At 34.6% G+C, this 72,089-nt stretch overlaps 4 protein-coding genes across 10 annotated transcripts; 3 read left to right on the top strand and 1 right to left on the bottom strand.

Moving 5' to 3' along the window:
- Positions 1–1,244: 1,244 nt before the first annotated feature.
- LOC149076159 (uncharacterized) lies at positions 1,245–2,564 on the top strand. Its single transcript, XM_089242190.1, has one exon. The coding sequence runs from the start codon at positions 1,245–1,247 to the stop codon at positions 2,562–2,564; it is 1,320 nt and encodes a 439-aa protein (XP_089098316.1).
- Positions 2,565–14,763: 12,199 nt separating this feature from the next.
- strat (RAB interacting factor STRAT) lies at positions 14,764–21,867 on the top strand. The gene is made up of 3 exons (XM_089243707.1): positions 14,764–14,970; positions 18,154–18,387; positions 21,415–21,867. Exons 2-3 carry the CDS (start codon positions 18,160–18,162, stop codon positions 21,649–21,651), a joined length of 465 nt encoding a protein of 154 aa, XP_089099833.1. The 5' UTR covers positions 14,764–14,970; positions 18,154–18,159; the 3' UTR covers positions 21,652–21,867.
- A 4,247-nt stretch (positions 21,868–26,114) lies between these two features.
- LOC149076157 (trafficking protein particle complex subunit 2-like protein) lies at positions 26,115–33,119 on the bottom strand. Of its 2 annotated transcripts, none has more exons than XM_089245498.1 (5): positions 33,062–33,119; positions 31,152–31,324; positions 29,494–29,581; positions 27,332–27,411; positions 26,115–26,228 (listed from the first exon to the last, which is right to left on the bottom strand). In XM_089245498.1, the coding sequence occupies exons 1-5, from the start codon at positions 33,092–33,094 to the stop codon at positions 26,186–26,188; spliced, it is 417 nt and encodes a 138-aa protein (XP_089101624.1). In that variant the 5' UTR covers positions 33,095–33,119; the 3' UTR covers positions 26,115–26,185. The 2 variants fall into 2 exon arrangements, with proteins under 2 accessions (XP_089101624.1, XP_089101623.1); XM_089245497.1 differs by lacking the exon at positions 33,062–33,119 and adding an exon at positions 32,863–33,051.
- Positions 33,120–33,451: 332 nt separating this feature from the next.
- LOC149076156 (uncharacterized) lies at positions 33,452–61,710 on the top strand. Of its 6 annotated transcripts, none has more exons than XM_089243702.1 (20): positions 33,452–33,563; positions 34,567–34,797; positions 37,959–38,180; positions 41,065–41,253; positions 42,567–42,608; positions 42,948–43,155; positions 43,965–44,062; positions 44,326–44,593; positions 44,954–44,993; positions 47,345–47,542; positions 47,864–47,992; positions 51,996–52,113; positions 53,714–53,777; positions 54,548–54,626; positions 56,537–56,615; positions 56,885–56,951; positions 58,164–58,236; positions 59,583–59,658; positions 61,328–61,392; positions 61,495–61,710. In XM_089243702.1, exons 1-20 carry the CDS (start codon positions 33,494–33,496, stop codon positions 61,606–61,608), a joined length of 2,430 nt encoding a protein of 809 aa, XP_089099828.1. In that variant the 5' UTR covers positions 33,452–33,493; the 3' UTR covers positions 61,609–61,710. The 6 variants fall into 6 exon arrangements, with proteins under 6 accessions (XP_089099828.1, XP_089099827.1, XP_089099830.1 ...); XM_089243701.1 differs by having other exon boundaries at positions 51,996–52,119; XM_089243705.1 differs by having other exon boundaries at positions 33,472–33,563; positions 34,587–34,797; positions 51,996–52,119.
- The last annotated feature ends 10,379 nt before the right edge of the window (positions 61,711–72,089 follow it).

Raw genomic sequence — 72,089 nt, 5'->3', positions numbered from 1 at the left:
GGTCTTAATTTCTTAAAAAATTCAATATTTATTTACATCCATTAAATAAATGGATAGGTACGCGAAATGAGTATATCATATTTTCACAGCATGAAATTAATACTATATTGTTGCTAATACTACGTTTGCTATGAATGATTAGAATTTAAAATATTAGATTAAAATTCGATTAATATCAGTCGATTTATGGATCAAATTTTTTTTGATTAATCATTTATCGATTTTAACTGATTCCCAGCCCTAATTTTTCGATAGAGTTCATTGAGTTTCCCTCTTTTGTAGATTTCATGCAAGGCCGTCTCAAACATGACGGACCCTCGGTCCAAAAGATGTTCTGGGGCCCAATACTTATCTGTAAGTAGCAACTTACATATTTGCATATTTACTCTCAAGAGAATCATAGTATTAAATGAACGTGTCGGTTTTGCTCGTTCCTTCTGGAATCCACGAAAAGTGGATGGCGCTACTAACGGGAATGCTCTGGAAGCCCAAAGACTCTGCATGCAGCGAAAATTGAATAACCGATTTTCTGGAACTTATTGGGTAACAGTCTTATTCGGGATAAAAGACTATTCCGCTCGGCAGCCGACAGTAAACAATGATAGGGCATACATAAATCCGGAGCCACCGTTGGGGCGCATGTTAGTGGTGGAAGCAAATGCACAGCGGAGACCACTAAACCCAACTACATACCCGTCTAAAGTCCCATATATCATGAGATACTACTCCTTCTTCTACTATTTAATGATTTATTGCTATCATTGACTTTACTACTACTACTTAACCGAACATGCACCTCGTACACATTCCCCTACGGAATTTCTAACGAATCGGTACATGCCGGAATGTGTATTCTGAGTTTATGTGTGGCCCTAACGTATTTGTGTTGTCGAGTTGCTCTTGATTCGTGTTAATGCTGCCATCCGTCTTCCATTTTCTGAAGTAAAGATGGAAATGCTTGAATTTTTCATGTTATTTCACTATCGTGTTGCAGGTCTGCCTGCTCTCTGTGGAGAGATTTTTTTCAAATGAGAGACCGGCGTTGACTTCACTGCATTTTCTTCTTTTATTTATATTTATTATGAAAATGCTGATACAAAAGATGGAGGCGTTTCAAAGGCTATATCATGGATCAATGCCGAATGTGTATTTCTCAACCTTTCAAACACCACATTGAGATATTCGGAGTTTCACCTTTTCTCCAAAGATGTCTCTCTCTCAAGTTTCTTCTAAAATACTTCAAGATGACTGAAATTTCATCCGAACAGCTTCGTGTAAATCATAATGATACAATGGTATTTTCCATCAACGATTATTTGCCTCAAGAAATGCTACTGAAGATTTTCTCTGATTACATCATAACTGAAGGACCCCGGAAGTTGCTGAGGAACGTGTCACCTGTATGCAAGTTATGGAGGGACCTAAGCTTCGACTCCTCGCTGTGGCGAGAAGTGAGTTGGAGATCTATATCATGGAACTTGGATCACCTGCTGAAGCTTGGCGAAATGGGATTGCTCACGTTCACTAGAACCTTGGACCTGTCGGCCAGGAAGAGGGCATGGTGTGGAGCCGTTATCCTACCTGAATGTCCTCCGTTGAATGCTGAAAACTTTCTCGAAATCGCCCAATTCTGTCACAATGTGAAATCTCTTGATCTTTCACACAACGAGGTGATGACTGAAACGGTCATGCGGTCAGCAGCAGATAAGTTCCCTCAAATGAATAGGTTCATCATGGAATCAATTCATTGCGACATTAATTGTTTTCCAAACCATTCTAGGTGTTTTCGAAAGGTTCCCCAAAATATTTTCTATCCAATTTTCAACATTTGTGGACAAACTTTGCGATATTTAAAATTAATGTGTCGCTTTTCAAGCGACGACCAACTGGTCTCAAAAATTGCTGAGTGCTGTCCATGCTTGGAAGAATTTCATCTTTCCAGCCAGTTATGGGTGTGTGCAAACCAACCGATGCCATTTTTAGTCGGCGAGATTCAGAGCGGGTGTCGGAAACTACGAGTGCTGAATTTATCGGATTGCACCGTGGTGATCTCGAATGCCAAAAAACTGGAAGGGTTCAGGAACATGAAAGAGATGAGAGCTACAAGGTGTGATTTTCAAGGTCTCGACATGATCGAGATTTTCAAATATTCTACAGAATTAGAGAAACTGGTGCTCCCTCAGTGCAGAAACTTAAAGCTGGAACGCATATTCGATATCCCTTCGGAAAAAGTCAACGTCATCCTGGTTCAAGACGTCAAAAATTCTTCGGAGCCCCTGGAGAAAGCAGTAAGGAAATGGAGACGGACATTGAAGGTGCTCGTTCTTCGATTGACGGAGAACGACGTGACTGGTATCACCGAAGCGCTCCTGGAAGATAATCCCGACCCAATAATCGAAGACATCTATCTGGACAACGGTGTCGAACTACGTGTTCTGAAATCACTGGTACGCGTTTGCAAGAAGCTGAAGTACGCGAGTTTCAAGATCAAGAATAAGTTATACGAGAATTTCGAAATTTCGGGGAATCATGAGGAACTGCAGCAAATATTGGAGACTTTGTGAATTCAGAGAGACAAAACACAAAGGTACAAAGTGTCCAGTCTATCATCAAACGAAGTGTTTTCAGGTAACTTCAAAGAATTTAACTCGTTCAATGGCAGTTCATTAATTCTGTTATTTTAGGTTTTGTCAAGAGCAGTGCATGTATCACTGACAGAGCATCATTTGAATGTCCCCCAATTTTGGCTTCAGTTTTAATCGAATAAATAATTTAAAAAATCGATATACTAACATTGAGCATTTCATGTTTGAATGAGCTTTGAACGTGGCCTATTCAGAAAAACGAAAGGGATTGATAGACGAACCCAAGTGAAAACACCTTACCGACTTTGCCCTATCTCAAACCATTTTCGAATTATGGTGGATAATTGGTAATGGAAGAAAAAGGCGCAAAGTCTCAAAAAACTAAAAATTTAAAATTTATATTATAAGATGTAATTTTCATCAGAATATCTGGATCTAATGGTAAGCTTCCAGTGCTGAAAGATTGGCAAAGTTCAAAATCGAATTGTTGCCAAAATCTTTAATCACCGATTCGGCGAACACCCTTTTATCTACAGTCAAGCTTATGTACTCAAAACTTTTCCAGTGCACCAGTTTTTGAAAGAATTTACAGTAAATCATACCTGTGTTCTAGTTCAGGAGAAATTTAGTCTTTTGTTTGCAATACGTCACTGAGATCAGCGTTTTCGGCGGAAGTAGGTATTCGACGAAACTGCGGAATTGGCGGGTACAGATTTTGATGAATTTTATTTTGCAAAAAAAAAAATCCCATAAGATGGCACCACCTCTGTTAGGATATCTGTATCTAATGGCGAGCTACACGTGCTGAGAGATTGGTGAAGTGGAAAAAGTGAATTGCCACCAAAATCTACTCAAATCTCTACTTCGACAAACACTGATTTCAGTGATGTATTGTGAACAAAAGGCTAAATTTCTCTTGAACCGGAGCACCGATATGATTTACTGCAAGTTCTTTCAAAAGGTGGTGCACTGGATAAGTTTTGAGTAAATTTGCTTTGAGTAAAAATTTTTGAGTAAATTTGTTGCTAGAATTGTGTTTGCGGAATCGGTGATCAAACATTTTAGTGACAATGCGGTTTTAAACTTCGCCAATCTTTCAGCGCTTGCAGCTCGGCATTAGATCCATAGATCCAAATATTTTGATGGAAGGTGATGTTGTTTCTGATTTTTCCAAACATGTGGCCTAGTTTGCTTGCGGATTTGTCAGAAACTTCACAAATTCTGGGGGTTTTTTCTCAGACGTGACGTAATTTTCTACCATAATTTATTATCCTCCATAACTCGAAAATGGTTCGAGATAGGACAGAGTTGGTAGGATGTTTTAAATTCTACTTGGGCTTGTCTATCACCCCTTTCGTTTGACAGAATATTTCACCTTGACCCTGCATAAATCTAATACAATGAAACCTTTCTACAGCGATACTCGATGTTAACGATAAATCCCTCTGTAACGAGATGTTTTTTTCGTATATTGTTTGGAATTTTATAGTCTAATGTTAAATTCCTCTCGGCACAACGATATTCTTACTATGATAAATCTACCTATAACGACATTTCTGAGGATATTTTGAAGCCGCGTCCAACAAGCAGTTTCGGTATTTCGCACTATTTAACGATCAGAAAGTATTAATGAAGTTGCCGTGAAGCTAACTTACGTGTAGTGCAAAAAAGTACTGTGCAGTAAACCACCACTTTACGTTGAAACAAACTGAATTTTAAGTAATCGACTAATCAATTAGAATTTTTTGTTACGAACAAATATGAACTTATGAACGATTTTTATGGTGGTACTAACAACGCCAATTCAGAGGATATGCACAACAGCATAAATTTGGTTGCGAATGATGATAATGCTACCTCTCAATATAATGATAACGCCTCTACAGCGATATTTTTCTTGACCCATAGAGTATCGTTATATCGAGGTTTCACTGCACATATAAGCAAGGCCGTAAAAAGGGCAAATGAACAACTGTCCACAGCGGCAAATTTTGAGAGGAACAAAAAAAATGACAGCAGGCTGTGTCATAGACACGGCAGCAAGTTTTGACGCTAATACGCTATTCGTGCCTTGAATTGCGTGATACTGACTTAACCGTATCACTGAATTTTTCTTTAGAATAGCTAGCAGATGATACCAATGTCGTCTATTTTCGTAGCGAACTCCTCACTTGTTTAGAAACACTTTCACAGATAAGTATACATACCGTCAACTGGGGTTACTCAGTTTGATAATTGAAATTAAAAATTTTAATTCAACCTGTTGGTTAAAAGTCAAAAATAAATTTCTTATATTTGATTCATGGTTCGTATATAAGATTTATGTAGCTTTCATTTTAATGGGTAACACCCCACCCTCCTTTTTATCAAAAAAATAAAAACAGGTAGGCAAAGTTACCCCATTTCGCCGGTTGACTTCGCCCACCACTTGATTTCTATATATAACACAAATGTGAGTGAATTTGAGACGATCTACCCACACAGGGTGTCAAGAGAACTGCAATGACAACAAAAATAACGCAAAATTAATGCAGTGAAGTTTTATTTTTAAAGCATGACTCAATTATATCTCTTCTTTGAAGCGGGTCTACGAAACATCACTATAAATCGGAAAAGTACACGTTCTAGTTGAAATTAAGTAAATTATATACATTAGCAATTCATTTATTATTATAATAATGTAAGCTTTCTTTCAAAAATGAATTTCAAATTCGAATTTCGAAGAGAACGAAGGAGAAATAAGAAGAAACTTCATTGCAATACGAGTTGACGTACACAGAAAACAACTTAACAGAGTTCAAAGCTCCATAAGCGCGTATTATCTTTAGCAAATACGTTAAATCTAATATTGAAAGAGTTGAAAAAAATCCAGAATCGAAAAGGAAATATACGAGTTAAGGCAGTAAAAGTTATAGGTTAATGGTTCCCAAAGAGATTTCATATGTCCGTCCTGGAACAAATCATGAATAAAGTCAAGCTGTTTTCTGTGTATATTGGTTCTTATAAGAGTAAATCTCGTGTGTTTGAAATAAACTTCTGTTTCTTTTCACGCTGTTGAATAATTTTATTTCATATTTACGCTGTAAGATTTCATTCATTTATACCTTTTAAGTTGGTACTTTGAGACAAAGTAACAATTGTAAAATGGGCAAAATGACCCCAAATCTCCTATGGAACTTGGGGTGACACACACACACATTGGCCACTAAAATAAAAATCTTTCGGTAAGATGTAAAAACAAAACTTCAATTGCTTTACATTCTTCATTGCATCTACTAATAATAAGGATAACTCACTGAACTCACATGGTTATCAGAAATGCTCCACAAGTGAAAGTTTGTGGCCTTAAAATGTTTCTTGATATTGAATCACCTCGAGAAACGGACTTATTGGCCATTTCTCTTATCAGGAAACGCCCCCAAACCTCTAGTTGAATTAGCTATCCCTATTTATACTATATAAAGCGAATGCCTTGACGACTACAGTGCCACAAATGATCAATACACAAAGTAAGTTTTACATCACCAGAAAACTTCTTCTTTTTTTCAAAACTGGGCAAAGTCATCCCAGTTGACGGTAATCTTTTGTAGGCTTTGAACAGCTGACTGATGCGAAGATGACTTTTTGAAAGAAAGAAAATTCAACCGGATTTATGGGGAGTTGAACCCGTGTCCTCTCACTTGTCGGGTGGGCGCCCGAGCCCTTTAGGCTAAAAAGGCAGTGAATCTCAATCTTTCCTAATAGCTCGTGTGCACTGCAACGGGACCGTACATGAATGGTCGGACCTAGCTCAGGCCAAAGCTCGTTCAGTGCACACGAGCTCTAAGGAAAAATTGAGATTCATTGCCTTTGTAGTTTAGTGTTCTTGGGCACTCACCCTGCAAATGAGAACGCACGGGTTCGATTCCCGCAAGGGCAGTTGAATTTTGTTTCCTCTTTCTTTCTTAGATTCATCTTCGCATTTGCCAGCTGTTAAAAGCCTAGATATGGATAGCGGGGAGTGACATCATCCTTGAATCTTTTTTTTTTTTTTTTTTTATTAATTTCATAAAAAATCCGTACAACTCTGATTCCAAAATTGGAATAGATGTGATTAAATCTTTCTCTTTTTTCTCATTTGATATCCATAAGACATTTATTGTAGCTTTTCCTAAACGTTAGTCCGTTAAGGTAGGAAACTTTCCCTAAACAACACGGAGGAAAAATCGATTTATCTTCGCTGATCTTTTTACCTGTTTGTTTACGTAGAGCAGAGTTTGATAAACTTCCGGATCATAATGATCAAGATGGTGTAACTCGTTCCCGATAGAGTAACTCGATTAGTTAATCGGTCATTTTCCCGAAAAATGAAGCTCACGTGGGAAATTCTGCGTAACCAATTTTTGTTGGTTTTTTTTTTCTTTCTCTTTGGTAATTTGAACTGCGAGTCACTTTTCATGTATTCACCCTCTAGGGGAAGTTGTAGGAGAAAACTCACTTTGTGTCAGGTCATTTAGTTATCTGATCAAATTCGACTCCTTTTCGAGGTCCATTAACTGCTAAAATAACCGTTAAACTTCTTCACACAAACTGAAGCTTCATATCAACTGGAACACATCTCTTTCCTCTCTCACAATACAAAAACAAGGACGAAAAAGGAATAGTCAGACATTCCGATAATAACAAAGCATCACTTTGCGCCGGCAATTTTTATGATTCGATTCCAGATCTCCATGATGACCGCATTGAGAACTTATTGGAATTCTATTCAGGATTTTTATGCATATTTTTTTTCCTCTCTTACAGTTATTTTTTTCGCCTCCTCCTCCAAATCTTATTCAAGTGAACCGAATGCAGCAAATTGCGCGAACTTTCAGCAATAAGACGGGAAATGGAAGCTATTTACTTTCCTGAATTTGAAGAAGAATTAAATGCTTTTATTGTCTGAACAAAAGTGTGCATGCATTTTAAAAGAGAGAATTCCCTCCCCCCCCCCCCCCACATCACTGCTGGCCATGGTTGGTAATTTTTTCCATTACAATTATCTCAAGGAATTCGACTGGAAATGTTTTTTTAGAGTCACTTAAGCTGTATTTTGATCTCAAAGATAGTTAGAGTTTAGGGAATTGAAAATTAATGTTCCTAGACCCTGCAATTATTAGAAATTAATTGCTTGTGAATAGAACTAGGGAATACGTTACCTTTGCGATGCGCTAAACTCAAGTAGTTTCCTTGGAAATTGTTTATTCTTTTATTTTAAATTTACATTTCGTAGGTTTGAATTCCTCATTTTATTGAGTTCGGAAAAAAACGTTTGCTTTACTGTTTTTCTTACTCATCAATTTAAGTTTTCGAGTTTCATTTTTTTAATTAGAAAACTATTTCCTTTTTTCAGTCCTGTGATTACTACTCCGAATTCAGATGCCTAATTCAGCTCCGCTTGGTCATGGTTGTCTTTGTCCAACCTGTTTTTATTAGGCTGTAAACCGTAGGTTCCATTATAATGTTCCTTCATTTCTCACATTCCATTAACAGATGTCGGAAAAGTCTAGCAGCAACAATAAAAAGATAAAAAAAATAGTTATTTTGTCACTTAACGACATGAAGGATATACGGCAGCTCTGATCAAATAAAAAAACTTCCATGTTTATACAGTGGACTCTCGACTATATCCGGCCTAGACAAATAATAATGATTCTTCGTGATAAAATGAGAAATATTTTACTTTGCCAAGGCGTTCCAAGTGTTATCAATTTGTGTAATCATCTATCAATGAATACTGAAATAAATTTGAATGATTTTTGTGAGAATTAAGATTACATTAATATTTTGTTCATTTTAAAAGTTTACGTTTCCCTGCGATCATCAAATTTATCTTCTAATATGTGCAATATTTTTATTCTTAAGATTTTTTTTCTGAATAAATTTCTAAAACGGACAATACCGTAGGCGTACGCCAGTGGAAGGGGGAGAATTAGAGCATTTGATTATCATTGGTGTATTTTTGCAGTAAAAGAAGGAACTGGGAAACAATAAAAGAAACTGAACCCCTTCCAAGGAAAGTGCTGCTTACGCTATTGTATAGTGCAGTGAATAACAAACATTTACAAAATACTGGCCTGTACTTAATGGTTAGAAAATATGAATAAGAGCGGGGGGGGGGGTTTGCATAAAAAGGGTGTTCACAATAATGTTCCAACAAAAACGGAACGGCTAACAAAAAAAAAAGCAAAAACAGAAGAAAAAAAAACACATACACCGATTGGTCTCCCTTTGCCTGAAATTTGTTTTCACCGTCTGGCCAGTTTTATTGCTTTGCAGCCTTTGCGTGGATCATATTGAGATTTTCTTGGGCCAAGAACCTTGTCTTTTGCTAAATTCATTGGCATTTCCGAAAGTTCTCTCAGCCTTGGTCAAGCTCTAAAGAAAGTTTTATTTTTCTTTCGAGAGCGTTGCTTTTATGTCAGAGGTATGTCATAGAAATCAGTATTGAGTGTTGTTTCATTCTATTTTCTTTATTTCTGAATGGAAGAGAAGTAACACCTTCTTCTCCCACTTCAGTGTAGTCCTCCTACCACGAGATGAGATTTGGCTACGGCACGTCATGTCACGTGAAACGATTCTATTTTATCCTAGAAGGACATGCCAATCGTGGGAGCTCAGTCTCTGATGAACTTTTCTCGATGTGCAATCGTTTTACCAAAAACAAAATTGAATAAAATCATCCGACGTGACGTGACATGACGCAGCGAAAATTCATCTCGTGGTCGGCGGACTATACACGTCATTAGATATGTTGGTGAGTAAACAATGGTATTCTCAAACTGGATGTTGCCGTTTTGTTCTTCCAGAGCAGTTTTTCGAAACTGTTTCTTTTTCCTGGGGCAAGCTGGGGCTATGTTAGATAGCATCTGCCTTGCTTGGATGCATCTTGGGTTCGTGTGTTCTCGGAATCGCGAAGGCGATTAGTCAAAGCGTGCAAAAATGTGTGGAAAAAACCCACAAAAACTCTCACATCAATGAAGAGAAATATGTATGCATCAGAGGAGAAAAAATAATTTCCCCGGAAAAAAAAAAATTCCTTTAATCTGAAAAGTAAGACAAATGGGTGAATTTTCCGAAGCGTAGGAGGACGCTTGAAATGACACCAAAAAGGACGTGTCCTCTTAAAGAAACACGTCTGGTAACTTTAGTTTGTACTATATAAGCAAAGTACACATAATGGTGTAGTGCTAGAGCGTCTGCTTCCCATCATTAGTGTGTCGGTGACGGTGGACGGACTTCAAATATAGATGGCAGCTCTGAAAATTCACACACGACACTACATGCGCACTCAGACTGTTAGATTCACACATTTTGTTCCAGACTCTGCCACGAAGATGGGCTGGAAGAGATCTCGGCTACGGTATAAGTCCGGTAGCAGAGTGCGGGCGTTCATTCATTAAGCTGTAAAACAATTGAAGAACATTCATTGATCTACAAGACCTTTTAATGCCGGTAAAACAGCAATTTCAGACAACTTATAACCTGATAGAACAAATAATTCATATTCGCTTGTAACGAAAATTATTAATTATTATAACGTTATAACGCCAGTTTACTTCGTGATTGAGAGCTCTCGTTTCAACAGACTTCTAGCGTACATATGCAAATTTTTACATACTATATTTCAAGTTTAATTTCAATTTATTTCCGTACATGAATATTACAGTGCATTATAAAACTTGTATAAATGAAGTGAAACCTCTCTTTTGCGGTCAACGGTGGGACCAAAAACATTCGTTTGTAAAAGAGGGGTGACCGTAAATCAGAGGTTTGAAATACCTACTTTTATTATACAAGGAGAAAATATTATTTGGCCGTAAAAGAGGGGTGGCCGAATCTGAGGGGTGTCCGTTAAGAGGGGTTTTACTGTATTAGTAAAAATAAAAAAAAATGTTATTCAATAAATTTCTAAAAACCAAAAGTGCTATTCTTCCGATATTTTTCCTCTTAAATTTAGAAAACTTTAATCTGTTTCGAAAAATTAAAAACTTTCTTTTCCCCTTAATTTGTTTATACCTTCAGGTACCTCCATCTGTCCCACTTTTTTTTTCTTTTATCTTCTTGAGTGCCATTATTATCGGTGGATACTTTTATTATCACTGATCAAGTAAATGCTCTGCTATGTTCCAATCAGGAAGAAGAGGATTCGAGATATTCTTGACGCATAAAAATATGCCTGAAATTTTCTAATAATGTTTTCCCAGCATAATGTCATGTTATTCAAAATATCAAACACAAGAAGAAAGAAGAAAAAAATAATCTCATTGACTGCAATTAAGTTTCGATTCAATTAGCCGAAATTAATTAATCGATATTCAGATGCACCACCGCTTGACTCATCAGGGAAATGATACGGGAAAAAGGATTTTCTTTCCCTTCTTTTATATATATATATATATTCTATCTTTTATTTATCTTTCTTTATCCACCTTCTTCTTTCTTAACTCTTGTGGCCCTTTTTCTTTTTTTAGGAATTCCCGTTACCGAATCCATTCCTTTAATTAAATATTTTTCCTTTATACGCATTTATATGATCAAAGTGCCTGAGCTTTAAGCAAAACTTTCAGTTTAACTAGCTATATATACAAAAATAATTTTTCTTTAACCATTAGCTCTTTTTTTTCGCTCCTTGCCGGAGAATCTCAACTGAATTTTTTATTTTAAAAATTAATGAGATTAAAATATTTAAACCTTTTTTTCGATACGATATATTTCAATAATGCAGGTTATGTAGCTATATGAATTAAATTTTGATTTTTCGATGTGGTGTGGATGACATCCACGTTTGTTTAAAAAAAATTTGAAATGCCAGAAAATTTCACACACATAAACTACTCTATGTACAAAGCCCAATTTCACTATATGTATTTACAAATACAAAGGCCGCAACAGTGAAGTGCCCAACGAAGTGGCAGAACAAAAAAATGATAAAGAAAACACAAAATGCCCATAGGAATGTGGATGCCAAATGATAATTTTAAAATGCAGCAACACCCAAAATTAAATCAATATTCATGAAAAAAAAAAAAAAAACTATGCGAAACATATAGCATATTGCCCATACGCACATAAAAAATTATGGTTGTCTTGATCCAAGTAGGGACAGCTTTTCGATTTATCTCAATATCAATATCATATTAAATAAGTGCTGGAACCTGGGGGGCTGAGACGTTTAATGAATATACATTGCAACGCGCAACTGCTCCCCCCCCCCACCCCTGGCTTGAGTCGCGTATACACGGGAAAGCTGACAACTTTCAGCCCTCAACGTTTTCTTCATTTCGGTGTCTCTGGTATTCCACTTACGTACTCTGTGCTACCATGCTCTGAGCGACCAACATAAATATTATCGTACTGTGAGGAACGAAATCCTTCTTTCTATTCTTTATTTCAACAACAGAGGGCCGGCCATTATGAAGTATTATAAATGCCAGCGATTATAACTTTCAGTTCGTGCGTTAAAGCGTAAATTCCTCTATGGCTAAGCATTTTCTTTTGAGGATGCTTTATTAAATTTTTGCTATTTCTCCTTATATGTATAGCCACTCACCGACTTAATTTCCGTTATTTTACCTATTTCTATGTACTCCATAAAATCGAACTTAAAAGGCTAACTGTAGTTAATTGAAATGAAAACGGGAGCATTCAACTAATTATAGCCAATAGGAATCTAGCTCAGGGATTTCCAAATAGTGTGCCACTCCACCTCAGTGTGCCGCGAAATTAACCGGATAAATGTGCTGCGGGATATCTCGAGAATAGCATTGCATTAAAAATACCAATTAGGTCCGTAATTTCCAACGATGGGTCGAGTGAAATCCTAATGTGGCTAGGGATCATGCTGCTTTGCAGCAAAGTCTTTTACATTAAAAACTAATTATTTGTCAGTATTCAAAACCAAATTAACAGTTAAATTGTACATACACATTCCGCTTTTGATGCAGGAAGAGAGGGATAAATACTGTATAAAGGAAGAAAGAAAATCTAGAGTCGCACGCACAAATCTCACAACAAGATTTCCCTATTATCGAAGAAATATTCCATGAAAAGATTTGTCCGAGTAAAGAATAAAAAGAGACATTTGGTCGCTCAGAGCACAACTAGATTTATCTTGGTCGCATAGAGCAGGGGGTCGTTCAAAGCACAGAGCACGACACAAGTATTTCCTTTTAAACGTGTCAATGTATTATAATTCACAATGGTTGCGATTAAATGAATTTAATCACAACCCTGTTAGAGAAAAATTTCCAGCAATACCGTAACCTGGAGTTGCCCCTTACCAATCGATATTGCTGTCGATGAAAGACTTTAGGGGAATGCGAAGAGACCGTTTTAAGAATGAAGGTGAGCATTCTATGTACAGTAAAGCCCCCTCTTAATGGACATTCCCCAACGACATGCGGTCACCCTCCCCCCCTCTTTCACGGCCAAATAATATTTCCCTTTGTACAATAAAAGTTTGCATTTCATACCCTTGATTAACGGTCACCCCTCTTTCACGGAGGAATTTTTTTTGCCCCGTGGTGACCGCAAAAGAGAGATTTTACTGTATTTGATTTTTTGACCACCGTGGAACATTGTTCAGAAAACCTAAGCCACTCGTCGATGATAACTTCCGGATTAGGTAATATTTCTAGAGAGTAAGCATCATGGGCGGAGATACCCCCAGCGTCAAAGGTGGAGTCAATTGATCTAATGTATATATGAATTAACATCATCATCATCGTGCCCCCCAGCAATAATGACCGTGCCCCTCCCCCCAGACTTCCAAGTCTTTTTACACCTACGGTAAGCATTTAAATTGGTACGCACCGGTATTTCTAGTCATATGGGGAGCCTCTCAGTGCGTCACTGTTCGCCAATGCGCATCTAGATTCATAATTCACGCATCAGAATTCAACTTTACTCCAAATTTCGTTGAGTGGAACTACTCCTTCAAATTTTAGTGGTTTAATTAAATAGAGCTATTTCTCTATTTTTTCATTAAAAAAAAATACATTTCTTTTTACAAGACTACTCCTTAAAATTTTAGAGAGGAGTAAAATACTGTACAAAATAATGTTTTTCGGTTAACACTGTCACTGCTCAGTAAAGGGTGCCCCATGAATTGAAATTCAAATCAGTAGTTTACAAATTCATAAAAACTATAGGAATTGGTAATTTGAATCCGGTTTTTGCAAAATAGTCATTTCTCACGAAGAGGGATTTATTTTTGGTACCGAAAATAAATTCAGTCCAAATTTCTACTGATAGAGAGCTCTGCACGGAAGGGGGGAAAACTGACTGGGAATACGAAAAAATGCAGGATGTACGATTAAAATGGCTCATTTCTGAAGTTTCCTGGCACTTGCGCTTTCATGAGGTTTCCAATGTGATGTTGATATTGGTTGATAAAATCACGCTATTGGTGAATTTGTTTTATTTCAGCCACGAATCACCAGCTGAAGCTTTATGGACTTATAGTACTATGATTCGAATATTTCCAGTGGTTTGCTTTCCTGCACCGTTCTCTATCGACACATATTTGAACTAATTTTTTTTTCTAAATTTGTTTTCTCTCTTCGTGAGAATAACTTCTTCGCAAACCGCATTCAAATACCCCACTTCCTCCCATTTTTATGAATTTTTAAACTATTTATGAATGGGACATACCCTGTATGTTAGCAGTTATTTATTTATTTATTATTCATTTTATTCATTCATTTTTCTTTCTTAATCAAAAATATGTGACAATTTTATTTTTATATTTTCTAAATTTTTTAAATGACAAAACGATTGAACTTCGATTCAAATGTTTATATAATTTGTTTGAAATTTGGCGGGATAATTTATTTATTTTTTGATTCAGATTAGATTACGTGCTGCCATCTCTTAGTATACTATAAAACTTAAATCATCACCTCATTCATTCTGTTTCATTGTCTTGCTACTAGATAGCAGCATAAATACTAAATCCAATCTTGAAAAACTTTTACATCCGACGATTCAATCGATGAATGAACTATTAATAAATAATCAATATATTTGAATAATTTCATTACTAAGAAAATACACATTATGAAAACGAGTTAAAATTTATATTTTAAAAAAAATGTAAAAGTAATATAATGAAGTGAAATGCAGCGCCTGCAAAGACCGTGTTCGAGTCAAGGCCGTTGTAAACAGACGGCGAGTTCATGGATTTTGTTTTGTTGTTTGAGCGTTTCGCTTGAGATGTTACACTGACGTGTTGAAGAAGAAGAAGAAGGGAATTCACTCGGAGCATCTTGACGTCTCTTAAAGGTCGGCCTCCATTGCCTTTCTCGTGAATTCAAGGCACTCGGTGTGGTCACACTCTCTTGCATTCAGGGGCGTTAGAAAGGTATGTGCGATTCATCTTGAATTCTGAGTAGAAAAATAATAATTCTTTAGTAGTAGACAGCATCCTATGTAAGATTAGTTTCAATGAAAATGATTTAGGTGACGTGTTTATCTTTTACAATGTGTTACAGTTTTTAATCGATATTTCATTTAGGGGCTTCAATAAATTATTGATATACTGAGTAAGTGAGGAATGAGTTATTGTGTATTTTGACAACTTCCATTGAATCTAGATTTTTTTTTTTCAAATTCACAGTTTTGGATTGAGATAATAATGATACAATAATAATTATATTTTTGTTAAGGAACTAAGCTTAATTACATCTCAGGCTTACACAGGGTTCCCAGTAACATTAGAATGTCAGGGAAAATGTAAAACATTTGACAAAATTCAGGGAGGAAAAATACTGGTAACAGCTTAATCCCTTTTTGGTGATGTATTGACGATATTTTTCTTTGGCGTGAAAAGCATGATGACAAGTTGCCAAGAGTGAAAACGAAGTCATGCTTTCGGATGTCTTTCTTGCGGAAGAAAAAAAATTGCTGGCAGATTGCTAAAAAGTGATAATAGTATGGATGTTTAAACGAAACCATATTAGTCATAGATGCTAGAACCTAGAGGCTGAAGTCATTTGAGCCTCCCCGCCCCCAATATTTTCTTCATGTCAGCACCTCTAATATTAGTATCATGTGAATGAGTCTTGACTATGAGGTGGACTGTAACTGATTTTACTACTGTAATTGCAATTTTGATTATTTTTCAGCTACAATTCTATTTTCTGTTATATCAAGTACCAGGTGTACCCCCCACAATATTTTAAATCCCACTCCCTCCTTTTTCCCAATATTTCTGAGCCCTCCCAATATTTCAGTAACTGTATTTCTTCATCGAAAGAGCTTCATAAATGACACACTATCATTACTAATTGTTTTTAATCAAAAATGTAAACATTTCCCATATGCCAGAGCTGGACAAATTCCAGGTTGCCACAATAACAAAAAAAATTGGTATTGGCACCTAAAACTTTCTTTGTGTGTTTAAAACTTTTAACATGTATAAAATATTTTAAAATAGGTTGATTCTTTTTGAATCTTCTCATATAAACTTTGATCTATTAATTAAAGTTAAATGTGTATAATTTGCTAAAATTACATTATACACTGGTGAAATAAATTAAGAGAATGTGCATACTTTATCGAATTTCATGAAAAGAACTGAACTGAATGTAAAACCACTCCTTCTAGACAAAAATGCAAATCTTGTACGTCAAATACCTAAGCGTACACGTGTGTGTAGGTGGAGCCAGTAGAGAAACAGGCTTTATAAGCGCGCGTAAGTTAAGACGCATTTGGTTCGCTAGCACACCTCGGCGAATTTCTTGGTGTTATTTTGCAGCACTCTGTTAATTTCAAATTGTAACAGTAAAAATGAGTAACCACCAACGTTTAGCTGATGGAATGAGGTGGCGAATTGTGGGGAGGCTAGAAGCAGGCTAATCTCAATCAAGTCCAGATTTGTAGAGAGTTAAATTTAATGCCCAGCGTAACTTATGGAAACAGTTCCAGAATACCAGATCCATCAAGAGAAAGCCTGGGCGAGGTCATCCAAAAGCCACGACTGCGAGAGAAGATCGCCATTTGTCGATTATAGCGAGGCGTAACAGGAGTGCTACAGCTTCTCAGCTCTCTTGTGACTTGTATGCAGCCACAGGAACCCGTGTGTATCAAGGGTGACTGTTTCCAAAAGACTTCATGAGAGAGGGTTGTTTGCAAGAAGACCTGGTATTTGCGTCCCGCTCACTTCTACTGACAGGAGAATCCGTTTATCATGGTGCAGAGAGCATAGAGATAAGGATCAATGGGCGACCGTTCTCTTCACTGATGAGTCACAGTTCAGCAGCCTAAGCACCGATTCTTGCCGTACGTTCATATGGAGAGAACCAGGAACCCGCTACCTACCCTCCAATGTTTGCGAAATCAACCATTATGGCGGAGGTCTGGCAGGCATCATGCTGGATTTCCGCACACCTCTCCATGTCTTTCAAAGACGCACTGTGACTGGTGTGAGGTATAGGGATGTCTTGGAGCCCTATGTTCACCTTTTCAGGGGTGCAGTTGGCCCTGAGTTCATTTTAATGGACAATAACGCGAGGCCACATAGAGCTCTTCTGCTCGACGATTTTCTAGAGAGTGAGGATGTTCGCCAGCCAGATCTCCAGACCTTAACCCTATAGAGCATGTCTGGGACGCTCTGGGGAGGGCAATTGCAACTCGCAACCCCCCTCCGGGAACCATCCAGGGAATGAAAACAGCGTTGCTGAACGAGTGGGACCAATTGCCACAGGAAATGATAAATTGCCTTATTTCAAGTATGAAATCACGCTGTGAGACCTGTATATCTGTAAGAGGGGACCATACCCCCTATTAACCCATTTTTTTGTTTATTCTGCAACCGCTGTTTCATACCTTCCGACTCCAACGTGTGTTACGCACGATCATGCGTGTGTATTACAATTATTGAATGGTTATTTGTTTTGTATTGTATCAATGTATGTACATATCAAATTTCATTAAAATCGATACAGTAGTTCTAGAGATAATCGACCAAGTCTGCAAATTCTCTTAATTTCTTACACCAGTGTATGATACATGTTTGGTGAGTAGCTGTTCAGCTGAGTTAAGGCATTCTTTAGTTTCGACATATTTTTGCATTGCAAAAAATAATAAATTTCTTGTTCAGACATTTTCATTTTGAAGAATCTCTTCGACTCTCCCACCTTCAGTTCATTAATGTGACCTACACTTTGGGAACCACTGATACTATTATATTCAAACAGCTCAAGAAGAATTAAATGGGCCAGTGCTCGCAGGTTAATTTATGGAAAAATCTAGCAGGCTTGTAAATTCTCATCGGTCTTAGTCTTTTTTGTGAAATTAGTCATTCATGTTCCAATGATGTAACCATTTTCAGTGCATTTGTCTTGTGTATGTTCAGTTATACTGAGTGTTCGGGTCTATGAGCTTCAGATAGCATGATTTTTCCTCACAATTCAACATTCTCATCAGACACAAGGGCCAGTGCTAAAAATAAATTCATACCTCTCCAGATGAGGTTTGAGGTATGACTGTTTTTGCTCATTTAAATACTCTGATAATGGGTTTAAAGTACACCATGTTTTTCCAGGAGAGCATGGCTGAATCCGTAGTTGAACCACTTGCTCAAAAGCTTGTTATAGAAGCTGATCCAGTGGAAGAGTCAGTTGTAAAGCAGGATGAAGTTAACTCGCACCCGAACAAGGTTCCAGAAAATGCCACAGCATCTTTGAAAGAAGGTGATAAAAATGACAAAAATATTAAGTGTCCAAGATGCTATTCAACAGTTTTGCTTCCTGATATGGCTGAACTAGTCATTAAAAAAGTAAGTAACTGACATAAAATTGAATAAAATAAAAAAGTCTGTTATAATAAGAGCTCGCAATCAAAGGGGAAATTGTTGTTATAACAGACTTATTGAAGGAAAAGGAATATTTGCGTAGTGTCAAGGTAAAAAATTCCTGCTATATCTTTATCATAGTTGTCTTTTAACTCATTTTTCCAGTCAAATTTTGTTATAATGACACCTCAGCTATAACAACATTAAGTGGATGCTACAACTGATTCTCATAGAGAATAATGCTAATGAATATTGCTTATAATGTCAACGAAATGCAACAGATATGACACATTTTTCATCATTTTTTTTGTTTCTAAATCTTTTCCAGAAGAAATTCCTATAATTTCAGTCCAGGACATGGAGAAATGTTTGTCCATTGATACATAAAAATGGGGAAAAACCACTTATTACTTGTTAAACACTAGAAGTGCTCATTGTTTAGTTTTCATTCATTTTACATAGGAATATTGGTAATGCTCTTAGAAGCCATTAGCTTATTGATGTCTAGTATTCATAGTAATTATAGTATCTTCCCATCTATCAGGATCCATTATCTCTTTTCAGCATTCATTATTTCTTCAAGCTTTTTAAGGGATGTCTGAGAATGTGCTCACCCACTTCAATGAATATGAAAGAGGTTGCTTTGCCCTGATGGCTCCAAAAAATTTGCTTGTCCTTATCTAGAAGTGTCTTAATGGTGATGTGTTCGGAAAGTGTGGTTTCATCGAAACTTCATGACTCAACCTGCGGGTGGGGAGTATTGATTTTTTTTCTTATCAGCTTTTTCCCCCTTTTTGACAATCACAAGCCAGCAAGCAACAACTTTCACCACTCATTCATTTTGCCAAGTGATCTGCGAAATCATAGTACTACGAAATCATATCACTGTGTCCCGGGTTATTTAAGTGATCTGAAAATGTGCCACAGGCCACTTAAATGTTCTGGAATTGTACCACAGAACACTTATCATAATCGATAATGCCTAGCATAGTAATTCCCGGACCTTTTAGAGTCGTGGAGCACTAACGTTCACAGGGACGCTGGAAGTCACACTCGAGCTGTGTGCAACTAAAATTTAATTTCAATATTATGCCAGCCCATACACCATTTTTTCTGAAAATAGTTCTTTATTCAGTCAAATTCAACTGCTCAATTGGACTGTGTTGTTATTCAGATCAGATATTTAAATCGTATTACCATTCAACTGAATACAGTGGGGTAGTCTGTTTATGAACCATGCAATGCACACTTCACTGTATGGGCTTCAGGAGTCAAGAACTTATAAGGATACCTTTGCTGAAAGCAAGGCATCTCACTGAGCATACTTCTGAGCCAGAGTAATGTGATTAAAATGCACATTCTAGGAGCTATAGACTGGAAGACAATGAATGGTCTGTTGGATATCAGGAGCAAATAGCACGGAATGACTAGTCTTATTTCCAACTATACTAGGCAGTTATGCAACTGAAAATATAGTGACGCCTGTATAAAACTATGATCCAGCATGCCAGGTTGAAATCATACATGTTCATTGTAATTGAATGATGGCATATGGTACGGTACTGTCTATGCATGGGCCCGACTCAGGAAGAACTACCCTGAAAGTTTTTTACCCACTGATTGGATAATTGCAGTTTAGTTCAAAAACAAAACCTCTGATATTAGCACTGATACATTTTATCATATTAAAAACATTTGCTTTCGTTGATTCAAAAAGAAATTACCTGCCAGCTTTAAGCTGTAATAAATGTAAAGTTCTGAAATACTTAGAAAAATAAGTTACTCAGTTTCTCTAGTCTCTTTGGTGGATCACTTAATGCTCCACAGAGCACAGTTTGGGAAGCCCAGGCCTAGCATATTGCATAGTATGGAGACTCATGTGTATTATTACATCTGATTTTATTTTTTTCTTAAAGTCTTAAAATGTCAATTTCGCTTGTAATGACACCTGTTATAATGACAAAATTCTGCAGAATCTTCAATGTCATTATAACAGAGGACTGACTATATAAGCCAGTAGTTCTCAAACTTTTGTCAATCACGGTTCTCTTACCCAATTCATGATTCATCTGTGGCTTCCAGAAGAGTTTAGTAGATATTTTCCCTTATAAAAAAAACACTTCAAAGCATAAATAGGCACACAAATCATTATCTCTTGCTCACCGCGTCACCCCGACAAATATTGGCGATGCACACTTTAAGAAACACTGGTATAAGCAAATGTAAAGATTTTTCAGTCGTGAAATTGATTTTTTGGTCTCATTGCAGTTGATTTGCTGAGACGTTTTTTACATACAATTATTTATTCTCCAAAAAATTTAGTGGGGGCTGACCAAACATGTAAAATTTGCACTGTCCAAACATGGACTGGTCAACATTTTTGTGCTGATCTGAAAGTTTTTAGCACGATTGGTTCAACCATTCGGAAACTACTTTAAAACTGCAAGTTCCATTCAAATAAACCGTGGACTGTCTCTTAAGGGAGACAAAAGCTGAATAGAATCATCACATATTCCATGTGCATAATGGGGAAGCCTAAAAATATAAACAGGACGGTAAAAACGTGACTTTTCTTCGCCTTTTGTTAGAAGTAGCTCAAAGTAAGGTTACAAGGAGTGATGATAAATTATAGTATACTCCATGCTTTTAGTCCAAAAATCGAAAAGAAAAACAGGTTATACCAAAAGCTTCATCATTTCAACTCACTGTAATTGAATATTTTTTGTATCTTCAACATTAGCTATTTAACAATCGCTCGTTATATAGAAATACTCATTATAAGACTTTAATTGTATTTTCCATAATTAATCTGTATTTCAATTTGTAAATATTTTTCATATAGAAATTATAGTTTGAATCACATTTTCCATGTTAAATACCCCCAAAATAAATAGTGATAAAAGCATTTGTCTTATTATAAAATATTCAATGTTTAGTAAGTTCTGGCAAAGTGTTTCTTAACCATTTTAACGTTATAGATAAAACATATGAAAATGTTTTTCCCTTTATTAGTTGACTCTGCCAGCAATGGAAAAGAAACTAGAAAAGGCATTGCCAGGCACAGAAACTGAAATGGAAAAGTACTGGCAAGTGAACAACATTTATACTTTCGAGAACATTGGTTTCACCAAAGAAGTAGGTGATGTGAAGTACCTCATCTGCGCAGACTGTGAAGTTGGACCCATTGGCTACCATGACAAGAACACCAAGCTTTCCTATGTGTCCGCAGATAGAGTCACTTACTCTTAACTTTCTGTGATAGAGAGAGAATTTGTGCTGGATGCTTTGAGTATTTTTTCATCCTTTTTACAACGCTGCTGGTGATAAAATTTGTAAGCATATAACCCAGTGTTCTCCAATGAATGCTGTCACAATTGTTTCTTTATCATTCCTGTATGTTTGTTCTTTTATACTATATATGTCTACAGATGAGCAATAATAAAGCATCATTGTCATTCAAAAAAATTCTTCTGTCATATTTTCCAGTAGTATAGTGGTACCTTAGCTAACATACATCAGGGCAATCATTAACAGTCGCAGGGGCCCATGCGAAAATAATTGTGTGGCTCGGGCATCTCAAGTTTTTTTTTGGGGGTGGGGGGTGAATCAGGCACCAAAAAAATTCACACATGATTACAGAATATACATGAATGTATATGAAAAAAGAAATATAAACACATAATTTGAATCTTAAATTTACACAAAAATTAATTAAAATTTCGAATGGAAGAAAGTTTAAATTAATGAAAGAAATGTGTGCATAGTTCCAAAACTAATGAAAATTAGAACCCTATGAAAGAAATTATTTAAAAACTAATAAAAATTATGATTTGTGAATTTTAAAAAAAATTGAATTTTCATATATAGGTGATATATTTTCTTTCAGAGTTGATGAAAAGAATAATTTCAGAAATAATGAAAGAGGTAATTCAAGGAATAATGAGAATAGAGTATTAGTAAAAGAAATAATTCAAGGGTATAAAAATTCAGGATAAATAGAAGAAATAATTGATGAAAGCATTCAATAATTTGTTATATGTGAATACAACAAAAACCCCTTCACCTAATACTGTATGCATTTTTCTTATTTTCTTGATTCTCACATATCTTGTTTTGCTAATTAAAAAAATAATTGATATATGGGGCCGTACCATTCCCCCATGCTTATAAAAGGGTGTCCGAGAGAAACTGATGTCTAGCGCCTGCAATTACTATAGGTGTTCATTCTGAGAGAGCGTGCACATTAGAAACAAATAGATACTTGAGAATTGATATATTTAATTATGAACGGTTAGCTTTATTAAACATCCCCTACATCCTCGGTGTGTGGGGTCATGGTGCCCTTCCTACATGGATGGCGTATCAGCCAGCCGCCCCACACACGTTTTATTACTTTTCGCATAGTAAAATGAAGGTATTTGAGGTTTTGTGTTTGTATTGCAATTGTTTTTCACAAACTCAATGCTATCGAGAGTATAAAACACCATAATTCGAATATCAGTCAGTGGTTCCATCCACTTTTTAAACAGGCATCGTTTTCCTCAGTGTATTTGGAGGGAAACCCAAAGAACCATCTGAAGAAATAAAGTAGGGGGGGGGGGAGAAGAGTTTTGGGCGGAATTTGCACTATGAACTTTTCAGCTGCTTTCGATTCTGTCGTCATCGTGCCAACTGCTCAGCAGTTGCTGCTGGCAGTTTGTAATTAAACATATCAATTCTCAAATATTTATTTGTCTTTAATGCGCATGTGCTCTCAGAATGTACACCTGTAGTAATTGTGAGTGCTAGACAGTTTTTCTCAGATATTATTTTATAAGCATGGGGGATGGTAGGTCTCCAGGGTGCATTGCTATTAGCAAACAAGGTGTATGGCTTTTCACAGGTGAACTGTTGATCCTAGAATCATACTGGCAATTGGAAAAAGTTTTCAAACAATGTCACTTATGCTTCAAAGAGTTGTATGGTTTTGTGCCCCAAAACCCAATCAGAAAGTTGTTGCCCTGTCTCTCCTGAAGCTAATCAGAAAAATATACAATGTTGTAAGTGCAATATTCATTGAGATATTTAAATTAAAAAAACAGAGTAAATTTCGGGGGGGGGAACAGTTCTAAATGCAGAAAATCTGTTTTATCTGCATTCTTCCATTTTTTTAATTCAAATATCTCGGCGAATATTGCACTTGAAAACATTTTTTTTTTTGGCATCAGGACAGGCAGGGACTGTATAGAAAAAAAACAGTACAGATAGACTAAATGGGGTCTATTCATTCAGGACACATAGGGTGTATCTCACCTTTTGGAGAGGCTGAAATCAGTGCAAATTTTTTTTCACAGTTGAAATTCGGAAGATATAAGAATTTTTTATGATTCTGGGAGAGATGGAACAGAATTTTTCTTGGCCTGAAAATCTGAGAGCATGCTATATAATCCATCACCTATGTAAATCCATCACACTCAAGTGAAAGTAGTTTTAATGTTTGGCACAAAATTCCAGCTGGCAAAGTGACTGTGTTATTTCAGTGAGTATATCCAGTGCATTTAGCAGTCTGAAAAATCATAAAAAAAATCTATCAGCCGAAAAACTCGTAAGCAGAGTTATCAAGTATATGATCTATAGACCTGATATGTATGTACTGTACAGTAAAGCTGGGATGCTAATTTCAAAACCCAAGGGACTGAGGAAAAATTATGCAATTTTTAGTTTCTTACCTCTACAATAATATTTGATAACACTATGTAGTGAGAACATAGTACAAATACAACGCCATAAGTTATGGGCCTTGCACATGGCATTTTGCCTGTTGCAAAGTACAGGCATTTTGCCTGTTATGGGCCATAACAGGCAAAATGCCCAATGTGGTGGCTGAGAAAATAATGCTCATAACTAATATGGATGTCATATTTCTAAAATATAGCAACCCAATTCAAAATGCAATTATATAAACTAAAGACTATATACACATGTTAAAATATAATATGATGCCCATAAAAAGTATTTGTCTTATTCTAAGTGTATGAATAGCTTCTTGATTTATCCTCTAGTGCAGTGATTCCCAACGTGGGCATTAATGCCCCCTTGGGGGCGATGGAATGTTCCAGAGGGGTGGTAGAAGCTACGGATTTAACATTGGACCCTATGGGTTAGATTGCGTTGGGGGGGGGGGCAATGGGAGAAAAAAATTTCTGAAGAAGGTGGCGATGGGACAAGAAAGGTTGGGGAAACTATGCTCTTGTGTATAGATGGCACATTCTCCTCACACTTCTTATGCATATTATAGTTGTTCCATTTATCCTGACACTGAATGCTGTCAGAATATAAAACATATTAAAACAATAATTTTTGTATAATTAGGAGTACAACGATGTGCTTAAATATCAACAGAACAAGTAAAAAAAGTATAAACTAAACTTGTAAACAAAGTATGCACAAGATGCTTGAGGAAGGTATGCCATCTACAACGATTAATATGCACTACACAAAAACAATGATGCATAAGCATGAGGAGGGAGCATCATCTATATAAACTATGATGCACTACAACCCCCCAACATGTTCATATTTCTTTTTAAACATGTCAATTGTGTTAGAATTTGCTACCTCTGGGGGTAAGCTATTCCATTTATTAGCAACCCTATTAGAGAAAGTTTTCCTGCGACACAACCACATAAATGAGACATTAAAATCTTGACCATTTATTGAGATAAGATATCTCGTCACAATCATGGTGAACAGAAGCACACTGCAAAAAAATATTTCAATATCTCCATCCTGGAGTAACAAAAAGACCAGCAAACAAAGTCACTAGTCAACTGGTTGCATAGGCTTTCTCATTTGAGTGGTGCCATACAAATATATGTCTTTGGTCACCTGGATAGTCTTCTGGTATCTATGCCACATCAAAGCAAGGAGGGCTGAAGGTTAGTGTACACAGGGGTTCGGAAAATGATGTGCATAGTCAAAGTACAAGTTTTCAGTCAAACCCTAATTTAATGAATCAGATAAAACAGACATTTTTATTCATTGAATCAAGGAAAATCGTTATATTGGGGGTTGAGGTTAACACAAATATATATGCACAGGATCTCCTAAAAAAATTTCTATAAACTGGGGTTGTTTACATCAGGGCCTGACTGTATATCTGCTGGTTTAAAATCTTTTCAAATCAATCAAGTTGCTGGGTAGAGAAACCCAACATATACAATCACTTATTTATTTGTGGTGACGTAATTGTTGGTTTTCACACAATAACATGTTATTTTGTTATATCTTCTATATGATGGGAAGCAATTTATTTTAACTAAATGCTGTTTCAGATATGCACAGGAATTCTCTACTAATGTGACAGTCCCACTGTATTTTACATGGAAATATATAAAGTTTAATATATATTGGTATAATTTTGCCCTGGCTTCCGGCTAAAGAATTAAGTGAAAAAATAAATTACGATCGAAAGGGGAAAATTTCAAACATGCAAAGATTTTTCATAATTTTTCTACTACAAAACAGGGTGCATATTGGACAGATACAACCATAATGCATAATGAAATTGGTTAAAACATGAAATCTATGCCAGTTTCGTGTGTTTAACCAATCTGTGGATCATATCCCTTGTTGTATCTGTCCAGTGTTCATCCTGCCTAAAGTGTTCCACTTATGTAAAGATACCAATCCTAGCATTGGTTCTTGAGAATGCAAAATATACACATTGCACATGAAATCATTTTTTTATTTACAAAATGTACAAGCATATTGCCAGTTCTTCTTAGATTAAATTTGAGCCATTTCATTCAAGAGTCATGATGCTTTTGATGACACCTTCAAAGGACCTGCAACGAGAAAGAAGTATGTAGCTACTTGAGTTGCAGGGAGAAAAAGAAATTACACTCAATTATGATTCTATTACTCATCTGGACTATAGAGGTTAAAAAATATTATTATTCTAAATCTGACATCATTACAGGTATTCGTACAAGCACTGATTTAACATGTGCGTAGCATCATTAACCCTCTAAGATGCAATGATGAAATATCTTGCTGTAAGAAGCCTTTTATTTCAGCATTGACAAGCCCAGATGTTTTGTAAAGTTTATTTTTGAATGGAAAACTTTTCCCTATACTCCTTAGTTCGCACCTACTGAAAATTGAAAAGAAGCCTACTACTTCATTAAAAAAAGACATGATATTTTGAGTGTGGGGTTAGGCATTTCTAATTGCCACTTAAAGGGTTAAAATAGGTTTTTAAAAATGAGCAAAAATGGCTTAAATGAAGGGAAAAAGCATTTTTCATTAGTTTACACTGTTTTTTTCCTCTATTTATTGACTTCAAATATCTCAGCAAATATTGCACTTAGAAATGTGGATTCTTTTTACTCATTTAAATAACTATACAACCTCTTGCAATATGAATAATGCATCTGAGGTCCACACGTTATTTGGATGCTTTTTCTAATTAGAAGTATGCCTTTAGGATCAATGATTTGCCAGTAACTTTGGGTGCCAACTGTTAGCTATACACCCTGTATATACAGTGTATATGTAATGATACATAAGATACCCGAGAAATGTATTGTTGTAGATGGAGTATACTAACACTATAAAAAGCACAAGGACCAGTAATATTGTTATATAGGCTATTATCATTATGAGGGTATTGTTATATAGGATTTTCACACTATACGTATTATGGCCAATGTCTAGATATTTCACAGCCAAAGAAGCCAACTACTTTGTTAATTGGCAAGTTCACATAGTGGGAAAGAACTGGTTGGAAACTTCAGACTTTGACTACAACTACATATTGTTATAAACTCACACTTACTAGTCTAAGTGCAAACATTTTGAGCACTTATATGAAAATTTGAGATATTGAAATGATGATTTTTAGCATTGCAATGGCATGGTAAAGCTTTAATTATAAAAATATACTAACTTTGAAGTTATTGTTTCACCAGGAGCATAAAATGGGTTGCAAATCATATCAGTATATGCAGAATGAATTCTTCGAAACATCTAGATAACAAAAGATCAGTAAGTTATAGGAAAAAAACATGTGATCAAAACTTAATTATAAAAACATTCATAAAATCTGAACAGATTACAGAACTATGAATAGTAGAAATCACGCTACTATACTACTCCTGAACCACACATGCACCTCGTCCATATTCCTCTGAGGAACCTTTAACAAATTGGCTCCTGTTGGAATGTGTGTGTACATGTTGTGAACAGAACATGACGTTTATTTCTATGTAATGCTTGCTATAGTGTTGTCATCTATCTTTCAAATCCTGAGTGAAGTGGATGGCACTAAGATTATCAGAGTAGTGATCATGAGGTAAACAAGAATTTTCTAACAATTTGATATTTCTGTTATTATGCTAGTGTTATCAGCAATTGATGTCTATTTTCACTCTTTTAGTGCCAACAGATAATTCTTCTCAAAGTAGACTTGTCAAGTTGTGGCTACTTTCTTTCTCTTCACTTTCCTATACTGTCTCAGAAAGACTTAGATCTGTCTTTCCAGTCCCCACCTCTGATAAGAGCTATGTTTTTCACCGCCATTCCCAAAAACCTTGCAAGCATACCCATAATTCTATCTAGACTGTTGAAGGATTAGACAAACAATATTTCAAAAAGAAAAAAAAAAGTGTGAATATAGTAAGATAAATCTAACCATTTTACATTGCTCCAATACAGGGTTGGGGGAAAGAAAAACAAATATGCCACACTCACTCACATTCTTATTTATACAAAGTAAGAGAGACTGGATACCAAACAGAGATGAAACTTTGAAAGAAAATTCACATACTACTGTGGGGAATCGCACTACCAATCTTTCACAGTCTGAGAGAAAGAGGTTGGTGGTTTGATTCTCCGCAGAGGCATGTGATTTTTCTCTCCGAACTTCATCTCTGCTTGGTATCCAGTCTTTCTTACTTTGTATGAACAGCGGGGAATGAAATCGTTTCTCTCTATATTCTTGTTCAATTCAATTTGAATAAGATTGTTCTAAATGGGTCAAATATATTTACAGACGAGTTCAGTATTTTTCACTGTTACTTTTCCTAATTCCTCAGGAGTATCTTCTGTCATATTTTCGTCAGCTGTACATTCAGCAATAATTTCAGCATCAGTCAAGGTGCTACAAGTTTGTAGTGAGCTGGACATTTCCAAAAAATTGGAAAATGAAATTTCTAGCTTCAGATGTATTTTAATAATTTCCTTACGTTCTGAAATTTCATCTTGAACATTGTTTTGAGATTTGTTGAAATCTGAGTGACATGTCTGAGTGGCGTGGTGGTAAGATTCTCGTCTACCATAGTGAAGGGTGCCCAGATTCAAACCGGGAGAAAAATATAGAAGACAAGATATTTTTCCCTAACAAGCATGATGCGACCATCAATAGATGATGGTCCTAACTCGCTGGCTTTAAATTGCAATATAGCAATATAGCCAGAGTTGGTGTGTGGTGAAGTAAAAATTTGAGTGAGCCACTAGAGCTGATCCTTCATCACTGAAGATGATTGGTTCCAAACCTGCAGCTTTCCTAAAGAGCCACTGTGGTCGAGTGGTCATAGTGACGGACTTGCATCGTGGAGACCCGGGTTCGAGCCCCACCATCGCCACAGTGGTGGTTGGCTGAAGTTGGTTTTCTGTGGTTCCCAACCTTGAGGCACAAATGCAAGCCGATCTCCAGATCAAAAAGTCTCGCCACAGAGAGCAACAGGCCTACAAACAGTACAGATATTCAGTCACTATACATCACTCACTTCAGTTCTGAGATATAGATGGCAGAACTGAAAAATCATAAAAACACTACATATGCAACTCAGACTGTTAGGTACACACACTTACACTTCCGGCATAACTCACTAAGCAGTAAATTGCCAATGGCAATAAACCTGAGTTGTTCTCGATTTAAAAAACATAAAATAACAGAAATGGGTTTATTTCAGATTTCCATACCTTTGTCACCATCATGTTCGGACAATTATCATAATAATTCATATAATTGCTATTTGTATGAACAAATTAAAAAAAATATATAATGGTGATTATTGTTTTATGAATAACTATAAATATGATATTCACCTGACGTATTTCGTTATCCCTGAGAGTAGTATGTGATGACTCTATAACCACAACAAACTTGATTTTCGTGTTTGTCACAAAGCCATACCTATTTGATAAATATTTATTAGAATATTTCCATGGCAATATAAATTCATTTTTCAAGCATATTTTCAAATGTATAGAGAATAACAATTGTGCCACAGACTGGATTGTGTCTGTGCCCCCCCCCCCCATCTCTTGCAAACTATGTTATTTGCATTCCATGCTGCACCATAACTAATATTTCACTCATTTTTTAAATCTTTTTACTGTTGTTCTCTCTTACTGCCAATTATTTCTTGTGTACCCATCGTTCTCAAACCTTTGTCACCAGGGGTATACACAGCATTGGCCTTGGGGAGGCAAATTACCAACCTCCAGAAAGCATTTAAATAAACAAAAATTGATCAAAATAGTATACAAAATACATTTTCTTTCAATATTTTATTTATTTTTTTTATAAAATATTTAAATTTCTTAATTTAAAATTTCTGGTCAGCTTGGGGAAAGGGGGATGTCGCAAGCCTCCTATGCCCTTCCATCTGAATGCATCTTTGCCCACACCTCCTTTAGGGTCTAATTATTGTTTATCTGTGGTTCCCAAAATATTTTAGTTGTGCATTCATGAAAGAACTATGTCAAAGAGTGAGCAGACACATTTTCTGCTATACACATTGTTATCGCAACTCACTATGACCCACCCAATTAAGGGTGACAATGGTCCTAGGAACCACAACACACGCTTTGAGAAACACTGTCGTAAGGGCATAGCATAAGCACTAATTCTCAGACTTGAAAATTTTTTTTGTCACATGACGAAATATTTCGCTGCCAAAGAAAACATGTCATATGAAAGTAGGTAGAAGAGAATAATGAGGAATTTTTCTTTCCCCTTTTTTTGTGGGATGTGGGAAATTACATTCACAGCCGTGACATTTTTTGGGATATTGCTATATTTTTATGTAGTTTTCTGTAATTTTGGCCACCTCAACCTGTCTTTCATCAATATAGTCTTGTTTTTGACAAAGCCTATTAGAATTCTTGTTCTTCACCGAAATCGATGATTAAAACGAGTTTGCAACTTATAAATTATGATAATTATGAAAATATTTTGAACCTTACATATTTGTGATGTTAAACATCTTTTTGCAGAATTCATTTTAATCCATTGTTCACGAATTTACAGTAGAGCTTTACCTCCCGCCTTCAGCAATTTTAGCAACAATTAGAAATTTTGGTCACTTTTGGCATCATATTTGATGGCCACTAGTGACTTCCCATATTTTTCTTGAGGAAATATGATTTCGTGGCCTGAGGGAATGTTCATTTTTGCAAAGAACTCCATCGAGGATTTTTCTATAAAGATCTGTAAAAAGCAGAAGAATCTGGTTCCCGATCGAAAGATTGTTCTAAGGCTGAAAAATCAGAAGCATTTACACCTATGGTATAGGTGTCACAGGTTGGGAATCACTGACTTGGAGAATATGTTTCAAAAAACATTTCTATGGGCACACTAAGTAAGATGGCGTTACAAATATGATTGTACTTTTCTATTCCTATGACAATGATTTTTTTTTCACATAGAAGAAAATATGTGATCTCAGTGTACACACATGCATAACTTAATTATCACTTACACTTTGTAATCTTCAGTAGGATACAATAATCCAAGATAAAGTTCTCTGAGATCTCCAGCTGACTTGCTCACACTCGATACTTTTTCTTCTATCACGTCAAGAGAAGTGTGGATCATATACAGGAACTTTAAGTCACTGCTGGGAGATGTGGTTTTCACATACAGAGGATAGTTCTAAATCAAATTAAAAAGAAAGAGAGAGAAATTCACCAAATAAGATAAAAACCAACAACAGCGATGCTTTCGCTAACAAACACCTCAGCTTTTTTTGCGCTAATCAAAATGAATCTAATGAGTAACTGCCACTCGAGAGGGATTAATTTATTTCCACTTTGAAATCACTTTCCAGTTACAGATCTCTTTTAGAAATATTTTGAGCCATTTCATATAAAATTAATTTTTAAGCTAAGAGAAAATGCATCTAAGAAAAAAAAATGGCCACAATTTTGACATGAATGGGTGCTTTGGACCCATGGGAGGAGATACACTTGGAAGTCTGGGGGGGAACGATGATGCCAATTCATATATACATACATACATTACATCAGGCGACTCCATCTTTGATGCTGGGGGAGAGGGGGGGGGCAATGCCCCGTATCTCTTCCCATGTTTGGACGTTTAAAAATTACTTCATTACACAACTTTTTGCAAATGCATCCAGTATCGTCACATGGTGTTTAAAAGACATATTCATAATGATATGAGTACCCTATTGCAATAGAGTTATTGTTTTTTTTAATGTAGCCAATATCCTTATTGGTTGTTTCTTGGTTTTTCTTCAATTTTGTAAAAGATCTTTCATCAAACTTTTACAGTGTAAACCCAGCTTAAGGTTGACATTACGCTATAAAAGTTTTATAAAAGATCTTTTAAAAAACTTGAAAGAAAGAACCAATAAGTCTATTGATTACATTCACTCGAATGTAAGCAATAATTTCAATTTCAATTTTTATTAATATGTTAGATGAATGATAACAATACATTAGGTTAGTGAAAACCACCAAGGAGACACCAAGGTCCCATACTGGTTGTTACAATGAAGTTAATTCAATAACATTTCAATTATCATACAGTGTAAAATAGTCACTATTTACTGATTTTTGAGATTGGAAACAAAAAATCATGGAAAAAAACATCAAAATAGGAAGGGGAGTTGGGGGGAATGTGATTACACAAACACATATAATACATAAAGTACAAATATATATAAATAATGCAATAATGCAATCAATAAGGGCTATTGATTGTCGTTATTTTTTTCAAGTAATATAGCAGGCCCTAAAGAAGATTCTAACTAATTTTGAGGGCCTGGTCTGACTGAAATATGTGGGCCTTTAACCCTCAACTGGCATAGTTGGGCCATTTTGGCCCCCATGCATTATTCAACATGTCACTCCCTTGAGAAAGAAATGCATCCGGTGTATCCTGTTGTCAGTAACAGGTTTTCATATGTTCTTGACCCGTGGGAGCATAACTTTGCCTGAGGGCCCGTGATGTTTTGTGATGGCCCGTTGGTGTTAAAATCAATGACATTAAAAAAAAACTTCAATGTTTTTGTTTCGTGAATATTATCGGTGAAATGATGCAGTTACGACAAAAACAAAACTTGCACAAGGTATTCGAGATTTCAATATTAGACAAGTAAATACCCGGGGGGGGGGCACAAAAAAAACACACCTATTTTGCATATTTATTAAAAATTTTGAGTTTACTTGAAATAATCTGTAAACTGAGAAAAGAAGGGGGAAACCTCTACTTTTACTGAGCATCACCCTTTCAAAGAAGCACACTACGGCCCTGGTCAGCACATGACTCTAACCCAAGGGCACCAGATATTTACTTCTTACACTATAACGTAAGGGGAACCCGTAAAAATTCAAGTTAAGTCAATTCGGTTAACTTAAACATTACTTCTTTCCCGATGACAGCAACAGCGACAGCCATCTTTCCTATGTGTATGTAAACAAAACACCCCCTCTGCTCTTTCCAACCCCCTCCCCCCCCCCCTTGTTCACTCAAGTGTTGAATATCTATTTTAAATTTCAATTAAAAATTCATTAAAAATGAATTTAATCATAATTTTGTGAATAAAAATACAAAAAAATCCATTATTATATTTCTAGAAAAAAAAAATTCACCGAGAGTCCTTTTAAAAGCTCGAAAATGAGCTATGGATGTCATCATACTGAACAATAACCAATCAAAATCCTTTTGATGTAACATTTGGATAACCACAAATAAGACGTTTATTGTGATTGATCGTCGAGTCACAAATACGTCATGAAATCGCGAAGGAGGGGGAAAAAAACCAGTCTGTGTTTGTTTACTTGTGTTGAGAGTTAGATGATGGAGCAGGTATTGCAAGCAGCTGTAGAGGGAAATTTAAAAGCACTGAGAAATCTCATTGACGCAGGTGAGTTTATGTTAAAAGGAATTTGCCCTCCCCATAACTAGGATGGGGCTGACAGGGCTCTATCCCCCACGGAACGATTCCTGTCATTTGTTGTTTCACACTGTAAATCGTACTATGGAGGGGCCGCCCTCACAAAGAGTTAGGTGGGGGCGACAGGGTTTCAACCCCCGGCATAATTCTTACCCTTTTTGTTTTTCCACACACTGTATATTCATTTGGGGGGAGGGGGGCAACTGCATTATGTGGGGATCATGGTTATAGTTACATACCCTCCCCCCACCTCAAGGATGGTGGTGGGGATGATTCTTGCCACTTTTTGTTTTTTCACATTAAAAATTCACTATCCGGGGGGGGGGGGGGGCGCGATCATAATTAAGTGGCAAAGTTTCAATTTGAAATAAATCACTTAAAAATGTCATGATATGCAGTTGAATTCAGATTTGACGCTACCCTTTATTTTGCAGAATTCTGGTGCTGTAACAAATTTTTGGTGTTGCATCGAGTAACATGTAGCCTAATCACTAAAAATTGAAGATTTGTTCATTGAAAATATATTGCACCAAGTGTGAGGTTAAGATGACATCGGGTGGCACTGAAACCCAGCACCTCCTAGAGATAGAAGGCTGTGTTTGCCATAAACGTCATTCAGACTACCTAGCAAGTTTGCCACATTTTGAAACACAGCATCCTATTCCGTTTCTTCTTATTTTGGCGTAGAACCTTCATGATTGAGTCACAAATACTGCATAGTGATTGGATGCAGGGCATAGAAATCGCCAATTCTGAGCCCGATCATTTCTTTTCCTCACAACAATGATGAGCAGGGAATTTTTTTCCCTGAATATTCTGGGGGAAAATGGACTACTTACTGACATCACAAGCGGACTTCAGATGCCTTCTATCTCTAGGAGGTGCTTTATAACCCCCCCCCCCTGCCCCTTGGTTCAACTATATATAATTTTTCAAAGAAGCCATGTTAATTTATTTCATCTAATGTAAACAGGATACTTGGTGAATTCACAGAATAGTGAGGGAACTACAGCTCTACAAGCAGCATCAGCAAATGGTGAAGATAAGATTGTAGATTTCTTGTTATCAGAGGAATCCGCATCTGTCGACTTGCCGAATGTCTATGGCTGGACGCCTCTGATGTTGGCGGCAAGGAATGGTCATTCAACCACTGTGTCACTGCTCTTGAAGCATCATGCTAAAGTTAATGCTTTCAATAAATTTGGTAAGTAAAACAAATTTCACAGAGTTATGGTACCACTCAAATTTTGGTGGTATACTTAACTCGTGCCATTCTTCTCCCCCCCCCCTCCCAATATGGTAATATATACTCAACTACATATTAGCAAACGAATACATATGAGAAAGGCACCTGACCCAGTGTCATTGAAATGTCAGGCGCCTTTCTCGCTTGTCACGGAAACCTCTATGACCTCGGGGCATGTTTGCAGCAGATGTGGGCAAAACGTCAGGAAAAACTAGAAACCCTTTGTAGCTCATTTAATACCATCCATGAAAGCCTAACCCACACAGGTAAAGGGCTTACATCCGGAAAGGGACAGAGCCTGGGTCTTGTCTGGTCTGACAGGTAGCCATAAAGCCTCAGGCAATATTTTAAATGTGTAAGCATATATAAGGGGGAGAGGGAACCATTAAAAATATGGGGAATGAACAGGGGAAATCCACCTTTGCCCCTCATGTCTATAACTGGGGGGGGGGGGCATATCCACCTATGTTGATGCAGGTAGTCATTCCTGCCAACCACTATCCACTAAAATCTGCCACCTTACTTTTAGAAGTGTTCAGACCATTATTTATAGGGAGTGATACTTTTTTTTGCTCGAGCCACAGTACATCAAGAAAAGACTCTCCTGATAGGAACCGCTATAAGTATAAGCCCCTTTGGTGATATGCTTGCGATTTTTCTCTTTGGCAAAAAAAAATGTCTAAAAGCATGATGAGATGTTGCCATGAGTAAAATCATGCTTTTCAACGTCTTTCTTGCCAAAGAAAAAATTGCCAATTGCCAAAAAGGGCTATTAACTATGGTTGCACTATTTCTGTTAAAACTGAAAAGTGATGATAAAATAAACAAAAAATAAGCGCAGAAAATGCGTGTGGATGTACTAACGGTCTTAAATTCAAATGCCACAAATAAAGCCTATAATTAAGGCAAACTTTCAAAGTTAATGTTAACTTCATGTGATAAGCAATAGCAATATATATAGCAGCCCAGAGGCTGAAGGAATAATAATAATAGCCTGGGGAAAAAAATATCATTGGAAGAAAATGACTGACCATCACCGACAAGAAAGAAGCTCGCCAACATGCTAGAAATGAAATTACCAAAAAAAAAAAAAGTTGCCAAAAAGGAATAAGGGATTATACTATAGCTGTCCCTCTGTATGTTATGCTGAGGCAAAATTCAGAAAGAAAAGTAGGTGGTATTGTCATTGGTCTTCCTAGTGTAGGCTACCAACCGACCTTTCTGAAGTTCGCCTCTGCAGAAAACCTATATGTCGAAAGTCTTCTTCCTAAAAGATGAACTTTTATATCAATATGATGAGAAATGACACTCTCGGTCAAATAATAATATTGGACAATGTGCAGTCATGCCATCTGAATGTTCACAAACAGCCTTATTTCCACACACCTATTGATTAGCTACACTTGTAACGTTGTGAATTTTTCCTTTTTTTTTTTCACCAATACATGAAATGTTTTAGTGGAATTTGATAGAATTTGGGCCAACACTATTTAAAATTTATGCATAATATTGTAAGAGCTCTCATTGCGAAGACCCAGATTTGATTTTTACTGGCAACACAGTGATTGACAGCTGAAGTTGGTTTCTTATAATTTTCCAGTTATGAGGTGCGAATGCCAGCTGTCTTTCCATTTAAAAAAATTCCATGAACCTCAATCAGGCTTACTACATTCAAAATTCATGAATAGTACACATAGTCAATAACCTAACGAACTGCTACTTCTAAATTTGGAAACAAGTTCTTGAATATATAGTATACATTTTTCTCAAAACAATCATCTTTATAATAGATAAACATTCAGCATCCCCCCCCCCATCATAAGAAATTGATATATCATAAAATAACATGTTCTGACTGACTGATTCGTCATCACCAAGCCGAAACCACTGAAGCTATAAATATGAAATTCTGTCCGTAGTTTTATTTCATGATGTAAAGAATCACTAAGAAGGTTTTTTTTTTTTTTTTAATTCTACCCTTAAGGAGGATTCAAAGTTTTCATTGAAAAATCTCTCTGAGCCCTTACTGCTGGAGCTATAATTATGAAATCCAGTCAGTAGCTTCATTTTATGACATAAAGACTAATAAAGAATGGGTTTTGCAAATTTCCATCCCTAAGGGGGGTCCATAGGTTATGTAGAACAATCCCACTGAGCCAAAACTATTGAAGTTATAACTATGAAATTTGGTCAGTTTCAATTTCTGTACTTATTATCAATGGGTTTTTCGAAATTTGACCTCTAATAGGGCCATAAAGGGAAGGGGGTTCAAAGTTTACATAGAGAAATCACGCTGAGGTGAAACTGCTGAACCATAAGAAGATTCAAAGGTTATACGGGGCAATCATGGCCAAGCTGAAACCACTGAAGCTATAAATATGAAATTTGGTCAGTATTATTCTTATAATGTAGATACCTAATAAGGCAGGATTTCTGAAAATTCAACCCCCAAGTGGGTCATGTAGGGGGTTTAAATGTTATACGGGGAGGGGGGGGAGAGATTATCACAGAGTAATTTTCCGATTACCGAATCCCTGTGAGCAAAGTCACATGTAACAGCTAGAATGCTTTTGAATTGTATGCAATCTGTAGCAGTAGTAGTTTTAGCCAGACTCTCAGTATGAGGATCCAGGTTCAAATCTTGTTGGTAGCATTGTGGTTGGTCGGCTGAAGTTGGAAGTTGGTTTTTCAACTTTGAAGTGAAAATACGAACTGATCGTTCATTTGGAAAAGTGTCTCTGCCAAGAGCAGGCAGACCTTCAACACAATAGAATTACTTAACATGGAAATTCAGGTATTTTCCATTTTGATAACAAAATTTGTAAGACAGGCACCAATACAACACAAACATGCACAACTCTGAAAATGTAAATGCCAGGCCTGTTACCTGCTATTTTGGCTGCTTTAATATTACAGTGATAGCTGTTATTTCAAACTTTTTTTAACTGGAAATTTTAAAAATTTTTACATTGAAGGACTGGACACACCCCACTATTTTGTCAATAATTTTTGTTTCTTAGGTTTTTGTTTTGTTTAATGTCACAAATGCAGTTGATTTCAAAATTTGCATCCTTATGTTCCCAACATTATATAATTCTGAATATTTCTCATCTACTTAGGCATGACTCCAGTTGTTGCTGCGATTTGCAGCGGGCAATTATCCACAGTGAGGATATTGATGGAGGCTGGAGCATCTATCGATTACACTCCAGTTGGCAAATCCTATTCTTTGGAAAGTGAACTTGCACCGCTCATGATTGCAGCATATTTAGGTAATGACTCAGTGCTTGGAATGCTGCTCGAAAAGGGAATGCCAGTGAATCATGTTTCCATTATAACAGGTTTGCTATACATGATGAAAACCTTTGAATATCTGTTTTTTTATTTGCATCTGGTGAACAAAAATGTTTTCGCCATATTTCACAAAGCTATTTGAATTGAAATTTAATATTTGCTAAGCCCCATTGCTGCAAATTACTGGCAAAAAACATTGGTCCTAGAGGCGTACTTCCAGTTAGAATAATTATCCAAATAACATGTAGAACTCAGATATGTTATTCATATTGCAAGGGGTTGTATAGTTATTGAAATTAAAAAAAACTTATATGTCACCCTCTCCCAAGAAACCCAATTAAACAGTTGCCACCCTGTCTCTCCTGAGTCCATCAAAAAATATTCAATGTTTCCAAATGCCATATTCACTTAGATATTTGAATTTTGAAATCAGAAAAAATGCAGTAAAGAATCGCATATACTAACTGAATGCTTCTTTTCCTCTTCTATGCCATTCTTTCCCACATTTTTGGTTTTTGAATTCAAATATCTCAGGAAATATTGCACTTGGAAACGTTTTTTTCCCCTCGGGAGAGACTGGGCAACAACTTTATATTTGGGTTTCTTAGGACTGTGTCCGTATAAAAAGTTATTATTTTTAATTTCAATTACTATACAACCCTCTGCGATATGAATGATGTATCTGAGATCTACACGTTATTTTGGATACTTTTTCTAGTTGGAAGTAGGCAGTGTGCCCCTGAGTTCAAATGGTTTGCGAGTAACTTGCGACATGGGAACTTAGCTATGCTCCCTGTAAATTTTTTTATATAAATCTTTTGTGACATATTTTAAATATATATTTATTTACAAAATATCAGTCAAGCAATTGATATTTTCATGAAATTGTTAACTACATTCAGCTCATTTTATGTTTAAGTGGTATAAATTAATTTTTCAAATGTAAAAAAAGAAAAACTTATTTTTCCATCATATAATAAAATAAATGGTGCAGTTTGACCAAATTGGTCCTTGCACCAATAAATTTAATCCTTAATAAAATAAATAGTCAAAAAAAAAAATTTAATGGGGAAATGCTTAAATTTATTTCATTCCTTGAAGCCATATAAAATGCAGTAATAGACATGGAGGCATGGTTCAAATTGGCTTTAGTGTGACAAAAATGATAAAGAATAAGCTCGACAAAATTAACATTTTTACTAAAAAGATGAAATAGCCAAATATTATGAAAAAATAATTATTTTCTCTAAAATATAGGTCAAATATGGCCACACTATGTGTAACTCACGAATTTATATATGTTTTTATATACTTTTAACTACTACAAATTTCTTGTTCCGCAGAGCAAATGGGGACTGTTGGTGCATCCTATTTGTTGAAAAAATATTCAAAATTTGGTAAGGGTTCCACAGAATAGCCTCGCAATCATCAAGCGCTTTCACGTTGGAAAACCTTGCTCTAGTGGGCAATACTGACATGTTTAAAAGCCACTGAATTCATATATTTTCTGATGAAAAGCAGCTTTTAAGTTTTTTCTTTCACCAACATTTTACAACCCAAAAAGTGACTGGTCCACTTTGGTCTCTCCATGTATCACAGTTGGTAGAGACTTTATTAGGGTTGTCGTTTAATAAAAAATTATATATCATACTTTACTGAATGAATGAACGCCAGGGTCTCTGCCACCAGACTTATCCCATTGCCGAGATCTCTTCCAGCCCAGCTTCGTGGCAGAGTCTGGAACAAAGTGAGTGTGTGTGTGTACACCTAACAGTCTGAGTGTGTAGCTAGTGTTGTGTATGATATTTCAGTGCTGCCATGTATACTTCAAATTGTGAGTCAAGTGTAATGATTGAATATTTGTAACGTTGTAGGCCTGTTGCTCATCATACTTTACTGCATAGTATGAAAAAAGATATTCCAAACAAAAAAAAAACAAACAAAAAAGCAGTGATTATGAAACTAAATTAAAAATGCGCAAATTGTGGAAAAATATCTTAAGGGGGGGGGGGGGAGGCGCGTTCATATGCCTTGATTTTAACCCTTAAATTGTCAATTTTTTTTTTTCTATCTGATAACTTTTTTTCATATTTACTGATACGTATAGAAAGCCTGAAAAATCCTGAAAAAATATATTTCAAATTGTACTGCTTATACAGTCTTAATGAGAGCATACAGAGGATGTAAAATCACATATAAAATAAATATATTGAATTGGTATTACTTCTCAAATATTTTATAACTACCTCCTTTGTGTTGAAACTATAGTAAGAAAAAAATTGAGGTTGCAAACTTCAAGGTAAAGCAAGAAATGCAAACAAAACATTTTAACAAATCAGCAAAATCACAGCCACACATGCTCTGCAACAAGCAAAGAGTTATTGTCAAAAATTGGGACATCTACCAGCAAATTCAAAATATTTAATGGAAAAAAAATGACCTCAGTTTGTGTGCAATGGTGGTTCCGAATTTTTTTCTTCAAACTGGCTATAGTAATGACGGTTCTTCGACCCTTTGCACATTGTATAATGGGTCGAGAATCAAAGTGATCCAAGTCACTGGATTGAAATTTTTCATAACCAAACGTTCTTTTCTGTGAAAGCTCTCAAAAAAATAAATTTTCCTCGAAATTATTTTTTGCTTAAAAGACACTTCAGAGTCTGAGGTGTCTTACAATTAAAAAATCATTTCAAGTAAAACTGATTTTTTTTGGTAGATTTTAGGAAAGAACACTTTGTTATGAAAAGTGTTCACTCTAGTGATTTGATTCTCAACCTTCATATTCTCAACCCTCCATATGCAGTTACACATTTAAGGGTTAATCTTCTGTGAGAAAATAGGGGTGTATCAAAATTGATTTTTACTACACTTTGATAGATATTGTGTGGTTGATATTTTTGCATGTATTTAAATTTTATGTTATTTCGATAGGCTGGACGCCACTCATGATAGCAGTATGTAATGGTCACCTGCAATCGGTACAGAGTTTGATTGCTTGGGGTGCTGATATAAATGTAGCAGACATAAATGGGCGAACAGCGCTCAATGTGGCACTTTCTACTGGTCATCATAAAGTGAGAGCATATCTCGAAAATGTTACTTCTTTGGGTGCTAATTCTGGTGTGTGCTTCTTCTCTTTTCTAATATTTTTATTTATTTTGTCAAGTTTAGCTATTGGATGAAATAAAAATTCAATGTATGCAGTCAACACCTGTTTTTGCAAACGTCAAGAGACTATGATTAGATGTCATGAAATCAAAATTTCATAAATGGAAAAGATGTTCAAAGAGATCATATATTGTTAAAGACCAAAGGTTGAGTTCGTAAAAAAGGAGTCTGCTTGTAAATTGGAATTTTGTAAAATTGAGCAGAGCAACTGTATCTCTTTCCTTCTCTACCATCCTCAGAACCCATGCCATGCATTTTAAACTACAGCGAAACCTCGATATAATGATACTCGAAATAATGGTAAATCCCTCTACAAAAAATTTTTTTTTCAAGTTTTGTTTAGAAATGTTTATACTCTAATGTGTTAATTTTCTGCCTCTTGATATAATAATAATCCATCTACAACAGTATTTTTTCTTAGTCCACAGAGTATCATTATATCAAGGTCTCCCTGCATTTAAAGACTAATCAACTTCAAATTCAATAAAGGAAAAAACAAATTGTATATTAATGCAGTATAGCCTATATTTTTACAAATTTATGTATGATAAATGAATGTGATGTGTGTGTTACCATGATTCAAAAATTTTATTGCAGGTATAAATAATTGATATTTTTTTTCTGAGTAAATATATCACACGAATGTTTCAGTTATTGGGCTTTTGGTGGTCTTTCTTACAGTATCAATAGTGTATGGAAGCATATACAGTGAAACTTGAGGGATAGGATAACAATATCAAGGGACCGAAGAAAAGCATTGCACAGGATTTGTTTTTGTAGATAGCATTAACATTATGGGAAGGGTGCTATAACCAAAAAGTAATAATGTATTGTTATATGGGTGATTATCATTCTAGAGAACATTATCAATATAGAAGTTTCACTGTACATGAATTCTTTCTGGTGATCATATTATAATTCTTATAGCATACAGTTAGACCTCAGTATAACATCTTCCCTGAGAACAAATAAAAATGACTTCATAAAGCGATGGTATCTTGATAACAAATCACCTTAATTTATTAATTATTCTGCAGGGAGTTCTTTACATCATTTCTGCACTCCTTTGAAATTGATCTTATAGGTGGGTTGATGTTAAAAATGGTGAATGTTATATCAAGATCTCTCTGTGTAATCAATTTTTTTTTTTTTTTAGTTTTTCATTCAACGTTTTCTTTTGATTAAATATTTGTAATAAAAATATTTATTTCATGTAATTATTGATCTTGAGCATGCTATAATTTCATTCATTACTTTTTTTTCAGAATTGCCAAGAATAAAAGATATGCTAAAGGCTGCTAAAGAAGGTGATTATTTCTTTATTAATTTTGAGGATTCTTCAAAGGAATGTGTGTGAATGTGAATTGAACGAAATTTGTTCAATTATATATTTTTATTTTTTGTCGAATTCATTAATTGCATACTGTTGCATCAGATGCCATAAATCAAAAAAACTCTGAAGGGGCAATTTTTTTCTGGTCAGAAATTTTTCACCCTACACATTAAATTGACTCTATTAAGGGGTCACCTCTTTGAACAATCAGTTTTGTTTTTTTTAACAACTTTTACAAAGAGGTATTACTGTAATTCTCCAGTAGTTATAGTCAGTAATCTGTTTGTTATGCTCTTTGTTTTTTTTCCCCCAGGAGAACTAAATAAGATTAGCTCTATCTTGCTGAATGATCCTCTCATTGTTGACAGAGCTGATGCAGAAGATGGTGTCACAGCTTTGATGTTAGCTGCACAGTCTGGTCATTTGAATGTTGTGGAATTTCTTGTTCAATCTCATGCATCCCTCAACACATGTGATTTGGTAGATGGTTGGACAGCTCTTATGCATGCTGTATTCAATGGGTTTGTTAGCAATCTTATTTTCTTTCTAATTTGTTTTAGTGAATATAAACTCATAATTTTTATTAATTGAAACATTTGTTGTTTGCTTAACAGACTTGTTACTGAATAAGAGTTCTCATTCAAAAGCACGTGCCCCCTCCCCACTTACATGCATCCTGGAGCAATGTATCCTCACACATCCAGGAATGCTGGGATTTTTGGTGGGCCAGACTTTTTCAAGGGCTTCTCTACAGTAAACTTATAATAATGATATCTGTTCTGCTGGAGCCCTGACCGCATATGGAGCTATGTTCACCAGTCTCCTTGTAGTGCAGACAAATTATTTATGATAAACATTTACTTTTATCAGGGTATAGTGAAACCTTTCAATATTTGTGTGATCTATTTAACTGATGAATTGATTGAAGCAGCAGACACAAACTCATTGCAATGTTGGTGACAAGCATGTTGACATTGGTAATAAAAGTACCCAAATTTTTACAAGCAGAAACATTTCGAATATTTCCCTTATAGTTTTTGAACCTATAAAATTCTTAAAACATAAATGTCTATATATATATATATATTGTTTGTGCATGCGTGGAATAAAGACCAATTTCCAAAATTGGCACCTCCCTATTTCTGTCAATGCAGGCTAAAAAACATTCATCACAGAGTAGTTCCAAAAATTCTGAAGTTTTGTCTCACAGTTTGTAAACCCTGGTCTACTTTACCATTGTTGAAACTTGATTTCAATTTCATTTTGAATGAGAAATAACGTTTTTGGTTTTTTGATCACTTAATAGCCTATGTTTTGCATTTTGTTTCAGCCATGTTGAGGTTGTAAAATTCTTATTGCAAGAAGGAACTGATGTTAGCATCAAGTCCAAACAAGGCTACACTGCTTTTGACCTAGCGTTGTATACAGGTAAAATGTAATATTATATACTAGTTTTTTCTTTTTTATATGCCTTCCCTGGATAATATTAGTAAACCAAAATAGGATTAAATCACCATTTATTGCCACCTTTAGAACATAAAAATATCATTAAGAAAGTAATAATTACTGTTTTAATGTTGTTGATTTTTTTTACTCTTTTTTTTTTTTTTTTTTTTTTTTTTTATTCTGCTTTTTTTATGTGTGTATCACAGTTTAGCATGTAGCAATTCATCATTAACTTTTTTTAACAGATGGTTCAGAGAATCATATATTACAATTATTGATAAGGAATGAAGATGCCATATCAAAAAAGAGATCTTCAGAAAATATGCCACGAACTCCACTTGCTGCAAGCACATTATTAGATTATACAGGCACCAATATTGGTGATTTAAGTACACTGTCCTGCCGATCAAAGACTATGCAGGGTTCTGATAAATCATCTGTGAGAAAAATTCTCAAAATGTCATCCACAGATCAATCATCTGGAAGTTCCAGAAAAAGTTCTTTTGATTTTTGGTAATTGACTCAAAAATATAATTATTATCTTATATTCTAAATTGATCCCAATTTTAAACTGTGAGCAGTTTCACGCATACACATTAGTATGGTACAAACTACAGTGTTAATTCACTTTTCAATTATATAAAATATTAATTTAATCAAATTTATCATATTCTCATTTTCTGTCACAAAAAAATTTGAGTTCTCATAATTCCAATTCTTTGCTTGTTCATTTTATCTGAATAAAAGTCAAGTCACATTTTTTTGTGGTTTTTTTATTTTTTAGGAAATGCTAATTTTAGCATTATAATCATAAAATCATCATTATCTCAACAAAATGGTTTTAAGTAACAGTTTTATTTTCTCTCTCATCAGGAAATCACCCAGAGGCAGTTCTCATTCTTTGAAATTGAAGGTATATTTGACATTATCATATGTATATAAAGCAGCCAGATAGCTCTCTCCCTTGCTCAAAATAAAAATATTGTCTTCAATACAACCAGCTTTGGCTATTGACACTAATTCTTTGGTAATTTCACTAATTTGTGAATATCTGTCATTCTTCCACAACTTTTATTTTCATCATTGTGTCATGAAATCTGCTTGCACCTGACTTTTCTTGAAAATTTTCCTAATGTGATCAGAGATATATTTTTTATATAAATACTTACTAACATTATATGCTTGTATGTTCTTTCTATATGTGACATATGCATGTATTTTATGTAAGGAATATTCTCATTAATTGTGTATCTGATCTACTCAACTAGAAGCAAATTTTGCTCATGTCGCCTTTTCATTCAAAAAAGCTATCATTTGATAAACTTGATTTTTAATGAAATGAAAATGAAACCAGTTTTATTCGTAAAATCGAATGTATAAAAAAAACAACCAAATGAGAGTGATCTCAAAATTTTCCATGGTTGCTTCAGCGATTCTGATTTTGTTTTAGATTTAAGAGTGCTGGAATTCTAAGCTCTAGGTTTCAAGTTCTATAGCGGAAAGTGTTTTGTACGTAGATGGAATTACATACACCACACACTGTTTTTGATATTTTTTATAAGAACTTATTACAGTAAACATTTTTCAATCATTTGTAAAACCAGGAAGTTTTTTAATGCTATAGTCCCTTGTTACACAGTGCCTTTTAAGAATGTGCAGTTATGTTTTTTTTTTATAATCTTTATTAAAACCTGGTGTAAATTTGCTTTCAGTGCATCACACTTTTTATTTATCTTCAAACATACATGATATAAGAGAGAGGGATAGGAGTATGTAGTGCAGGCATCTTCAAATTTTTGCTTGTGAGCACCACAGTGCTCTTTGTAACACACAGATTGCCTGATATTCATGTCTGCTCTTGTGCTCTCAAGTACTTGATCAACGTTCCAATTAAATACCTTGTACTAATTCATTCAAGGGTGCCAAACATGTATGTCATTAGGGTGCTCTTCTTTTGATGATGAGTATAGTCAGTGCTCACAACTAGAAAAAGATCGAAGACCTTTGATATAGTGTATATAGTATATATAGATATTTAACTACAAAAATGGAAGTTGAAAAATAAAGTTTCGTAAAATTTGTAAAACAGTTTATTAAATCTAGAGTAACCGTGCAAGAACAAATGAGTTACAATTTTTCTAAAAAAAAAGTCATCAGCGGAATGAAGGGGGGTGGATGGCCAAGATGCACGAATGTGAGGCAAGATCAGATGATTGTGCGACAGGCCTGAACTTCTCCAAGGACATCATTGTCCGCTATCCAATGCTCTACAGCCTCTTCCATACCACCCATGGTATTTTCCACCATCTCGTGCTGCTTGGCTGAGGCGGGGTTATGCCCACAGCTGCCTTTAAGACGTATGCGTTTTATCCTACACCATTCGCAGAGCCATCTAGATTAGTGTTGGTGCCGATCATCACGCCTGCCAGCAAACTGGCATCACATAGTGTTCAGCAACGAATCCTGCTTTAGTTTTTGAACAGATGACCATCAGAACAGTGTGGGGAGGGCGTCAGCTGTCCCAATCAGCCTTTGTTTTCCAGAGGCATACAGCCATTACCCTTAGTGTGATGGTTGGGGGGGGGGTGTGCTATCTCTTGCAACATTATGTCGCCTCTAGTCATTCTGCATACAACTTTAACAGTTCAATGGTATGATGATGACATCCTGCTGCTGATCACATTACCCTGCATGGCACGTCATCCTGGGGTAATTTTCAAGCAAGATAATGTCATGCCAAATAGAGCTCACATATATCTGGACTTCTTCCGTACTGTTGATACTCTTCCTTAGCCAGCAAGGTCATCTGACCTTTCTCCAATCAAATATGTATGGGACATAAATAGGCTGCCAGATTCAGGCTGCCAAAATGTGCAAATCTGAAGCTGCAGTTGGTGAATGCCTGGTAGAATGTATCAAAATGAGACTAGGAATCTTTATCACTCTTTCCATCGACATATACAAGCGTGCATCGTCGCCAGAGGAGGTTTCACCAATTATTGATTTGAACATTCAATGTGCAATTGCTAGCCATTGATGGGTCCTATGACTCTCTTTGAATTTTAATCATTTCATTATCTGTGTATGTGCTTTACACATATTGAATTTCAATAAAATAGTCGCTTTGTTCATAGTGCTTTGTGTTTTTTTTGCAAAAGAGCATATTTTTAATTTTCTTCATTTTCTATCTAAAAGAAACTTTTCTGATACCAGTGCTTAAGAGTTATTTAACAAAAACGTTTTATTATATTAATAAATTTCTAGGGTTTTATTGGAGGAGTTACGAATCGTTTACAAACAGTGATGCCAAGAGTATCATGGGTGTCATCTGATGCTGTTTCTCCAAGCATAGATATCTCACCTTCGCCATCATCAGATGATGTGTTTGAGCAAGATGATGCAACTGAACTCTCTGCAAAACCGATACCAGTCTGTATGTCTACTTTGAAATCACCAAACAATGTAAGCATCACACTTAAACTCATCCACACTCACAAATATTTTCTATATAACAATGAAAAATCTATCTGAAAATTTTGATGCAATGAGCTTTTCATTTTTGTTACGTTATGTGATTTATTGGAGAGAAATGTATTCTCTCTATAAAAGGTATTTTAGTTTAAAATACAATTCAAAAACATTTTGAAATTTTAATCCTTAAGTAAATTATATTTTTCGTATGAGTGAAGTATAATATCACAAACTATTTTGATTTATTTAATATTTGCCTATTAAAATATTCGCATCTCATTTTTTCTTATTGATTAATTGGAAATCTTGCAGCGTCTTGCACAATGCCTCAGAGAAATTCGTCTAGAACCAGTTGTTCCACCTTTTCCTCCAAAGAACATGGAAAAAGATTATCTTGATGAATTTCTCATGCAGAAATACACTAAATCGACCAAAAAAAAGGTGAAAATTTTAGACTTTTTGAAATTTGTTGGAGTTTTTATCCTGTATGCTTGGAAAGCAATAAAAGAAGTCACCCATACACAGGGCCGGATTAACCTTTAAGGAAAATAAGCACATGCTTATGGCATCAGGAGGAAAGGGGCACCATGAAAAATGATCAGTGATATATGATCATGATATCAATGATTTACATTTTTAACACATTTTCCCTCAGCTTCAACCATACAATAGAGAAACCCAAAATTTTAAGAGCACTTGATTGTACAGTTGAAAATCTTTATCAAAAGGTTGGCTCGGGGCCCCACAATCAATGAGGGGGGGGGGTGTGGTGCTCTGAGCACTGGACCAGAAATGGCACTGAGTTTACTCTATTTCTGTCAAAAATTACGGGGAAGGGGTGTTAAAATAGATACAAACTCACCCCCCCCCCAAGTGACTAAGTAAATTGTCGTTTCTTGTTGCATTTGACGGGTAACACAAAAGCAGAGGCAGAGGAACTAAGTTAATTGCAAACAAGAACTCACGTTAATGCTCAGTTTTTGTATCAAGATTTTGCTCGATTTACGTAAATTAAGCCCAGAGCCATCTCAGCAGCAATATAGACCCCTGGGCAAAATTATCTTCCTGAACCCCCCCCCCCCAAAAAAAATACCTGCTTATCATTTTACATACAAAAAATATAATCAAATTGATAATGACTCCTCGAAAATTTTAAACAGCTCTAATTGTCATGAGATCCAAAACCATGCAGTAAAGGGGAGGAAAGCAACAAAATCATTTGAGTGCTTAGGGCCTTCATAGGGGTTAATCCGGCCCTGCCCATATACACTCAAACTTGGTTAATTTGAAGGAACTGCAAAAAAGTTTGAGCTATCCAATTCATCAATATAAGATAATAGTGATGGGACGAATATTCAGCTGCTATTCGAATAGTGCTTAGGTATTCGGCCGAATATCTGTAAATCTAAGCAGAACAAACAATTTAAAAAAATTGTAGTAATTGGAATTTTTTTGCATAAATTAACAATTTACTGATTATATTTTATTGTGTGGTGCATACCTACCTCTTTCTGTGCAAGAGGTTGTGTCAGGGAGAATTTCTAAGATAAGTAAAACATCACTGAAAATAGAATCCTCCTGCAATAAGGTGGAAGTAACCATGAATTACACAAATTCACTAACTGAAGGATGTACCAAGACAAGAAAGTTATTGAGCTACTGAAAGGGACAAAGAGTATCTAGAAAGGAAAAATAAGTCGTAAATGTTATGATGCATTACTAGTTGACAGTAAATAATCGTTTAAATTTTCTTAATTAGATGTAATATTGTAACAAGTGTTGAAAAAAAAATTGATTCTGTAAGTGCAGTGGTACCTCGGCTAACGAACACTTCAGTTTACGAATTTTTCAGCAAACAAAGATATTTTCATGATTTTTCTGCCTCAATTAATGAATACAGATTCAGCTAACAAACATTTTTGATTATATGAATGCTCGCACTAACATAAAATAGCCATGTCATGAGCTGAGTTTTTGCACCAATTATCATCAGAATTAGTCTCTAGCTAGAGCCCGATCAACTCATGTCCACCTCTGAATCTTTTTTTGCATGTACCTAGACTTTGTCTGAAATTATTTGAACCATTTCATATAAAATGGAAGATTTGACCAAAATATAAAATGCATTGCAAAAAAAGGGAGACTTGTTTTCATAGAGTGTGCTGTTTCAGTGCAAGACTCTTAGCATCTAATTGAATGGTCTGGACATTCTAAGAGCTTATCTTTTCCATCTGTATGTATCAGACAGAGAAATGAGCTGACCAAACCTCAAATTAGATGGGGACAAGTATAGGAACTCGACTGGGTTGTGTCAACACCAACTTTAGTAGACTAAAGCTGTATTGGTTGCGTGTGCATGCACATTTGTGTAAAATAAACAGGTCTTCAGTACTTTCATCTTCCTGTAAATTCTCATTTTCCCAATTTTTAAGTTGTTCATTTTAGCGCTTGTTCAGTTTTTGCCTTTTTTATACCGCTTAAATTACCAATAATTTTATTTTGGACAAAAATTACTAATAATTTTATTTTCAATCAAAAATTAGAATTTTATTTATAATTTTGATGGATTTTAAGAAAATTTATATTCGGCTGAAACATTAGCCGAATATTCATTATTCGGTCAAATCGCTATTCATCCCATCCCTATAAGATAGCTCAAAAAAAAAAAACTCATAATAATTATAAAAATGTATTGAATGCTGTCATTTACTATGTCAAATTCCTCGTTGTAACTAGTGTTTGTGTAAAATGAAAACGATCAGGAAAACAATTTTATTTGCAAATTTCTTTCTTCTTGTGGGTGCTCTTAAATATTGTATGAAATCTTCGGGTGACTTAGAGAATGGAAGATGATTTTCAGGCTTCAACAGCCTTATTTTTTCTAAAATGTCTGTAGCCTTTGCAAATTTTAGGTAAGGACCTCGATTGCTTTCCTAGGTTAATTTTCATCTTCTTCATAAGGAGATTCATTTTGTGACTTTATTCCTTACTTACTCACTGATGTTCGCATCATTAAGTCAACCACAATTTTTTCCCCATAGATGAAGTGTATGAAACCTAGTTCGTTCAGACTTGGTGAAAGGCATTACTAAACCACATTGATATTCAAAAATAAATAACCAATAATGCTATATAATATATTATATAAGGAGAGGTATAAATTTCTATTACATTTCTCTCTCAAAAGAAAAAGTGAATGAGATTTCAGTACTCTAGCTTTTAAACATTCCGTCTGTGAAGTTGATTATCACACACACAAAATGTTTTGTATTTCCTGAGTGGTAACATTTTCATATGCCATTAGCAGGTGCTAATAAAGTCATCCAAGAGAAATCTGGTAAAACTCCAGCTGCTTGTAGAAAGGCTGAGACAGTGTGGGACTGATAATGAAATTTGCTCAACAAAAAAAATTGTATTTGGTTGATTATATAATTTTTTAAAATGTATTAATGCAAAAATGCTACATCTTATATTGTGGGAAAAAAATGAGTAAACCACAGAATAAAGAAAAGGATGACTAAAATTTAGCCAGGAAGACACATTTTGCAAATTACTTACTTGAATCAAACTGTGAATAATCCAAAATATTATGGGGTAAAAAGGTTGAATTAAGCAGTAATTTCAACAGTAAATTGAATAAGAACTCAAGAGTAATTCCTAAAATTTGAATTATCTAAACATTTTAATCAACCAAGTTCACCTGTACTATGTAAGAATTTTTTTCTGCATTTTCTTAAATATTTATCTGGCCAAGTCTGAAATGAACAATAGACTCTCAAACATTTCAATCCAATGCTGAATATAAATCTCTAAATTCCCCCATTTTTCTCTGTCTGATGCAAAACACTGTTTCATAAAAAAAAATTTTGGTTAAATAAACTTTCACTGGAATGCTGAAATTTCTGTTAATCTAATCTACACTGGATACATACATTTTTATTTACTCTTTTTTCTTTTTTTTTTTGATGGAGTGAAGAGCCTTACATAAAGATTCAACTACATTTATTGACCTAATTATGTATATTGTTAAAAACAGAGGATGTATCAGAACAAGTTTTCCCAATGTACCAGAATGTTACATTGGCTTATTTGAAAAAATAAAAAAATAAATTGAATTGCCATACCTATTAACCAGCTTTCTTCTGTTTCTAAATGTTTCATGCCTTGTGTGGTCAGTTCATTTGGTTTGCCTTTTCTACATTTCCAGAAACCCAAAACTTTTTGTATGGTTTTATGCTTCAGGCACCACATTCATTGAATTAAAACATTAAAATAAACTTTTCCCATTATTTGATGCAATATAGATCAATTGATCCTTAAAACATTATCCAGATATCTAATCTAGAGTGTTTTTCTTCTTCTTTGTGACCTTGGTGTGTATGTGAACATGTGTTCATACATTTGTTTTGTTTCTAAATGCTTTAAAACTGTTCTAAATTTACAGAAAGTAACCTCTCTCATGGTACCAAATCTTCTGAGAAACCATGCTGCAGAAATAGATGAGATGATAAAGAAGAATCCAATGCCCAAAATATCTAAGTTTTCCTCTTCGTTTTGTTCTGGTAAAGGTATAATTTCTTTTTGTCTTACACATGTAACTGAACTATAGTTTCTGTACTGATGTGTGACAGTGAAGACATATTTTTGTTGAACAGGTTGCGGTAGCCTAGGTTAGTAAGATACTTCCCTGTAGTACCAGCAGTACCAAGGGATGCTCAGAAGTGTAAAGGTTTGATACCCGATTTGTCCTTGTTAAAATCTTTCCTGATGCAGAGGTATACCAAAAATCATGATAATATGACCACAGAACTCATTGCTACCTCAGAAAGTCTCCCAACAGAGGGGTTAGTGCAGTATCCTCTAGACAAAAGATATATGAAAAGTAATAAAAATGTTGAACCCTGTCATTTTGGATTTAGCAATAAATTGTAGGTCCTGCTGTAATCATTGCTTGCTTGCAGAAAATCACCATGTGCTACACAAATGATAAAGCTGTAGTAAACTTATATGGGATGAAAAATGCTTGTGAAATCGTTTAGGTCTGTTACTGTCAAATGTCCTGATAAAAGTTTTGTTGGAACTAAATTAGCATGAATAAAACACCAGTGTTAGGTTAAAAATTAAGAAATTGCTCATAAATCTCAATTAAAAATTCTGTTGTTTTCCATTAAAAAATTTGAAGTGTATAGAAATGAAAAAATATTATGCTTCTTAGCTGCTAATTTCATATAATGTCACAATATTAAAATAAATTTAAATATAAAATTAATACTTAGAACACCTAGTCATATCTAAGCATCAAATTTCCTGAGCAGTAAAAGAATGTAGAATGTATTAAACTACAGAAGTCAATAATTGCTCTATATTAATCACACACGAGGTTTTAATGGGTCTGTACTGCAAAATGTACCAGTACTAAATGTCCAAGATTTTCTTTTAAACAGCTTTACATCTCCACAAGATATTTGTATGATGTGTCCAGTAAAATCATTAGAGCTAATACACATCTATGCCTGAAACTGGATTCGTACCCAGGTAAATTTATTTTCACAATTTCGTGGATCTGTAATGGATCTGTAATGAGCTTTCCCCAAATGGAAATCCAGCTTATACAGCTCCTGAATATTGGAAAACCACAAAAAAACCAATTCAGCTGACAATCAGTGTAGTGAAACCACAGGTGATTTTTTTTTTGTGGTTTCCAGCTTGGAGGCACGAATGTGAGCCCATCTGTTTGTTAAACAGTCTTGTCGCAAAGAGCAACAGGCCTACAACAATACAATTACTCAATCATTACACTTCACTCATAGTTGGAAAAATTTATGGCAGATGGCAGCACTACAGATAACAAGCAGTACATCGAAACAATCTTTACATTAAGTTCACAACACATACATACACAATCCAACATGCACCAATGATGACCTTAGAAGTTCCGCAGAGGAATATGGATGAGGTGCATGTGTAGTTTACTAGTAGTGAAGTACCCCCAGCAGATATTTATAGATTTTGAGAATCATTATAATGGAATTTAAAAAAAAAGACATATCTTTAATAAGGATTCACAAGTTATCTTAAATATTTTATTTCAGTACACATGTATTTCAATGTCTATAAAATTGGTTGTGCAGAGATTGTAATTTTTTTTTTTTTTTAATTTAGGAAAATCTAAAATTGTAACCTTTGAAGATGAAAAGCAAAAGAAACCTAAAACATCTTCTTGCAGGTACAGTGAACATACTTTAGCAACTACATTTTGAGTTCAATTTATTTTCAAGAATAAATTTTTTTTAAACCTTACTTTAGCTTACAAATACTATCATCATAGAAACCCAGCTTAATGTTATTAGAGTCACTCAAGCTCTAAAAAACTAGAACTTAGGAACGTAAATTATCATGCTGCAACTAGTTTAAAAATAGAATGTAACTACAGTCGAATCCCATTATATCAAACTCCAAGAGACCAGAGAAATCACTTCGTTATAAAACAATTTTGTTATAAAGGAATTCTAGGTTTCTGCATATTTCCTATGAGATATATATAACTATATATAAGATATAAAGCTATGTAAACTTTTCTGGGGGATTAGAAAAGTTTTTATTGATACAAGATTTTTGCTATAACTGCATTCATTAAAACAGGATTTGACTGTATTTTTATTTTGTTAATGTAGTTATTGGTATTATCATATTCCACCCGCATTAACTGGCATGCCGGGAATACCTGTATTTTCAGCATGTGGGGGAGGAAATTTAAATCACACATTCTAGAAAATTATTTATTCTAAAAATCCACTGAATTGACCAAATGCATACTGTGATCCTTATTAAGCTTTACTTTTCTCGGCATGCTGGGAATAGATCAGACTTCAACTTTCAAAAAAGCTAGATTGTACCTCGAGTTTTATGGCATGCCATCTAATACAGGGGAAAATGGTATATTTTTCATGTGTGATCTGTTTTTTTTTTATCATCATTGTTTATTTTGTCTTTCAGCATTCCTTCGTCAGCTCACCTCTCTAAATCTTTGAATGTTCCTGTTCATCCGAAAGCCTCATCATCTGGAAGATTGAAAGTATTAGTCTTCTTGAAACATTTCCTAGTTCGAAAATATCAATTGGTTTTGACTGTTCTTTTCTCATCTATTAATGAGACATAATTTTTTTCCTTATTGATAATAATAATTTAATTTTTCTAATTTCTCAAAATGACTCATTGTAGAAGCATTTCAAAATACACCACCCTTTCATATATTACATGTAATATGTTACTTGTATTATTCAGAAGAATATGTGTGTGATGTATCACAAAAAGCTGCAAAAAGCTTTAAAAAAACAATTAGAACTGCAGTCAATCATTCATCGTATCAGTGATTCTCCTATATAATAGGAGATTCTTCCCCGATCTATGTATCCTCACTGCAGGAAAAAGGGGCGATAGAGTTTTTGCTACCGGTCCCATGGACGAAAACAATTTTTTGCCTCAGTGGTTCAATTGTTTAATCACTGGTCTCAGACCATGAGACCACCAATTACTTCAAACACTGAATTTGCATAATCTTTTGAGCAATTCCTATTCCTAATTCTGATATAATTTCCTACAATGCAATGCTGTTATGACTGCCATGATGATAAATAAGAAATTTAGAGTTGTACCTTACGATTCCATAATTATTTTTCTCATCGTGTCCCCCCCCCCCAAAAAAAAAGTTATGAAGCAATGAAAAATCATGACAACAAATTATGTACATCACACTTCATAATAACACATTATTTCTTTTTCACTTGATTCAAAAATAATTGTGCAGTGATTTTTATTACTTGTATGTATATAAAATGGCTGTGTGCGTCAATTTTATTGCAACTGTGCATCTATTTTTAAACTGAAATTTTATCATTCACAAACAGAACTTGCTATGTATGGTGTGTGAGATTTATAAAATTTTTAGAGCTTAATTACGTCCGATGATTTAAATAATTACAGTATTCCCCCATATTAGCCAGCATACAGAGAAACCCCAAGGGAGACCAGCATGCTAGGAATACCTGTATTTTCTGGCAGGCTGGGAAATTCAAGTCGCAGATTCCAGAATTTTTTTTTTAATATTTACACTCTAAGAATTGATTGAATTGGCTGAATTGAACCTCACCTCTTCTTTGCATTTGAGAACCTTTTCTGTTTTATGAACTACGTTAGAGATAAGTTCGGATTTCTCATTTGCTTTTGCTACCATAAATCTTGGTACATTTAAAACATTCTCATAAATTAGGCTTGGTGGATTGATCTAAATAAAGAAATTATTAGTGGATTGCGAAGTATTGTTGTATTCGTTGACTATGTGTTCCAGATTTGAATAAGCAGAGCAAACAATTGAAAAATTGCATCGCAAAACATATTGTAACACTCTACTAATATTCCTTCAATCTCTGAACATGCAGAAAACATGCAAAACAGAGTATCTGAATTTTGTATTATTCTGGTGGTGATAATGTTAAAGCAATAAGTATGAGTATTTACTCAATTTTTATTATTTTTCTCAAACAAAACATGTTTGCTTTAGTGAAAAATATTATTTTAGCCTGATTCCCAAATTAATCAGCATTTTATAAAGAGGTTGATAGTTGGTCTTATATATAGGTATATTGGTCTTCTTAATGTATCATGTGATTCTCATGGGACCTTGCTTTTCTTGGCTTGCTGGGAAGTGACCAAACTCCAACATTCAAATAGCTGGTATCCCCTGATTTTTGTGTCATGCTGGCTAACACTGGAGAATGCAGTATTCGTCTTGATCATGTGTTTGCTTTATTTAAAAAAAATTAACTTAGAGTCTCAAAATAGAAATGTTTTTCAAATTGTTGGAAACTGTAAATGAAAATTTACACTTTTAATAATTTAAATCAGCAAATGAAAGAAATGCTGGTTAAATCTATTGTGAATGAAAATGTGTCATTTCATTTGTCATTCTCCTTTTTTTCTCTCTAGATCCCATTTGATTCTTCTACTCCCATAGGTGTGAGATGTAGTATAGATGGCGGTGCTCAACCCAGTAGCAACAGTAGCTGTGAGTTATAATATAACATGGCCATAAAAATTTAAATGCTTTTACCATTTTAATGCTTTTACCTCGCCGCCTGGCAGTCGAGTGGTTAGGGAACTAGCTTCTCACTGTGCAGGTCTGGGTTCGAATCCCGGTTCGGGCATGGATGTTTACTGACACTAACAAATTCCCTGGACGGATCATGCTGATCCCTTGGGAATTTGTGAGGATCACGTTATTTATTTATATTATTTATTTGTTTACTCATTCTTGATTCATTAATTTATTTACAGGCAGTGGTAAGAGGGTCAGATTCCAAGAAAAGATATCACAAGTTGTTGTCTCACCACAGCCATCTATGTAAGTAAGAAAATGTAATGGCCTTATTCATAATCTATAGACATCCAAAGAATGATTATAATATGTTGGTAATTTCATATAACTAGACAACTGGATTTATGCAAAGATGAACATTTCAAGAAAGAACATTTGTCTGCCTCTGCAGGGAACTGGACCACCATCCTCTCAAAATCTGGACAAGTGCACTAGCCTGCCACACTACCAGTTCTACTACAGGTGTGCTACTCGCCTGTATTGTGAGGGGATGGTGGTTCAATTCCTGACAGAGACAGGCAAGTTTTCTTTCTTGAACTCATCTTTGCTCAAAGCAAGTTGTCTGGGTCCTTGTATATAATAAATAATATATATAGCGGAGAGAGTAACATTATGTTCAGCAATTTCACGTGTCTTTGAAAAAATGTCTTCTCTCCCATTTTAAATACAGTAAAACTTCCTCTTAACAGACACCCCTCAAATGTGGTGACCTGTCTTTTATGGCAAATAATAATTTCCCCCTTCTATAATAAAAGTATGCATTTTAAGCCCCTGATTAACTGCCACCTTTTTTTAATATCAAATCCCCCCCCCCCCCGTGTCTGCAAAAGAGAGGTTTTACTGTATCCTGGTAAAAATAATCTTATATAAACTGGTATAAATCAAAATATTTTTCTACGAACAGCACTTGAAATGTGTTAAAATAGTGTTTTTTTGTTATTATAAACATTGTTTACACTAATTCTGCAATCTTAATGATTTGTTCATTTTATGTTACACATTTATTGTCTCTCTTAACTACTCATTTTGTATTTGAATCAATCAATCATTTATCAAATGTCTTAGTTCTTTAGTTAATTTGGTAAATTTAATTAATTTAGTATAATCTGTTTTAAGTGAAATCTTGAAACAGGCCAACTTCTGGTTGTCTGTGAAAATGTTATTTATCTGCGGTTAAACTTATAAAAATAAAATTAAAACTTATTAAAATATTAATAACTCATATTAAAAGAGAATCAAGTAATAAAAAATCAACATCTATGAAAAATAAATTCTGGTAATTTATTGTTCAAGAACTCTGTAGAATATATTATAAATTAAATTTTGCAAACCATTGATATTTTTTAGAGAAGGAATGAACAAATTATGTTTTATGTGCATACTGTGTAATAATGTACATTATATGGCACATTCTGAGCAAACGATATATTCATTTTATTTGTTTTCTTAATTTTGTAGCTCATCTTTATGTAGTTTCATTAGCATGAATGATGTTGTTCAAGAACCATCTCCATCAGATTTAGATATCAAGGTATGACAATGCTTGTTGTATCAACTGGAGGCTTTTCTTTTATCACTCAAAAACTGAGTAAACAAAAATGTATAAAAATTATTTTATGTATTTAATTAATGCTAATAATGCAGCCTACATAAGCATCTTAACATTTCATTTATTCACATTTCTGATTGGAAATTTGCATAAATGTATAATGTGCCATAAAAATGGAGATTAATGTTTACTACTTTAGATTTAGTTTGAATTTTGGATGACAATCAAAACTTCAGTGTGTTATATATTCTTGTCTTCTTAATTTTTTATGTGTACATAATTTTGTCTTCTACGAACACATTTGGATGATTTCTCTCTCTAGAGATAGAAGTATGTTTCTGTCTAAGTAGGCCAGATTTATTTAAATGTATTTTTCTCCAGGTTGGGAAGATACATGAAGATATGTTTGTCCCTTTCCCCATGATAGCAGAAATAAATGAACCCCAAGTGAAATGGAATATATTTTTCAATAAAGTATACTTTTATCCCATTTTCAGCAGGTGAAAAGTAAAGGGCAAACATGTTCCATAGAGAAATCAACTTTACAAAATATCTGGGCTTCTCATTGCTCAAATATAAAGGCTTTTTAGAAAGATATCTTGGCAATACCAGTGACAGGGCTATTGAAACACATAGTATCATTATTAAAAAATTTTATCAGTTTCTAAAGGTTAGAGAGTGACTTATGAGGATTTTCTGTTCAAGAAGATAGTAGCTATGTCATTCATCTCTATAATCCTTGGATATCTTTTAGTAATAAAGTTTTATCATTTATAAAAATGTATGCCATGATGTCACTTTCCAGTTGTTTATGCCAGATATACAGAAAACTGTATGCATTGTGAAGATGCTGATTTTTTTTTTGGAAAGAAAAATTAATCTCTCTGCCTTTACTGAGACTCTATCCTTTGCCGCTCATATGCTGGATGAGTGTTCTAAGCACTAAGCTACAGAGGAGATAGACAATTTTTTCCATTGAAGTGTATGGATGATTTATAATAATCGATAGAGATGAATTCTTTCCAAAAACGATCAACATCTTTCCAAAAAATCTTCACGCAACATCCAGTTTTCTGTATATCTTGGATAAACAAGTGGAGAGTGAAACATATTTTTTCTGCAATTAATTTTCTCTTCTCCCCTTATTTGCCCTCCCCCCACCCCCTTTCTGGACCCTGTATGGCTGCACACCACTAGAGCCACCTCTGCTCTTTTATGTATAGGCAAAATTCATTTAAAGATCAATCTAACAGTATTCAGATTATCATCCCAATTGGTTTTATGTTAACGTATTAAAGTTCTGTAAATGCAAAAATCTTTTTTAACAGGAAGATGTGCTGAATAATACTTCAACCTTAGAGGACAATATAAACAAACTAATAATGTGCAGTGACGAACATAGAGGTAATATATTAATACCTTGTTACCTCACATTAGCCAGCCTGCTGTAAAACTCGAGGGACACCAGCTTTGAAAGTGTTAGGGTCTGATCCCCTCCCAATATGCTAGGAAAAGCATGATTTAATTAGGATCACAGTATGCAATCAACCAATTCAATGGGTTTTTAGAATGAAGATATTTAAAAATTTTCCAGAACCTGTAATTTGAACTTCTAAGCATGCTAGAAAATATGGATATTCCTAGTATGCTGGTCTCCCTCACTGTTTCCCGGCATACAGGCTAATTCTGGGGAATACGGTATGCCAGATCCTTTTGCTCTGAACATTCTTATTTTATGTAAAACTCTTAATGAATTGGTATAATTTAGCTTCTTTCTCATGTAATGAACTTATCTCAAATGTGAGATCAAAATACAGTATTAAAAAAAAATAAAGTTTATGTTATTTCCAACCATGTTGGATAAAGTGTTACAAATTTTTTTCTAAAATGTGCGAGTACCCATATATAAAGCCTAAAGTTAACCTTTTAGTTCATTGATTAACATTCAGGAATGGAAATTTACCCATTAGTTTAATCTGCCTTTTGTCTTACTTATACTTACTTTATACTTGGGTATGAGATGAATTTTTCAAGACATTGCATTTTACTTCCCAGTCAGGAATTGAATGTATGGCATACATAAATAAGGGAATTTCTTTCTCTCTCTGCTCCTTCTACTCTAGTGTGTGTGTGTGTGTGTTTTTTTTTTTTTCTCAGTCATGTACAATGAACTTGGTTATCTGTGCTTCCAAATATTTGCTGATCATCTGGTTTTGTCAAAATCACCATTTCGCTTTTGCCCAGTTGCAAGTGAATTCATTTAGTGAATTCCTAATAAAATTAATTCAGAAATCATTGTTGTGTTCAAATGTCAGTATAAATTTTGATAGTGTGTAGATTTTCAAAAATTTTGAAGTGAAAATTGAAAGCTTTAAATTTGAAAGAAAAGGAAACAATAAGTTATCAATGAAATGGAAAAAAACCAAATTCTCCTTTATCTCATCAACCGCCTGTCATAGAGGTATGATTTCAATTTAAAAACTGCTCAAAATGCATTCAAAAATCACCCTATACGAGTTTTAAAAGTTAGAATACAATGAATTATAAAATAAAAAATTCTAAATTTTTAGACGGTCCCTCTGCTGTCTAACTTCCAGTTAGAAGTTTATTGATCTGTCTTTTCTGAGCCCATCAAAAACAAAATCCCATGGTTTTAACTGAAGTATTCATTGAGATATTTTGATTCAAAAATCAAAGAAAAGTTGGGAAATAACAGAAAAATCTGTTGATCAATGCTCTTTCATTTATGCTGCCGTCTCCAAACTTTTCTCTATTTTTGAATTTGCAGTTAAATCATAAAATCTCTTTTGCTGGACTCAGAAAAGTCAAGACAATTTTCTAGAGCACAAGGGGATGGTATAAAAATTTAGATTTTCTTTATTTTGTGGCACTATTTTCACCCTCAACACTGGTGAAGGATAATTTTTGAATGCCTTTTGAGCATTTTTTAAATTGAAACCACACTACTACGTCAAATGATTGATGAGACAAAGGTTGCATTAGCACTTACACCCTGTATACTGTTATGTTCAAGTATTTTCACATACATGATTTATTGATTTCATGTCCACAGATGTTGATGATATTCTGAAAGATGAAAATTTGGAAAAACACATACAAAAGTTCAAAGACCAAGAGGTGATGTATTTTTATAATAATTTATTATTATTTCATATTCAATTATCTTTATTGTGTGTCACATTTCAATATTTTTCTTTTTTTTATATATCATTCATTCAGGTTGATGTTGAGGCCCTTCAATATTTTAATGATGAAGACTTGAAAGAAATTGGTGTAGAAACTTTTACTTCCCGTGCCAAACTACTAAAAATTGTTGAACGGTTGAAAAAATGAAACTTTTTTTAGTGTAAATAAAAAGTAAAAATGTGTTTTTATATATTTTGTGAGATAGATGTACGAGTAAGTACTTGCATGAAATAAAGTTTTTATCTTTGTAATTATATGTTGTGATTATTATATGTTTAATTTTGTTAGCTTGAGGTAGGATGAAGAATGAACTTACATTTCATCAATACAATACTATAGTTTTAATTATAACCCTTTCTTTATCTCATGTCACACCAAATCTTACTCACTGAAATTATGCTGCATGAGTACCATACCTAGAAAACATTTTTATTTACATACCTTTATATACAGATATGTGGTGCAGTATATGCTTTATGGGATGTGACTCAACATAATTTGTTAACTCAGTTTACATAATTATCATAATATGTTCTTTTCTAAAATAAATGTTTGTAATAGAAATACAAATACAAGGTCACAACAGGCAGAGTGCCCAATGAGATGGCTGAGAAAAGATGCCCATAACAAATATGGATGTCACACAGTTCTTAAATATAGCAACCCAATTAAAAATGCAATTATAAAAACTATATATACACGATGATAAAATATAATACAATGCCTGTAAAAAATATTCATGGTTGCCTTATCTAAGTAGGAAAATATCTATAGTCAATGTAATGCTGTATATTAATTACTTTATATTCCTTTATATATTACTTTATAAATTCACGGTTGAAAGCAGGTAGTGGATTATTTCAATTTTGTTGATTGCCACTTTTCAAATATGTTTGTTGTTTTGCAGCATACAAGTGTGATACAAGTATGGTCGTGTAGGCTTTGCATTGCAAGGACACATATTCAAACCCCACAGGTGTTGCAGTGGTGGTCAACTGAATCTGACTTAATATTGGTTTTCTATGTTTTTCCAACTTTGAGGTGCAAATAGTCGCTGGTCTACCATTTATAAAAAAAACTCCAAAGGGAGGTGTCAGGCTAACAACATTCAAAATTCATACATAATATTTACATGTCACGTTAGAACCATGAACTTTTATTAGTTCTTGGTGCTTAATAATTAATTGTAATTATTTAATAATTACAATTAATTAATAATTATTAATTAATTTAGCCACCCTGACTTATTGGTTCCTGATGCCAAATGAATAAAAATTATCATAAACTTTTCTGAACAGTAAAAGCTCATATTTAATGGTCTGATAAATAATTATAATTATTAATTAATGAATGTCAGAAACTAATAAGTTCATGATAGTAATGGAATCATTAAGAATGGGCTTTTGCTGCTTAATCAGCATCAGGAACTGATAAGTTCATAGTTAATTCATTTGTAAATTATTAATTATAATTATTAAAAATTCAAATCATTGAATAATTAATTTAAGAAGCGTTCAGTTTCATCCCTTTTTCTTTCTGTTCTACCCCCTTCAAGCCAAAGCATAGAGGAATTAATACTTCAAATCTAGATATTCCTGGGGCATGATCTGGTCAAAAATTCCGTGTCAATGACAATTATCGAGCACCGTTGGTGCTCTTTTAAGCACCAAGATAGGAGTGCTCTCAATGTGCATGATTCTTTACTCGATAGATCGATACCCGTTCGTATATCAAACTTGCCGCAAGGGAGCTCTTCTTTTGATGATGAGTACAGGCAGTGTTCGCGACTAGAAAAAAAGTTGAGGACCTCTGTTATATATGCTCAACCCATGGTCTACGAACTAAAACCTAATTTTTTCAATCTAACTTGGCGACACAGTTACAGATTACACCAAGTGGCTCGTGACGTATTCAGATCATTCAAGTGATCAGTGATACGGTTCTAGAGCACTTGAGCGGCCCGCGGCACAGTCCCACATCACTCAAGCGGCTTACGCCACCACCGGGGGTTGAGATTTGGTATCCAACCCAAGTGGGATCTCCGGTCATTGTGAATATGGCGGTTATATTCTTTTGAAATGGAGCTTATCGGCATAACTTGCTCGGTATTGCATATAATGATAAGGATCTCCTAAATTCCGTATTCACATAGTTTATTGTCTGAGATCTTAAATACAATCGAACTTGATTAAGTTCAGAGTCTCTGGAAAAAGTTCGAATTGTCCAAAATTCGAATATATACTATCCATTAATTTATCCTGATTTTCTGTATAATGAAACTTAATGAGAGATAGATGGTTTTTTTCTCAGCCCAAGATATCAAGGAAACATTTATTTTCTGGATGTTATGCTGAAGGGAACTCGGAAAGAAAAGTCATCTTGCCGCCGCAGGGACTCGAACCCAGGCCCTCTTGCATACCGGGCAAGCGTGCTGCTATCTACACCACTGGAGACACGACCCTGCCTTCCTTATTTCACGCACTGTGGCGTGAGGCACTGAGGCACAGTGCTTGAATTAATTATTGCGCATTTATCATCAATATTCACATAGGATAATAATTATCAATTATTAAAATTTTATCAACAGTTGTGACACTGTTTCATAAATTTTAATAATTTATAATTATAATAATTGATTTTAGCTGCTACGTTATTCTACTGTTCTGGAATCAGTATCACTGCAGAATTTCTTGGCTCATGTTCAAAACCTGATTTATGGAAACAGTTCATAATCATCCATTGCGGAACTATTTTTCATACTTTGCTTATCATTCTTATGCTGCCAAGGATAAATTCTACTGTATACTTTAATTAACGTATTACAATGCAAACATTCAGATATTTTCCATACTCTTAACCCATTTTTGACTGACAACGCTTGCTTTAAAATTTTTTCAATTAATTTTTATACAGATTTTTGTATTCAATCAACATTTTTGGAGATTAAAAGGTTCAATAAGTGCCATAGTATGTATTTTTTTAAATTTGTTCAGAAAGAAATCTAATTTTTTATTGTTTTTCAAAAATGAAAATTTTTGACATTTTATCCTGATTTTAAATCTGGGAATTTTTTTTTCTGTAACCATGAAAAGAGAAATATTTTTTTTTTAAAAATAGAAAAAAATATGTTTTTTTCTTAAATTTCTTTTGTTACATGATACACGATGTTTCCCAATATCATAACCACTATTTATTTTCATTAAATTACATTAATTTTTATTAATTAAATTTTATTAATTGTAAATTTGCATTAATTACAAAGAAAAACATGCTAAATTAATATCAAATTTTTTGAAACTTCTCAAATATGTTATTTAAGTAACCAGTTATCATATATAAAAAAAAACTGTGCAATTTTGTCATGAATTTGAGGAGCGGTCAAAAATGTGTTTTAATAACGATAAAAATATTCAGATTGTGAATGCACTTGAAAAGCATAATCGGTATTAAGTGGTACACAGTCTCTATGCACTCCAGCTGAACATTTTTAAAATGGGAATTAAATTATTAAAAAGAAACTAAAAAAGAGAAGAAAATTACAGAATTTTCAAACTTCCACTAGTCTTTAAAAATTTTGTATTTAATACTTTGATCGAGAAAAGCAAAATCAGGCTTCTTGTAGAATTTTTCCAAATTAAATTTGCAAGTACAAAAATCATGACTTTTTCCTCCTACTTTAAATAATCCGAAAAATTCGAAAAAAGTTTAAATCAAACCAGAAATTTTAACATTAAATTAGATAAAATCTCGAGGGGAGTTCGTAAAGGTTCGAATTATTCAAAATTTGAATTAACAAAGGTCTACTGTACATGCAAGAACGTTGGAAACGGCCCGTGTTCTGATAGAAATAGGATATACTTTCTTTACTATTTATAGGCCCTTCCGTTTAACTTAGGTAGACCTTTGAATAGTTTTCATCTACCCGGTTTTCCCATGCCGATTCTTCCTGCAAATAATGGGTAAGACTTCACTAAATATAAAGGTGGTGCTTTCGAGATATGGTGTTTTATATTTTATTTTGCTTGCTACAGATCTTAGACAGAGACTTGAGTCGTCTCATACTGACACGACTACGCCATTTCTAGCAAACGATTCCTTCAAACTGCCTAAAAGTTGATCGTTCCTAAAATATATTTTTTATAAACTCTTGCATTCAATGTGTTCGTACGGTTAAAAGAAAAATTTCAGGGTTAAATTAAAATTTCAATTTCAACAGGATTTTTCCTTAGAAATCATAGCCGCAATAGCTATTTGCATTAACGCTTTCCTTACCCGAATCCTCCGGATAATTTTTGGAATGATGGCTCTTCACCAAGTTTTACTCATTTAAAAAAATCCATCATATATAGCATGCACCAACGATACTCGTGGCATTTGATGTTGCGCTTAGCTTTGTGGAAATTAAGATAAATTGACAACGAAATTCATTCTTTGTGGATTATGATCGGATAAACTGGTGGTTTCAAAAATGGAATAATGCATTAGCTAATTGTAGGGCAATTTCTGATTCGGGAGTCGATCGAACTCTACTTCAACTAACTGCTATTTGTCTACTTTCTTCTTCACAATTTCAACAAAATGAAAAAGATTGTGACTGACAGTAAATGGAGAAAAAAAAAGATTTTTAAAGAAATTAATGTGCGAACTCTCTTAATAAGATAGAAATTGCCAAAACGTACGGGATTCCATAAAGTACATTGAGTACTTTAAGCAAATATCAGCAAAAGATCGTTTCTGCACCGAATGGACCCGGCTGTGTACCATCATCACGAAAATATTTCAGAAAATGGAGATTTTTTTGTAGCACTTGTTGCTTAGCTGTGGGAAATGAAAGGTAAAAATTCCAATCGACGAATTTCAAACCTTTCGAAACAACAAGCGAAATTATTTGCTTCAAATTTTACCTTGGAAGATTTTGAAAAATCAGATGGATGGCTGCAGAAAAATGCAAGAAAAGACACGGCCCCTGACTTTTCAGATAGTACGTGGAAAAAGCGCAAGAAGGGAAACTAAAATCATTGATTACTGAATACATCGCAAAATGCTACGATGAAGCAAACAAAAATAAGTAATTTTTTTTGGAAATCGTCAAATGAAGAGTGAGAGACTAACTCATTTTTTATTTCCCACATTTTTTTCATCGTCTCTCCCATTCACGAACTCTAGATTTTACGAACTATTTTTTGAATCTGCACGAATTTTTACTTTGGTTTCCTCATGCGTTTCAGACACGTTTCTCGTCCATTACAATGGTTTGTAACTTCTCTTATGTTTCCAGTATACAGAGAAAACCCGGGAAGAGCTGGTTATTCTCAATATAAAAAATATTATTCTGAATATAAAAATAATTTGTTGAGTTACTAGGCAATGAGCATAAACAATATGTTTCAGCAAAAATTAGATTTTCTTTATTGTTATTATTGGAAGAAAAGCCTAGCAAAGAGAATCGAAAATTCCGCAAACGAAGCAATATATTCGGCAATAACAAAAATCAAATCATTTTATTTCCCCATTTTGACAAAGATTTTGAGAAAAAGTGGAAAAAAAATTCCCATCAAATTAGTTTCGTAAATACCTGTCAGAGCAATATCTCAAAGAAGGTGGGGGGAAAAGATAAACAAAATACCCTTAATACACGCTTAATGTATGCAAGCGAGGCAAAATTCATTTTATTAAATACCGGAAATTATGTAAATTGTGTTTACTTTAAGCATCGGGCGATTCAACCAAATTTACATTCCTTCCTAACTTTATTTTATTAAGGTCAGAGAGAGAGATGGCGCGTTTTGGAATAATCGAAACCAACGTCAACATCGGGGAAGATCCTCCCTGTCACCCATTCCGTCTTTCTGCCTCTTCCAATGTTTTTTCAAGCACCTAAATCCGGGATCTTGGGAATACTAGGAAATCGTTTTCCCATTGGTTCGTTATGGGCCAATCACAAGCTCGAGATATAATCCGGAGGCGTGGCTAGAAAGAGAAGTGTAGCTAGGTTGCGCAATTGGTATGGCTTTTCCACCCATCAAAAGTATCGAGAGCAACCTGATGGTCGTTGAATTCATCGGCGGTAAAATCGGCATGGAAATGATACGGGACACGTATTTTATGGGTAAGGGAAGCATAATTTGTGAATTTATTGGCATGATACTTGTTTTCTTTATGTTTTAAATTTCTCTGTAATTTCAAAGAAATTCAGAGAAATAAAAATATTTAAATAAAAAAATTATTGTAAGAAAAAAAATATTTCACAAAAAAAAATTTCCCATTTCACGTTTACTTATAATCCACCACAAATGCAAATTACTAAGAAATTTGTTGAAAGTTACTGTGAAAAAATTGAAAAAGTGTTTCTTAAATTTTTTCAGTTGAATATCATAGAGCAGTGTTTAAATTTTTTCAGTTGAATATCATAGAGCAGTGTTTAAATTTTTTCAGTTGAATATCATAGAGCAGTGTTTAAATTTTTTCAGTTGAATATCATAGAGCAGTGTTTAAATTTTTTCGCCCATGGCTTCGTTCGGACCATTTTTTTTTTCTCGTGTCCCCTCCCTACGTGTTATTTAGGGATCTCACTCTCATTCGGGAACGAGATAATATCTAGTTACTTAGTATTTATTTATAACGAACAAGAAGTTTATAAATAAGATCAGTCTATGGACTCTTCTAAACCAGAGTTCAACGAGGGTTCTTTTCTGGGGCTTCTATGCTACGCTGTCTCAGTATCATGCCTCAGTCAAAGTGATGTTCCAAGGCCTCAGAAATTTCTAGAAATCCATTTGTTGGTAGTGACAGATTATGAGTTTCAGTTCACATACTTAAACTCAAAATCATAACGTCAGATGTCATTATTTTTGTATGTGTCGGGAGCCCCTTACGGGAAGGGGGGGGGGGGAAAGCACGGCTGTCCCAGTAGCAACATGTGCCCCGAGCAAACTGATAGTCTCGATCTCCAGCCCTTTCGGAAAAAATCGTACTATCAGATCTAAATATTACGAAGGCAATGTATGTATCCGAGCCTGGGTTGGCTCACACATTAAGGTCCTGGTTCTATGAATATTTCTGATAAATTCTGAATGTACTCAAAATTTATCCTCACATCAATTTCAAAATCAGAAGGTTTAATTCTTCACATCATAAAAAAAATTTCATAGCTCTCTGTGGACACACTTAGCCACCTAACATTGCTTTCCTTCTTTTTTATTTTCACACGTAGCTTTTTAAAATATTTCAGTACCACAAGGGAGCCATACGTCACCATGTTGAGAAACACTGTCATATATACGAGAATTATGCAGATAGTTTGTTTCTTGGCAATAATATCATATCTGCAAAGAAACAAACTTGACACTTGTCAAATACAGTCGACGTTCTTGCAGTTGTAACGGCAACAGTTATAGCGACCATTCCGTTATAATAACCAACACGATAAATGCTAAATGCGTATTTCCCATATAGCGACTATCCGTTTTGTTTTATTTCGATAAAATGACCACTCCATATAACGTATCCGTTCGACGGAACAATGGGAGTTGTTTTGAATTTCTCCATAATTAAAAAAAAATCAAATCTGAAAAAAAAAATTCATAAAAAAAATTCCTTCTCACGTTTGATTATAATCCACCATAAATGCAAATTACTAAAAAATTGCTCAAAATTTACTGCAAATAAAATTTGACTATGCGTGTAGTTTGCTTCTTTGCGATAACACTATAGTTGCAATGAAACAAACTAAACTATAACAATGGCCAAATACAGTCGACGGTCGTTGTAACTGTCATACGTAATAGTGACCAGTTCGTTATGACCACAGAATGTGTGCCAAATATTTTCCATGCAATGACTTTGCTGCATGTTTCAATACAATGACCCCTCGACATAACGTTCGTGTTTGACAAAACGATGGGGATTGTTATAACGAGCTCCGAGTTTGGAAGAAGACCGTTTTAAGGCGTTGGGTCCTCGCATCGGCTTAGGCCGGTGACCCTTGCTACATATAGGGCGCTCATGATAACATTTCATTGCAATTTTAATCATCGTGTAAGATTTTTGCAGCTCCGTGATGCTCTCGTGATGGCTGTAGTTTGGAGGGGGATTTGTTCAAGGATGTCGATTGATCAGTTCGAATAAATCATATTTTATTAATGTTGTAAGTTACAATGATATAAAGCGTGAATGATACGTTTAAAGTGAATTTAATTTAGATAAGTTTGTTCAGAATGAATAATATACCCCATTAATCAAGCTTACTGAATAAATTAATATTTCTTTTAGTGATGTAAAAATTACGCTATAAAAATTGATATTTTACCGTCACAACACCATCTCATCCTCAAAAACTGAAACAATTATTAATACTTAAATTATACATTTTTATTCGATGGATCAGTTATCGTAGAGAGTATTTGACTTTGACACATTTTCATAGAAAAACTCAAATATGAACTTCAAAAAATTGTTTGAAAAAAAAACCAGAAACACGTGCATTCATTTGGAAGGATTTATTGATCATTTCTTCTGTTAATTTACCAAATAATGTAATCTTTCTTTTTTCCTATCCGTGTGTGACCTGTCCAAAAGGAATTGTTAGTGATAGTACACATTCATGCCTGAACCTGAATACAAATCCAAATTTCCATAGCGGCAGACGAGCTCTAACTAACTACAACTTAGCTAAGATTGGATAACCATTGAAAATTATAGTAGCCATTGCTAATCTGGAGAAAAATATTATTAATGTTTGATTATTCATTTCAAAGATCAATTCGCTTTTATATATATAGTGAAAATTAATTCATTCGACAAATTCAGAGGGCAATATCCATTTCACATGAGGAAAAATTTGGTTCATAAGTAAATATCACCGTGAACCTACACAGTGAAAAGGCTTAGATGGGAGACTTCAAATGTAATAAAAGTCTAAAATTATTTACTTTTTTATCCATAAAATTTGTTCTCCCTCAAATTATCTGTCCTTGGTTTTTATTTAAAAAATTTTTTACTCCCCTCCCCGTGTCCTTCTATATCATTCGCTGTGCTTTAGGGATTGAAATTCATAATCGACCGAATTCACCGACTCGTTCAGCTGATTTTGGTTATCTCTGTCATAACCGAGAATCTTTGCAAGGAGAAACTACAATTCTCCTTCCGATTATGTTTCATCAATGGCCATTGTGGAGTTTATTTCAGGATTTTCAAAGGTCTCCCTCTAAACTACGGCCATCTTGTGAGCATCATGAGGGCTCCAAAAATCCGCCACAGTGATTGAAACTGCAATCAAAAGTTATCATTGACGCCCAACATGCACCAAGAGCTTCCGGGCCATGCCGACTTGAGCATCCTATGTGCTAATAGGGCCATGCACAAAATTCAGACAATGCGACCTTATAATGTCGACGTACATTATAGCAACCCATATCCTTCTGTCAAACAAGGACGTTATATCAAGTGGTGAATGTATCGAAAGGAAAATATAAAGGATGGTATTTTTATGAAAAATATTTGGTGTTCACCTTATGGTTTGGTTATTATACCTTTGTTTTAACGGAATGGTCACTATAACGCATGCCAGTTACGACGAGCGTCGACTGTATTTAATTGTTATTAGTTTGTTTCTTTGCATCTATAGTATTGTTTCGAAGAAACAAACTATCTGCACATTGTTCTCGTATATTCTTTGATAGTTAATTCAAAACAAATGAGTAAAAAATATTTACAATTTTTTTACAGAACTTTTCATTAATTTCTGAGTAATTTAAATTCATGGTATGATTATAATTAAACGTGATGTAGGAACTTGGGAAAGCTTTATTGACTTGATTTTATCCTATCCCAGTGTACATTATACCCAACTGTATACAATATATTTCTTAGTAGTTCACATAACTGCCTCTTTAATACCTACTTCTTGAAATACTAGTTACATCTTGTATGGGAGGGTTGAAAAAGGAATTACGTTTTTCGTGTGATAAAAAAATTATTTTCAGTTAAATATTTCTTTCCTGAGAAAAAGTATATTGTGAAAGATATTTCAGTAGAAATGTCTGCAGAAGTAGTTCAAGTAATAACATTTCAATAAACCTTGTACCAGTAGGCATAAGCGGATACATAGTTTTCGTACGGGAAGAGGAACCACCGAGGGTGTGAAAAGTGATCTGGAGGAGGGGGTAACGTCCCCGTCCGCTCTTCCCACCAATGCCAATAATAAAATTTTTTCACTGTACGGAGGGGGGACGATCGCCCTCTCACCCTCCCCCGTATCCACCTATGCCGGTACGTTCATATTGTACTAACGCTATTATTACACTTGTTTTTTTGTTTTTTTTTTAATTTTATTTATATCATTTCAATATAACAGAAAGAATATTTTTTAGCATGGAGGGTGAAGAATATGATAATAATAAAAATGTGTCATATCAACATATATGAAACTTTTCCGATCTCATGCAATGAAATATATAAAATTCATTTTATAAGTCCAGGAAAAAATATCGTGTTATGAATAATGATAATTTTCCGGAAATTCTCATTCATTTCACAGTTTACATTAGAAATAACATTTTGCAACTTTAATGGGGCAATACTGGGGATGCGGGTAAAGAACGATAGCTTAAAAGATCAGCTAATGTTAC

This window comes from Pholcus phalangioides, unplaced genomic scaffold (genome assembly GCF_987345545.1).
Source record: "Pholcus phalangioides strain wild (caught in Gottingen) unplaced genomic scaffold, Ppha-v1.0 ptg000015l_1, whole genome shotgun sequence".
NCBI classification, from domain to species: Eukaryota; Metazoa; Arthropoda; class Arachnida; order Araneae; family Pholcidae; genus Pholcus; species Pholcus phalangioides.
This window is presented reverse-complemented; position numbering and strand designations above follow the sequence as displayed.

Excerpts from the sequence above, each read along its gene's own strand:
- LOC149076159 (XM_089242190.1), top strand. The coding sequence starts at position 1,245 with ATGACTGAAATTTCATCCGAACAGCTTCGTGTAAATCATAATGATACA.
- LOC149076157 (XM_089245497.1), bottom strand. The coding sequence starts at position 32,919 with ATGCTCAGTAAAAGTAGAGGTTTCCCCCTTCTTTTCTCAGTTTACAGA. Across the intron at positions 29,582-31,151 it reads CCTACTGAAGATTACAAAGT|GTATGGCTTTGTGACAAACA; the intron begins GTAAGTGATAAT and ends TTTATCAAATAG. Across the intron at positions 27,412-29,493 it reads GGGATAACGAAATACGTCAG|ATGTTTCGAAGAATTCATTC; the intron begins GTGAATATCATA and ends TTTGTTATCTAG.
- LOC149076156 (XM_089243701.1), top strand. The coding sequence starts at position 33,494 with ATGATGGAGCAGGTATTGCAAGCAGCTGTAGAGGGAAATTTAAAAGCA. Across the intron at positions 58,237-59,582 it reads CATCAGATTTAGATATCAAG|GAAGATGTGCTGAATAATAC; the intron begins GTATGACAATGC and ends CTTTTTTAACAG. Across the intron at positions 59,659-61,327 it reads GTGCAGTGACGAACATAGAG|ATGTTGATGATATTCTGAAA; the intron begins GTAATATATTAA and ends TCATGTCCACAG.
- strat (XM_089243707.1), top strand. The coding sequence starts at position 18,160 with ATGGCTGAATCCGTAGTTGAACCACTTGCTCAAAAGCTTGTTATAGAA. Across the intron at positions 18,388-21,414 it reads CTGAACTAGTCATTAAAAAA|TTGACTCTGCCAGCAATGGA; the intron begins GTAAGTAACTGA and ends TCCCTTTATTAG.